The sequence below is a fragment of the Mastigoproctus giganteus genome, chromosome 4 (assembly GCF_048544385.1).
Source record: "Mastigoproctus giganteus isolate SK-2022 chromosome 4, ASM4854438v1, whole genome shotgun sequence".
NCBI lineage: Eukaryota > Metazoa > Arthropoda > Arachnida > Uropygi > Thelyphonidae > Mastigoproctus > Mastigoproctus giganteus.
In genome coordinates, this window is record NC_143578.1 from 29,717,534 (window position 1) to 29,789,622 (window position 72,089).

General features: G+C 37.9%; 1 protein-coding gene across 1 annotated transcript; it reads right to left on the reverse strand.

Annotated features, from left to right (window-relative positions):
- Window positions 1–9,569: 9,569 nt before the first annotated feature.
- Window positions 9,570–59,192, reverse strand: LOC150086511 (heparan sulfate glucosamine 3-O-sulfotransferase 3A1-like). The gene is made up of 2 exons (XM_090371446.1): window positions 58,863–59,192; window positions 9,570–10,393 (listed from the first exon to the last, which is right to left on the reverse strand). The coding sequence occupies exons 1-2, from the start codon at window positions 59,180–59,182 to the stop codon at window positions 9,775–9,777; spliced, it is 939 nt and encodes a 312-aa protein (XP_090227572.1). The 5' UTR covers window positions 59,183–59,192; the 3' UTR covers window positions 9,570–9,774.
- Between the last annotated feature and the right edge of the window lie 12,897 nt (window positions 59,193–72,089).

Below are 72,089 nucleotides of genomic sequence, written 5' to 3' on the forward strand. Positions count from 1 at the left end.
TCCCTTTTTCTTTCTTTTTTTCTGTCTTTCTCTTTTTTTCTCTTCATCCCACCGCTTCTCTCTCTCTCATTATAAAATCTCTCTCTTTCTCTCTCTCTGCAGGAGCGGTTATATGTAGGGCTACAGGCACTTTGTGCGGTACTTTTTCTGTATTTTACTTTCTTTCTCTCTGTCTTTACCCTTCTCTCTTTTTCTTTCTGTATTTCTATGTCTTTCTGTCTGCCCTCTCTCTTTCTTTCTTTCTGCTTCTCTTTCTGTATTTCTGTTTCTTTCTGTCTGTTATTCTTTCTTTATCTGTCTTTTCTTTCTCTCTCTCTCTCTCTCTCTCTCTCTCTCTCTGCGGTACTTTTCTGTGTTTTACTTTATTTTTCTCTCTCTCTTTCTTTCTGTATTTCTGTGTCTGTCCTCTCTTTCTTTCTTTCTGCTTCTCTTTCTGTATTTCTATGTCCGTCTTCTCTGTCTTTCTTTCTGTTTCTGTTTGTTATTCTCTTTTTTTTCTCTCTGTCTTCTCTTCCAGTATTTTTGTTTCTTTCTGTCCGTTTCTCCCTCTCTCTCTCTTTATTTTTTTCTGTCTTTCTCTTTTTTCTCTTCATCCCACCGCTTCTCTCTCTCTCTCTCTCTCTGCAAGAGCGGTTACATGTAGGGGCTACAGGGACTCTAGCCTTGCCCATGACCAAAATAATATCGATATTTTATTGCTACGTGATGATTAATGCTCACAGATTTCCCGGAAAATCTGCTTTAGCCCCCACTCTTTAGAAAATCCTGACTGACCCCCCCCCCTCCTCCTTGTTAGTCGCATACCTACCGTTAAAAAAACATTAATTTCAAATGGTAAAAATGTGCGTGTGACCAAATAAGGCCAACATAAACATGTTGGTCAAAGGTCAGTCAAACTGTCTTCTCCCAACTATTAGCAAATAGTGGTGTTCGATTCCCGCAACACATTGATTAATGTTGCCTCCCACGAAGAACTGGGAATCCTTCAAAACGACAATTATCTTCATACCTTTAAAGTAAGCCAACGAGGTGTAAATACCTCAGGGCTGCACTCATTAAATAATAATAATTATCAAAACAATAATTACTATTATCATTATTAAGAAGCAAACACTTACTTACAGACCACCCGCAGCGGTCTTTCTAAATTCGCCCCTGGTTTGGATTCCGAAGTCTGTTAACGTGAAATGAAGCATGTCCGCCAAACATTCAAGAAGAATGCGTTTTTCGTTCCCGAACATTCGACTAAACGGCCCACTCAAATGGCCCGTGAAAACACACGGACAAAAATTAGAAATGCTAATCAGTTCAACAGAAGGAATAAATCAGACCTAACAAAGGAAATAAATTCTCCTTAAAACCCACGAGAGCAAATATATTTAAGTAAAGCACTCGATGCGTATAAAAATCAAAATGGCCGATTTGTTGATAATAGAAAAAAAAAAATTCTAACGTACAGTAATTTCAAATTCTCTCACTAGGGTGCGATGAGAAACTTCCTTCGGCGAGAAGTCTGTATTTCCTGTACAAATGTTCATTTAGTATTAGTTGGTGAAATGGCCACATGGTGCAAGGAAGCCAAAAAAAAAATAATAATAATAAAAAAATAAAATAATAATAAGAAGAAAATTAAAAAAAATATATATATAACTGATAGGAGAAGAGCAAATAAACAACCTATGCGTTTCCCTCCTCCCGTAGGTAATAATCCAGCTGACCTTTGAATTTCCCCAAACTGTCAGCCTCTACCACCCATGTAGGTAACTCATCCAGTAATTTATAACTCGCTCTTAAAAATAAAACTTCCTACAATTCTAATCCTAATCCTACTAGTCTAAACATCTTCCCCCCGTAACTTAAAATGATGGCCCCTAGTTCTAGATGAAAATTTCGTCCTCATTCATTTTGCTTATGCCTTTCAGAGCCTTAAACACTTCAAGTCTCCTCCAAGGTGTCTAGTTTCCAAACTCTGTAACCCACATATTCGAAGTCTTTCCTCATATGGACGCTCTTTTGCCGATCTCACCAAGCGAGTTACCCATCTTTGGACCCTTCAAGAAGCTCAATGTCTTTCTTTAGATGCGGTCTCCATACCTGAACACAGTATTCCAAGTGTGGTGTAACAATAGCCTTCTTTAATGGGATTATGACCTCCTTATCTCTACTAGCAATCGTTCGACAACTCATCGATAGGACACCATGGGCCTTCCTTGCAACCTGTCTACAATGCTCAAAGAACTTCATGTCTGACTGTATCGTAACACCCAAATCCCTTTACTCCACTGCTGGCTTTAGTTCAACTCCATATAAGTTATTTTGGGGTTACTATTTCCCGGATGTAATACCTTAAATTTGGTATTACACCATTTCATCCTTAAGAGAAGAACTGGTCGGTTGCCAAGGTGATCTTGTCAGTCACTGCTCACATATGTCTTTCTACGCAAGTGCGAATCAACAAATCATTCGATAGCTTTGGGTGAAGTATCTACGAACTTTTAAATGCAGACATAGGTGGTATGCCACCTTTACGCTCCTGCAGCGCCCTTAACGGATGGTTGAGGGAAAATGGAGACGATAATAGCAGCGAGAGGCCGAGATAGGTGCACGGTGCAGGATAAAGGTTAACGGAAAGATGACGCAAATGAAGTGCGTACAACGTTCATCGCAGTACACTGCCAACTCAGCAAATGGGTTCGATGAAAGATAAATGCCAGAGATTTCCTCTATCGTGTCTGTGTTTATCGCCGTCAGATCGGAACCACGACTTTCACGATACGGAAAAATATTCCACTAAAGTTCACAATAGACAAGCGATGTAGAAGAAATTCGATTTGAATCTGTGGAAGCTGGTTGCTAAGGCAACCAAAGTATGCTCGTATCTTTGTGGAGGAACAGAAGTAGGGCAGTTGATTGGCAATAATGTAGTGTTTGCAGTTATGGGAGGCACTTGTTAATACATAGATGAGCAGGGTGGATTGTAGGGCACGCGGCATGGAGATGTAAAAATAAAGGCACAAAGGGAACTTGGGAGGAAGTGGAACAAAACACGACTGTCCATGTAAGCCTACTTAGCCATCCTGAGCAGCTTGTCTTCTCTACCACGGCCAATGTTTGTGGTTGCGCACAATGCGCTGGTTTTCATCGGCACCCAGCTTGGCTTCTGAACACCCGGGGCTTTCAAAGCACCATGTAATTTCGGTCCTAAGCCCCCTCTTACTTCTCCCTACTTCTTCTTCACCCCCTACCGATCGGTACAACGCTCGTGCGACCGGACTCCTGACGCAGGGAAAGGACTATTGTGTGTTCTCTAAACAAATCCGTCCTTTTTTGCACCAACGCCTCTGTTTCGCGACTTGTGGAGGACCCCATCGTCTAGTTCCGAACAACTAGGAACGGCTGCTCTGAGCAACCTTTATCATCGTACTGGAGAGTCGGGGTCAACAGTTCCGTCAAGGCAGCTGTCTGTTTCTCCCCCCTTCTTCCGCCCTCCCAACCTTGATTTTAGAGAAATCCTATCTTGGGTCCAAATACAAAAGACCCCAGCATTCTCGTTATCCATTCATCGTTGAACTTCCCACAGTTTTCTAGCGCTCCCGGGTCCCTACAGGGGCCCTTCCTATTGTTCACAGCGCAGCTAATTGAGTTGTGCTAAAGGAAAAGTTCCCAGACAAAAGATAAGGTCTTTCAAGACAAACTGGGCGAATGATACGCTTTTTTGGGGTTACTTTCATTACATTGGACTTCATTACCCCCTTTCGTTATACAAATAGAAGCACTCAGGGGTGGGGGAGGGAAGAGAGAGAAAGAGAGAGAGAGAGAGAGAGAGAGAGAGAGAGAGAGAGAGTTATATAAGGTAGACTAAAATGACATTAATGGTCAGGCTGGTTAAACACTTTCAGTCTTCCACTTATTTTTCACCAATATTTTCTTACACAACTGCACCGTTAAGTTCTAGGAAATAAAAGTGAAAAAAGAACAACATACAATACAAAATAAACTTCCGGTCTGTAGCAAAGTAGAAATATCATAGAACCAGCAGTTGCCATGGAAACAACCCCGACGTGTATGACTACTCCACACTCTTCATACTACCAATCTTTCACTTTCTTCTGCTTCTTACAAAGTATGGTATTTACAAAACCCATGCGTTACAGCTCTTTCGCTACTGCAAATAGGGGGCGCTTCCATCGATAGTAGCCAACCTTGAATAAAAAAGAAGGCGAAGTATACTTGCATCTTCAAACGAAACGATGTTAATGACCCATTAAGTATAACATTACAACCTGCTTATACTCATGAATTGATGTCCAGTCTTGGATTTATCTACAAGCGATTTAAACGCCAAAAAAAAAAGGAGTGAAACGGTTCCTTAGTCGAATCTACCATAAGTACCGTAGATCAGTAATCGGAGTTGACCGTTATCTGAGCACGTAAGAGAGTAATGGATAAGGGAACAGCTGCCTGGAAAGCCTCTGGTCATTGTTGCTGTGTAGAAGGGGGTGCCGAGAATAAGCGGTTCGTGAGAAACGCTCCGTGATGTAAACAGGAGCGCGCGTCAATGATGACCAATTGTAAAGATATAATTACAGCGAAGACAGGAAGACGAATTTGCTTCCTCTCTCTCGAAGAGTTAGATAGATAGATTAGGGGGAAAGAGGGGGGAAGAAGATTGAAATGCGAACGAAAAAAAGAAAGAAAGAATTTAATGAAAAGTTTGGCCATTTCTATTGAAAGAGTAAATTCCACTTTCAGTTAAAGACTATAACTATAGAGTTCTGGTCTGAGTTATCATTGGCTACTATTTAGGGATAAGATAAGATTTATTTAAAAATTATATATAAAACAACGGAAAAACTATAAAATATATACTAATAAAACCAAACTTAGTTTAATTCTTTTGATTTAAAAAAAAATATTAAGAGTTTAAAACACCATTAGACGTTGTGTGGCATATATTATCTTCTGAAGGACATGGTAGGTCCTCAAGGTTCCACATTGGGCTCCTATTCTTGTTTAGGGCATTTTTCAGTGATCTCTCCATTAAAACTGAAGTTTATGTTAGTGATGGACATAATCGAAATCGTCGATTCTAGCAAATTATTCGATTATATTCACATCATTTGAATGAGTCATTCGATCATTCCATTATATCATTCGAATGATTAGTAGTTAATCATTCGATTACTATCATTCAATTATTTCTATTATTGATATCTCTCGTATTGATCCTTCAGTTATTCCCATCCTAAATTATGTATTAAATTATCATAAAAATAATCCACACTTTAAAGACAATAAGTGCTCAATAATTTCTTTCATAGACTATTATTAATAATTGAATAATCACTGTTCATAAAAGATTTACACTATTGCCATCTAGTGACAGAGCAATGTACCATCATTCGTGTTGCCATGGAAATGGGATGTGTAATCTTTTGGTTAGCTGGTAATACAATAATTTTCTCTAAATATTAACTATTAAATTTCTTTTAATAATTTTATTTTTAAAAATATAATCGATATTTTAAAAATACACAAATTTATATATCAAAGGCTAATAAAATTAAAAAATATTAACATATGGAAGTATCAGCTCATTTTTACTTAACAATTTGAACAATACAAGATTTAAAAATTATATATAAAATAATATGTAAACCATTATATTTATTCTAATATTTTTATTTCTTAAAGAATTATTGATGTTTTGAAAGTATATCAAGTAATAAAATACACCAATTTTATTATTCTTTACATCAACTGTGCAATCGGCCAATTAAACTACGTCTCACAATCACGTGATACTTATCCAATATTCGTTCCTTGAAAGACGTTTTGAGTGTCAGTTGTGGACAACGGTCTAATTGGCATTCTTTCCTGCTCGTGTCTGAACGTGCCAGAGGCGTCAACAAGGAGGGTGTTTTGTCATGTTTTAAGTAAAACCGAGCAAGCATGGGTGCGGTGACGGGTTTTACAAAGTAGTAAGAAACTCTTAAAGCGGGAGCTGTGAAAGTAAGAGGCCTTGCCAGCTCCACCTGGGAGGAGTTAATATATAGCAGGCGTCACCTGGTTACTGCCTCCCTCTCCCCCTAACAGAAACAGGCTTGTAAAGGTTGTAAATCATCAGATTACATGAGTTTAGCTACAACTAACACTTACTTACAAGTGATTCACTTATTCTGCGTATTATCAACTCATTTACTAGCATTTTGCTGAAGAATCCCAACCATGATTGAAAATCAGTTAGCTGTTTCGCGATCGTTGCGACCTCTCAGCAAAATTATCCAGGGTGATGAAAGGTCGATGAAAAATGTAGTTTTCAAGTGATTTAAAGTTGTGTAAATTTTAATATGGTAATTTTTTTTAAAAAAATACTACATTATCTGTAGAAGTATAGTGTAATTATTTGAATTTAGGGACCAGGACCAGTCCTACAACACAGGGAACTCCGAGTGCAAGAATTAATGTTGGGCTGCTCCGTTCTTGCTGAGACTGAGCGATGTCCTTGTTTAGATTCGGCCTTTTTCAAAGGAGATGGGAGGGCTGAGTACATTTCGCTATCCTAAGGACTGAACCTTTTAGGAAGCCACAAAATTGTCATACTTAAGCCACTGTAAATATATTCATCGTTATCTTTCCTCCTTTGTCTGAAAGTACTGTAATTATGCAATGGAACGTTAACTTCAAAATGGAATTTCAACTGAAAAAAAAGCGTTCAGATCGTGCCCACGTGGGTAGCTCCTTGGTATAATCACCGTCCTCCCCACACTGGGTGGTTCTAATCTCTTCGATGACGCGAGGAATTTTTATGGGTCTTTTTCACAATGTAGATGGGTTGGTCGGTCTCAGGCGAGAGTAACATGTTTTTTTTTTCTTTTTATCCAGGAAACTCGGATTTTTCGTCCAGCAAACAGCAAATCGACCACAGAGCACACACGATTTAGAGAATATCACATATCGATGCAATATAACACATACGATGCAATATGGCGTAAGTTGCTGATATGCCTAAAATCCTACAAGAACAACAACAACCAATCCTTGCCAAACGCCCATGCGGTAGCACAGTGGGTATAATAACCGTCTCCCCCTCTATATCGGATGCAAAAGGTTGAGTTCGAATCCAGCCAATGACGCGAGGAATTTTTATCGAATTATTTTCAGAAATGGTTCGATTAGTCGGTCTCAGGAGAGTGGAGACTGTTTACCCCTCGGAAACTCGGGTTTTCCGTCAAGCAAACAGGCAAATCGACCGAAGTATACACTCAAATTACAGACATAATATACTTCTCATAGCCTAATTTCTTTGGCGCTTAACACCATACATACTCTTTGCCAAATCAACGGTTCCATATATTCAGTGTGCTAGAATTACGGCCGATACTTCAGCTGTTAAAGAAAAAAATCGGTTACTTTTTGTGGTGCGCCTTATTTTCATAATGAGCTTATAAGCTTCCTGATTGAACAATCAGAATTGTTGAATTGAGTGTGGACAGTTCAATCCTTTCCCATATCGTTCGCCTGATCTAACGCCCTTGGGCTTGCCCCAGTGTCAATGTCTAAAATGTTCATGCCACTTATGTGTGCTTTTTTTGGAAAAGTTCAGCATGATATGTTAAGAAATGAGCAAGACGAATACTGCTTCGATATCTGCTTTGTCCAAAAAAGAAAAACATATTGAATAAGTAAAATAATTAAGTTATTTAAGGCGTTAAACGCTAAAGCAATTAAGGGTCTGAGGCGTAAGCATATTGTATCACTGCATATAATTTTCGACCGGATTGGTATTTCTGGATGAAAAACCCAAACTTTTAGGAGAAAAACCATGCAAACCCTTTCCTGAGGCCAACTAATTGAGCCACATTGTGGAAAAAAATCCATAAAATTTCTTCGTGTCATTGACGGGATTCGAACCGAGTCTTATCCAACCGAGGGGTGGGGGTGGGTGGGAAAGAGACGAGGCGAATTATTTAATTAATTAAGAACACTTCTGTTACATCTTTTTATTATGAATAAAATATAACTCATAACAAACGTTGGATGTAGACACTATACTAGTTTTAAGTTTTATTTTTTGCTAAAGACGTGTCACATAGATTAAAAGAATTAGTATAAAATTGTTAACTTAATAAAATATATCAAAGAAAACTGCAAAACGTGTTTGAATAAAAAATTAAATATCAATTATTTTACATATTCTTAAAACTGTTGATATTTAAAAAGACACTAATTATATGAACAAATGTCAGGATGGTACTTATTCGTAGGAGCCAATTACAAAATAAGCAAACAGCACGTGACTCTTAACAATATAGACATCTTTATTTATAGCTGTTCATCATAGTTGAGTCTTTAAAACATAGAGGAAGACTACACTGTATTATTACAGTCCTTATGGGCGAGTACATCTATCCCAGGAACGGGATTAAAATAAGTATTTGGGAGTTCACATCCCGCAGATGTAATTAAGAGGTCATTACGATCTCTTACAGTCGAAACCGATGAATAAGTCCGTTATTACGTCCTCATCTGCACTCTTGTTCTGGAAGTCTTGAGGGTGGAGGGAAAGCAACATAACACAAACTTCTTTAAATATTTATGGAATCCTGCTTTGTTTTAAGACAAGCATTGTTATTACAAAAATCAGTTTTAAATTGTGTTATAATTTTTCACTTAGTATTGAATGTTTTAAAATTATAATAGAATGGACAGCACTTATGGTAATGATGATTCTTCATCGGATTATAATAAATAATTGGACGGAAGCCTCCATATTCCCAGTAATTTTCAATATCTTCCGTTGGTTAAAATACATTTTATTAGCCCATTCAAGAAAACTATTGTCTCTTTTCCAAGTAAATCTTTAAGTGCTTCCAAGCTTGACCAGCACAGTTCAAGCCAATCTGTTATTTTTAATACAGAATATTGAAGATATGGTATGTGAAAACCTCCTCACTGGGAGTAAATAGGACTTTCCACAAATAGCAACTTTGCTGTAATCCTTATTTTGGATGTACAAAGTGGTCATAATTAAAATTGCCGTACTCTGAGGCATTTTCAACCTAAGGAATGGATGGAATTCATTCAGTTTTGTGCTACATGTTTCAGAGGATGCAGAAGAGGCTTGGTGGGAAGGGGGAGTTACAAAACGTACCACCAAAGGGGAAATGACAGCAGAACTTCTTCACATTTTGGTAAATTTACAACATTAAAAAGCCGTTGCTATTGCATTTGGAAAATGCATTGCCCTCTGATGAAAGGCCTTGCCACCTGAATTCACTACCATGGACGCTAATTGAGCAACAACTTTTCTTTGTCCTTCTGGTGGTGAATTATGAAACGAATTATTTTCCTTCCCTGAATCCTTTCCTGCATCTTTGAAATATGTCAGTTCTAAATCTGAATAAAATTTGACTGTTACTAAGTCAGAGAGTATGGAAACTTTACTGGTTTTCTAAAACATATATACGCTATATTGCCAAAAGTATCCGAGCACTCCAAGAATTTGTAAAATGAATTATAGAGCCATCCACTTCTTAGCTGATCTCCCCAGGGTGTTAAATATTGTATTAACAAAATGATATTTGAAATATGCAGATGTCCGATTGCTTTTGGCAATATAGTGTCTATAATTTTAATGAGTGAATGAGGGTGTCTGATCATAATAATCTAGTTTAATCACTTAAAGCGATTAGCTGTGGATAGTGCAGTATGAACCGGTCTCGTTACCTTTCTCACAAAAACAAAAAAGTGCAGACTTCGAATTGAACACAATTAAGGCCACCCGAAGTTCTGTCGAGTCATTCTATAGAATTTCTGGTTGAAAGGTCTATAGAAATCTCTCAATCGAAGTATGGTCGACGTGTGAATATAAGGATGCACTCGCCCTTTTGTTTTTCCAAGACAGTGAGGATTTCCGCTTCCCTCTGACTTCTTCAGGCAAGGAAATCCCTTGGTCTCGTTGAAATAAAAATGTTTGCTGCCAATCACCCGTTTTAGGCCTAGGAACCGTTGCACTTTAACCATCTCCCCCACTGGGTCCGAGATTAATTTCTCCCCACTGACAAAATGGAGGTGGCTGAGAGGAAAATAATACAACCACCGTTGTAAGTGTCGACCGTAAATTCCGATCCGGATTGCACTCCAAGAAGTGTCCACGAGTCCCGTAGATGCGTTTAAAAATGCCATCTCCTCGAATAGTTTTGTATCCCTGCGTTTACTGACGGCTTGCGTGTAGTCGGAAATTGCCCGGGTTACAGGGTCACGGACCACCACCAGTAGCTTCACATTACGGGACATGTTGTATACCCTAGCAGGCACCTCGGGTGTGACGAAATAGCTTGGCGTCTTCTCCATGGTGATTTGGCCTTCTAATGTCGCCGGCATTTGGTTCCTGAAAAACGGAAAGACAGGGTGGTTAGTACAGAGAAGAAAAAAAGATTCTCGGAACGCTAGCTTAACTCCCTTTTTCAAAGATATTCAGTTAAAATGACTCACAGTGAGTCATTTTTAAAATAACATATTGGTGGTGTCTGAGATAAATATACTACTGCATATATTAATAAAAAATAGTCTGGATTGACTTAAAACAATCAATATATACAAATAAGTACGTAATTCTTTTTTTATAAAACAACTAATGTTATAATACTCTAATTTCTTTATCCATTGATTCTTAAACACAGGGTATCCGAACGTCCCTGATTTTAAATGTCTTGCAAAAGAAAACCCAGTGCACTAGGAAAAGTTCATTTTTATTGGAAAGAAAACCGAAATAGTTTTTAATAAAAAGGTCAGCAGGCTTCTAGGTGAGCTCCTTTGGTGCAACGAAGAATGTCCAAACGATACTTGATTTCAGACCAGGTTCGCTCCAATATATTTGCATTGATGGTGGCATTTGCTTGCACGATGCGTGTACGTAAGGTAGCGATGTTAGAGACCTTGGTGGAATGAACCATGTCTTTCACATAGCCCCAGAAGGAGAAATCTAAGGGAGTTATGTCAGGTGAACGAAGGGGCCATAGTGTCAGTCCACCTCGCCTAATCCAACGGTCCGGGAATGTGTTGTTCTAAGAGCAGTACGCACCTGCAAGCTCCAATGAGGCAGTGCTCCATCTTGCTGAAAGATTATGTTGGATAGGGGTGAAATCTGAGGAAATGCGTATTGTTCTAGCACGTCCAAGTATGTGATTCTTGTAATGGTATCTTCCAAGAAGAAGAACGGTCCAATAATTATGTCCTTCATAAGACGACAATTCTCTTTTGGGCTGTCTCTAATGTGCTCCTGGATACAGTGCAGATTTTCAGAACCTTATATTGGAACATTGTGTCGGTTAACTTTTCTCGAAACGTGAAATGTTGCCTCGTCTGAAAACATTATGACTGAAGAAATCGTGGTTTTGGCATGATCATGTGATCAAGAATATCAACAATGAAGTTTTATCGCTGTGGTATGTCACTCGGCTTGATTATTCGAACCATTTGCATTTATAGGCATGGGGCATGTTCAGTTCCTTTGATGCACACCTCATTGATTTTCGCGGGCTACCAACAAAGGCAGCACGTAACTCTTCAACTCGCTCTTCTGAGACGCTCCTCCATGTTGCTTCTTCATGCTAACGGTGTTCAAAAATGTCCTGTACCATCTCCGCATAGACTGGATCAGGTACACCTTTGTTGAACACGTTTAAATTGCCTTTGAACCGTGACATCAAGCTCTCTGCAAACCAGATCGGGGTTTGCAGAGAGTTTGCCCAATGAAACTTGACCATATCCTCCTCTACTGGCTTCTGCGTTGCCATATGTACAACAATTGAATTTTAACTAACTTTTAAAATCAGGGACGTTCAATAGGTTCTTTATTTTTAAAGAAATGTGTTACATTTCATAAAAAAACACACATACTTAAAAATTAAACAATTTAAAAAACATATTTTTAAAAATATATATATTTAAAAAAAAATTGTCTAGACACCTTTTCCGTTTTGAAATAATTTATGACTTGCTCCATAAACACTATTACATTTAATAACATTAAAATTTTGATGTAATAATGAATAATGATTCATAATTATTGATTCATAATTAAAACTTCATTTTAAATTATGAATAAACAATAGTGTAAACAAAAATTGACTCGTGGTATTATAAAAAACCAAATATCTGTTTAGTAAACACAGTTTTTTAATTATCGAAAAAAATTAAAGCACAATCTCGTTCGGATTAACGGAGATTCGGATTATCGAGATTGTACTGCAGTTTTGCTGGTCTTTTCCAAACCTTTTTGCTAGACTTTACCAAATCATTGTGTCAAACTTTTATGGCTAATATAAGAAGTAAGTGAATTTAGTTCTTGCTTGTGCTACTAGGTGGAGTACGTGTAAACTTGTGTGCCTACTGCCATCTGCAGTAATTTGGATGTACTACCAATCAAGAACTGATCAGAAGGTAAGTAATAATTATATTTATTCCTTTAGATATACTATATATCTATTAAAAAATCTAGTGCAACCATTTCCAAACTTACAAATACTGACCAAAAACTTAGAAACCTTTTGCAATTGGCGTCAACAGATAAACGTAAGGTCAAGAGTGGACTGTGGCACTGTGGGAAAAGATCATGTGGTTTGACGAGTCTCGATTTACATTTTTTGCACTAATGGTAGGATGAAAATGCAGCACGAAGTCATGCATCCAGATGATAGCGCAATTGTCCACAGTGCCAAAATTGTATCTGGAATAGTTTGAGGAATATTCCCAAGATTTCCAACATCCACCCTCGCTGCTTAATTCTTCAGATCTGAATTCAATTGAGAATGTCTGGGATATATAAAAGGCTTTGCAGTTCTCTACCGACCACAATACATCAGCTGACGAATATTCTGATGGAAGAATAGTGAAATCTGGAGTTGGATTACCTCAGACGCCTAGTGCAATCCATGTCAGGACGTGGATTCGGACAAAAGGTGGTATGAGTATAGTTTAAAGTTGGTAACGTTGAACAACCACGTTTATCTCTTTAATGGCAGTTTCTGAGACTACGGCTTTAGCATAAAGACAAACATGATTATTAATGATTAATAAAAGCATGAGGAATGTTGATATTTTTGAAATGATTTTCTAAACTTCTGTAGAAAGGAACTCATTATCGTCATGGTTGTATTTTTCGTATTCTGCTCGAGGCTTGAAATTCTTTTCTCTGCCAAACCACGTAATCAGTATACGACAAAGAGAAGATTGTTCGTAAGCTTTTTTTCACCTCCTACCCCTCCCACCACCGTAAGGGAAAGGGACTGAACTGCGACCCTAAGTAATGGAGTGTGATATCACCTGCTCAATCGAAGTTTAGTTGCTAAACTGCCGGCATGTCGCCGGTGTAATCACTGAGGTGTCACTTGGATCGGCTAATCGCCTCTAATCTTATCCTATGTGAGAAGGTGGGAAGGCCCCATTTCTCTCCCTCCTCTTCCCCAATGAACACAGCAACAATAAACATATAAAAAAGATAAAAAATGCGCCTCAATTAACCAGAGTTGGTGCCGGTAAATAAGATAGGTGATTAGTGACAGATGGATAGGAGAACTCCATATAAGGGGAGATGCCGAAGAAACTCCTCCCAGTCTCTATCAACAAGATTAAGTGTCTTGGAGATAGTTTGAACAGGTCGGCTTCCTTATTGCATGGTAGCCGGATTCCTGGTGCTATCCCCTGGACTTGTTTCATTGTGCCGAAGCTGGTTACATCCTTCAAAAAACAATCCTGAAGATGAAGCTATCTTTTTTGAAGGAAATAGCAGAGAAAACAATTTTTATTCAGCCTATATGTAATTATTTATTCTTGTGCCCACGTTTACTTTTTAAAACTCTGCACCCTGTATCATACTGTAATCAATCTATGAATATTAATGCCTTCCTGTAATTTGAAATTTTTTAAAATATTTCTCTATTCCTATTTTCTCTCTCTCTCTCTCTCTCTCTCTCTCTCTCTCTCTCTCTCTCTCTCTCTCTCTCTCTCTCTCTCTCTCTGCCTTTCGCTTGCTTCCCCCTTTCTCTTTTCCTTTTCTTCTTCTTCCTTACTCTTTTTTCTGTCTTTTGCTTTCTTTCTGTCGCCTGTGTATATCTTATATCTTTCTTTCATTTTCTACCTTTATTTTTCCTTCTCTTTCATTTTCTACCCTTTTCTTTTTTCTGTCCTTTTCTTTCTTTCTCTTTCTGAATTTTTTGACTTCTCTCTTTCTTCCTTTCTTTTTCTGTCTTTATCCTTCCATCATATCTATTCATCTCTCTTTTTCTTTTTTGCATTTTTATTTCCAGTTTACTCTTTCTTTTTCTATCTTTTTTCTGTTTTTTTTTCTATTTTCTTTTTTTTTCTCTCTTCCTCACTTTTTCTCTCTTTCTGTTCCTTTTTCTTTCCTTCTCTCTTTTTGTTTTTTCTTTCTTCACTTTCTCTTTCCCTCTTTCTTTTCGCCTTTTTATTTCCTGCTCTCTTTCTCTGTTTCTTTTTCTATCCTCTTGTTTCTTCTCTTCTGTCTTTTTCTCTCTCTCTTCTCTTTTTATTTTTGCCATTTTATATCTTCTGTCTTCCTCTTTTTCTTTGTCTTTATCCCACTTTTTCTATTTTTTCTTCGCTACTCACTTTCTTTTTCTCTCTTTTCCTTCTCCCTTTCTTTTCATTCTTTTTCCTTCACTTTCCTTTTCTCTTTGTCCTTTTATTTCCTTCTTTCCCTTTCTCCCCTTTATTTTGCATTTTCTATCTTGTTTCCTCTCTTTTTCTTGTCTTTCTCTCTCTATCCTCTCTTTCTTTTTGCCTTTTTATTGCCTCCTTAAGATGGAAAACTGCCTACCTGGGACACATCCTTAGAAATGTGAAATATAAATTGCTTCAAGTAATAATAGAGGGAAAGAGAGGAGTGGGGAGGAGGAAACTTCCTTGGCTGAAAAAATCTGCAATTGGACTGTCAGATCAGCTGAGGATCTTTTTCATCTTGCTCGAGACAGAGAGAAGTACAATGTGGTGATCGCCAACCTCCAATAGGAGACGGCATCAAAAGAAGATTGCCTGCTCACTTTTTCTCTCTTTGTCTTGTTTTTTTCATTTTCTCTCTTTCTTTTTCTGTCTTTACGTTCCTCCTGTCTTTCTTTTTCTGTTCTCTTCTTCTTCTCTCGTTTTAGTTTTTCTTTTCCCTTCCCTGTTTCTTTTCTTGTTTGTTCTCTGTCTTTATATCTATCTCTTTTTCCCGCCCAATTTTTCTTTCTTTCTTTCTTTCATTTTCTGTATTTCTCTTCCTTCCCTCCTACATCTTTCCAGCCCCTTTTCTATTGCGTTTCTTCTCACCTCTCGATCGGGGTCAGTATAAAAACCTAATTGAAGTGTTTTATGGGGTGTATCTCAGTTTTTTATTCTCCTTCGGGTCTAACAGCAAACATTTTGTGTGCTCGCGTGTACTCTGCCTTAGTTCAATATTGAACGTGTAAGTGCGAAGGTGCCCCACTGTCTCAAACACCTGACGAACAAAAAACTTGTCTCCACTTTCCCTTGACGCGCGCATTCACACCACCTTGTAAGACCATATAGGCGGAACCCGCAGCATTTGCAAGGGGATGTTAAACGATAAAGTTTGGTGTATTAAGGGCACTACCATTATTTCTGTCAGATTACGGTCTGGCAAATATGTCTGGCGTGATGCAATTTTACTTAGACACCCTTAGATAAACATATCACTTCTTATCTCAGCTGTATCTTCCGTCTAAAAGTGAATGAAAGAGAAAGAGCTGACTAGCTTCCGAATAGCAAATAGAATAAAGTGGCCATTACCCTATCAGGTTCTCCAACTAGATGTTCCAGCCTGTAATTGAAATATATTGTAACGCTATTCTTGGTACTGACTCATCTTTCTTCTCAACTAATACGCAGCCCACGAAAACTTCAAATCTTCAATTCAAGCGAGAGATGTCTTTTTGAGTCATTGCTGCAATACCATCTTGCTTAACAGGTCTTAGGTACAGAAACTCAAAAACTTTAATGATAAAATTTTCTGATACGTCTCCATAATGTCCATCTTTTAAAAGATAGCACATCTATGTGTTTCTGAATAGGACTGCCTCTGTCATTGATAAAGATTTGTACAATACGGTGTGGAGAATTTAAGATGAGCCTATTTAAAGATCTTCAAATACACTTACTAGTCAAAAATTTACAACCTGTGCACGTTGGGACATAAATTCCACTAGGTGTCTCAGGGAGTCTAGTTCCATATTTGACAATTCTTTCATCAGAATATTTATCAGGTGTATTATGGTTGATAGAGAACTGCGAAGTGAAATTGCCCTTTCCATCTTATCCGGATATTTCTCAATTGGATTCAGATCTGGAGAATTAGGCGACCAGGGTAGATGTTGAAAATCTTGAGAATGTTTCTTGAAGCATTCAGATGCAATTTTTGCACTGTGCATGTTGCGTTGTCGGTTTGAGAGAATCCATCGCAATCCTGGTAAAAACGAAGTATTACAGGGCCCGATACGACAGAATGATATTTATTGGAGGTAATACGACTTTCTAACGGTAGGAGAGGCCCCAGTCCATATCAACAGAATGCCCTTTACCATGATACCATCTCCAGTCGCTTCAGTGGTGGACACGAGACAGTCCGGCACTCAAGCGAGACAACTATTGAGGAAAAAAAGTGTAAATCGTACCACATGATCTTTTTCCGCTGTTCAATAGACCAGTCTTTGCGTTGGCAGCACCATCCCAGTTAACTCTTTCGAATTTTACAGAAAGAAGTGGCTTGCGTATAGGCACACGGCTACCAAATCTCAGATTCTTCAAATTCCACCGCACAGTTCGGTTGGGAAAGGGTCTTTGCCGAAATTGCATTTTTCATTGATTTGTTGTGCACTGGAAATTCTATCGTAATAACGACTTTCTGTCGCATGTTTAGAGCTACATTCTCCTTCAGAGAAGTATACTCATTGTATACTTTTGAAATGGTTGCTTTCGACACATGGTGATATCCTTTGTTTTTCTCAATTATGGCTCCCGTTAAACGTACTCCACCAATAACACTTTCTGAAAACGGGAAATATCATCTGTCTTTCCAATGACCAGATCGAATAGAAAGCCCCAGAAAAGCGTAGTTTTTATCTAGTACCAAGGGATTTGTGATCGTACACCGTGACAACTTACATTTTCATAAAGTACGTTCGCTTATCTATTGATGCCAATTGCGAAAGGTATCTAATGTTTTGGTCAGTGAGTGTACAAATCACTCATACAGTGTTCAGCGTCCCCCAACTCCGCATAGTAACTCTGTGATGAATACAGTTCACTGTAAAGGCCAGAATGTGTAAGTGTGCGGTTTATGAAGTGTAGTGTTGTTCTTCTGGCTGTTTATCCGAGGGGTCCCGATAGGGACCCCACATTGCTCGTCACTCATCACGTGGAGGTAGGCCAGGAAATAGCGGTGGCAATAATATTCTGGCAGGGCCCCCCTCAGAGCCACCTTAGCTTTCCATGGCAGGTCCTAAAAAAATATTATACTCGAGAATAGGGATATAGTGCAAGAAGAGAGTAAAGCTGAGAGAAAGCGTAGCAGCTGTGGAGAAGGCAGCCCAGTTCAGTGGAGCAAAATTTCTCAATCCAGGCGAAAGAAAGGGGGGGGGGAACAAGTCTCGGGAAAGGAAAGAAAGTCACACAGCAAGAGAGCCGGGTAGTGATCGCCAAAGGCGTAGTAGTGAACAAAGACCACTAGAATCCTCTTCTGTCCGAAGACTGGGTTAGCAGATATATTGAAAATTTGATCGGCAGAGTAAAGTCTGTGAAGCATATGGGAGGGAGGGGAATTCGGCTGGCTAAAGTCTAAGCATCATCATGGTTCCTAGTATGAGTAGGCGGGAGGGTTGTTCGTCTTGAGAACAGATCTTGGGCAAATTTGGTGAACGCATGAGTACTGTTTTTTTATAATGAGCAAGTGCTCATGTCCCCTGTGGAAAGTCTTGGATCCTAGTGTAAAAGATGCTACGAGGATTCTTATAGAGTAGCAAATGTATAGTAGATGGTCCCAGTCCTCAATTTGTCCAGAAGAACAATAGGGGTTGTCTGTTATGCCCATGGCAGTCAATTTGTGTTTGATGGAATCATGCCCAGTTATTATATACGTTGCGTAAAGACCCGGAGAGAGCCAGGGTGAAGCTCTGGGGAAAACAAGTGAAACGTTGGGAAATTTTTTTGGTAATTAGACCCTTGTCAATGTCTGTCCATCTGGCCTGCCAGGTCTGTAGAAGCTTGGTTGCAATTAATTTCTTCTTAGTCTTGCTGTCATTGAGGGAGTTGATGGTATAGCCACGGATGGAGGTTGGTAAAGCCCTGGACAGGCAATAATAGAGTCCTCGACGGATGACCTCTAGATCGAGTGGAGGACCCTTTTATTGCAAAAACTATTGTTTTCCAATGTTTGTTTGTTATTTGGTTTTTAGGAGCATTAGCAACTAAGGCCATATTGCTCCGGGATATGCGGTGGTCATTCCCTGACCTTCCCGCATCCTCCGTATTTGGTGGTGACGGGCTCGAACCATTGTTTCCCGAAGTGTGGTCTGCAACCCAGTATCACTCCGTAAAAGAAAGTACCTTTCCTTAGAAAATATACAAATAATCCTTGCAACGTTCATGAACGTGGTAGGTCACGGCATATAAATGTGAAACTAATGAATGAATATGTGAATTTGATGAATGTGAAACTAGTTGCTAGCGCTTTGATATCTCGTTTGAATGAAAATAGTTTTAACAAAAAATTCAGTACATCGAATTATTTTCAACGTCCAACTTGCGTAAAATAGATATGAGAAGATTCCCTGAGATAAAAAAAAAAAAAAAGTTTTAAAAGATGGGGTAAAAGAATTTAGTATGAGATTCTTACGTTTTCCATATCTTTTTATGTTTATAAATTCAATTTTTTATTCCCTGCTGAAATGAAATAATATTTTATTCCCGAAAGTTATTTTTATCGGGATTTTCTGTAAATGATTCATAATATTAAATAAATCGTGAAAATTCATTAGTCTTGGTTGTTTCCATTCTAAAGTCACGAAAATTCAGATGAAATTTTGGACTTATAATATAGCTATTAGTAAACTTCTCGATTAGACTCGATAAATGTGGCAAACTGAACCTCCATCTTGAACGAAGGTGTCTGTAGGCATTAATATTGCTGCAGTCAAATTCCAGCAAGCTGGCCCTCCGCCTAATGTCGCCACACCCATTCAAGATCTTGCTCGAGGAGACATTCATCTATGACTGTGTCATAAGTCGAACTTTTCTCAATTGTTGGCCTCTTAGATCACCCCAATCTGGCCCTCCGTGACTTTTGCTTGTCTTAAACTTTTACTGGATAAAGTAAAAATAGGAAACAAAATATACAGAACAGATAATCAAAATAACAATTGTTGGTGGTCCTTTCGTGTGGGCGATTGTCACCACAAATTCCATCAAAGAGAATTTAAGCCTATTATATATATAATGCAACAGATCTAATATAACTATTGATTTGAAGCCCGAATTTAGGCTTAGTGAGTTAAAGTTATTTAAGAACCTGCTCTATTTATTTATGTCTAATAAAACTCACTACTAGGACATTAGCGTTACCTGGTGAATAAAATAAATACTAAACGAGTTCGAATGTTAACATATTCTAATTGTTTTCTTAACCTATCGTTTTTCATAGGGACTAGGATATTTTGTTGAACACTGTACACATTAGGGATGTTTAGGTGATTACTCTTCCTCCCGACATTACTTCCAAACACCGGTCTCGGAGTCGTTAATTTCTTCATACCCCCTCTTCCAAATCGTCGTTTTAAAGAACGGATGACCCACGTGACCTGACTACAGCCATCGAAGCGCGCTGATAAGATTTGTTCTGCTTATCTGGAAGGCAAGCATGCATCGACTTATTCCATTAGCCTGTCGGCCAGGTTATCTCTGCCTTTCCGTCAACAGATAACGGCAAAAATTTCCTCATGGAGCCAGCCAAACACGCATTAGGAGGGGCGATTCGCTACTCCACAAAAGCGTGAAGTAATTGGCTATTTCTTTAACTGTTCTTAAGAAAGTCCAAGAAGCTCTGATCACCACAATTGCAGTCTCTAATTGGGAACACGCAATTGTTTCAAGAAATCCTAAATGACTCCTGTATTTTCTACCCGATGATATACAGTTTATGTCACCATCTGATGAACATACGATTTTAAAATATTCAAAATTTCGATTTATTCTTTTCTTTTGTGTATATAGGCGAGATCCAGTATGTACCAATGATGAATGTAGTGAGAACTACGAATTATGAAGAGAATACATCCCCTACTCTTCCTCCTCCCCTTCAGTTCCCCAAAGTCTGGTGACGGAAACCGCCTTTGGAAAACTTTCCCTCACTACTCCACCCCGTTTGAAATTTCCCTCAACTGTGTACAAGGGAGAGTTGGTCAGAATATTTTAAAAGTGATGAAGTAGATGATAAAAGGAGGCAATAGAATAGAAGCGGGAAGATAAAGAAAAAACCATCCCCCATCCACACAATAACCCTACAGACACACACTCCCACAGAGAACAATAAAAACGTTACACCGTAACTGCAGTCTAGTGTTACCAACGAACTCTATGATCGACAGCCATGTTAATCAATTTACAAATGCTTTCACATGTTGACAATGCTTCCTAGGGATGATATCCGTATCCTTCTCTCTATAATCGAAAGTTTAACGTGTCTGGTGCCAGTGAAAGACAATTTGTTGTGGGCAAGAGTGAGGTAGTGATGGATGATCAACCAAATCACTTATACCTGTAAGCAAAATATCAAACAGAATTGCCTGTTTGCATGATGCTATTTTTTTTACCTACAAAGATAGCCATAAAGATTTTTTTTTTTTTTTTTTTCAATCTTAAAATAAACCGCATGGGCCTTTGGCTAAAAGGTGGGCCATGTAGCTATAAATTTAAGTAGTCTTATATCGTCATGGTGTATACCCCCACCTCATATTAGCCCTTGGCTCTCTTACTTTGGTGACGCCCAGATTTAGTCTTAATGAGTTAGCCTTAATGTATTGTTTGTCTGTGAAGAAACATTGTAAGAATCCACGCCTGCCTCGGTTAGAATGGTGTAGGGGGGATAGAGGCTAATGTTATTACTCTACACCGCGCTAACTTTTTAAGTGAATGTCATGTATTTTCTTCTTTCAGGTATTAATCGTGCTATAATTTTGTCCCTCGGTTGACAGGCGAACAAGTTGGGGTACTGACAGAAGCCATTATTAACTAGGATAACGGGGTTTTGAAGGGGCAGGTAAATCTGCAACTACTGACAGGTGTGATATTTAGTGTTTTCCTATTTTTTACTTTTTGTGTAATTGACTGCAAGGGTTTCAGGAGATAATAAAAAGGGGAGGTAATTGAACGCCTTCAAAACACAATATGTGAGTAATATGTCATGGATTCCTAAAGCAGATGTAACAGATTAAACAAGCCGAAATATCCAGCATGAAAATCATTCTAGACGTATTTTATGTAAATATTAAATATATTTATATAAATTTCTTCATATTGACTTCGGCTCTTAATTGCCTTTTAAAAATTAAACTGTAATTTAAATTTTAATTTACATAAATAATATCTGTTTTCTTTAGCAATGTTCATTAATGTTTTAAATATTTTTCTGGAAGTAAACGCAGAAAATATATAATTAATTTAATTACCAACATTTTTGTTACTCCTTGAAAGTTTCCGATTTTCTTACTCCTATTAAAATATAAACTTTTCAAAATTACATCAAAAGCCATTGTAATTAAGAACTTTGATTTCACCATATTTTTGTGATTGCACCTTTTTATTATTTATTTATATTTTCTGTGTTAATAATATGCTATGACTGTTTGTTATAATTTCATCAATTTATCACAATTTGAATCTGAAAATTTAAATAACGTTAACTGTAACTAACCCGGTGCCATCTATCGGAAAACACAAAAATCATATAATATTCTAACCATTATATAGAAAAAACTTACCTAATAATAATTATTTTCTTTTTACCATTTATATAATTAATATCGCTGTTTACATTATTAACGTTGTACTTCCTATTCTTATTATGAAATTAATTTATTAATTATGATAATCCCTATACATTATAATAAAATTATATAATAATTAAAATTTATAAACTTTTCAATTTAACTTGAGTGAAAAGATAAAATAAATATGCTTCACTATTTCGACAATTAAAACCATAAAGAACACTTGAAGAGAACTCATTTGTCAAGTAAAAAATATTGATGGAATTAAAATACCGAGCTCAGCTTATTACACTTCATAGTAAATGAAACTTTAAGTACGTGACGTCATGCAATGGCTGGATTTCATACAGTTGTTATGGAAACGGTTAGGTCAATTTTTGTCGTTTGGTTTGCTATTGAAATTAAAAATGCGATTTGAATTCAAAATTGCGAAAAATGAAATATTAATCGGATTATTTAGAGTTGTATTTCATTGTAAAATAAATATTAAAAATGAATAAATAAATATTCTTATTTTATTATAAGAATCATTAATATATAATAATAAAAAATCATATGAAAATAAATATTGTTATTTTATTTATTTATTGATTATCATTTTTTAAATAAATAGCATTAAAGTCCTGCGTTCATTGTTTAATATCAAATCTACAGTTTGTGCAGAATCGCAGTTTAATAAAATAGCTTATATAGCAATTCTGTTGAAGTATCGCTATTTGAAGTACTGCCATTTTCCCCAGTAGTTATCTCATTCTTCTTTTGGTAAATGTATTGCTGCCCCTGTCAAATGACGCCTTTTAGCGTCACATGTCACGTCATCGATTTAACATTATCGTCTGCTTTCTCGTACGATTCAAGTGCGAGCAATTCCTAAAACTTCATTTGTCCCTTGATAAATGAGCAAATGGCCGTGTGTCCACGTGACATGTATTGAGTTATCAGGAAACAATTAGACTTTGCCGCGAAACACGGAAGGTCGTTACGGCATGCTTTTCGAGTGACGCTTGAAAATTATCGTCCATGAGGTTAAGGGCAAGTCTAGTTTGGCAGGTGAAGCCAGGTACAGGGGATTACGTTTATTACCTAAGAAACTGGAAGTAATTGCTTCTTTATTTCGACAATTAAAATTATAAGGGGTACTGAAAAGAAAATTAACTTTTTTGTCAAGTAAAAATATTGATGGGAGGAAAATATCAGACGCTCAGCTTCATTACAGTTCATTGATAGTCAATGAAATTCTAAGTACGTGACGTCACGCAATGGCTGAATTTCAAACAGTTGTTATGGAAACGGTTAGATCCATTACTGTTCGTTTGGTTTACTATTGAAATTCAGTATTTGGTATTAAAAATGTGATTTGAATACGAAATTAGAAAAAAAATATTATTTTTCGAATTAATTATTTATAACTATGAATTTTTAAGTAAATTTAACTGTATATATAGTTAAATTTACAATTTAAATAAATATATATAAACGCGGTACGTTGCTAGATAAAGTTATATCCATGCTGAGTAACGTATGAGAAATGAGTTGCCATTTGGTATAATTTAAACTTCGATATAATCGGCCTCATGACAATACACTCATTCACTGGGGAAAATATCAAAAACGAAGAGCATTAATCCTAACAAGGGGCCAATTATTGACTCCCACTCGTTAAAAATCGTGATGGGTCAAACAAAAAAAGAAATGGATGATAAACCGCCCCTGCAACATTTAGTTCATCCTACGCAAACCTAATATTTTCCGACGCGTTTTATATGTTCTTAGAAACTTCTTGGTCGTTTTGTGAAATATATGCACGTTAGAAAGGAGAAGGGGGAGGAGGGGCTTTATCGCTCGCGTGAAAGAACGAGTACGTGGGTGCGTAAGTATTGGTAGGGATCCCAGATGTTGATGACAATCGTAATCATTGTAGGGGAAGATGGAAAATAAAGAGCAAGGAGGTACTTTACAGTTCCGTGCGTTGTGTGTGGCCCCGAGGGCCCCTTTAGTGAATGTATCACAGCTTCGTGGCATTTTCTAGTGGGCTGACAGACTGTTCCCTCCCCGTTTCATCTCCAACCAAATAAACATCCTCTTTCTTAAAGCAATGGCGTGCACCACATCATGACGGACCGTTGTTTACCCTGTTATCTTGCGCGTCTGTCTTGACTATGTCTGGGCAGTGAAATAGGGGATAGAAGAACAATACCATACTACAATGAGCTGTAGGTGTTTAACTTTGACAGGTGCACCCGCCTAGATCTAGGAGACGTGTAAAAAAACGTATTCTCAACTTAATAATATGTTCAAAGATGGAAATACTCCCAACTTGCCTCTTAGAAGTTGTCACATTTTAACTTTTTATGGATAAATAGCTACTAATATATCGTTCGGTAGCACATTCAGAGACAGTACAACGTTCTGAGGGAATTCCCACCCTGTTTTCTATATATCACAATAGTTTAATAGATTAAACAATAGATGGCGCTGCCTTTAAATAACCATATTTTACAGCATTTTAATTGTATTTTTAAAGTTTTTCATTTCATTAAAAAAATTAAATTTTATAAATGTTATGTAATGAAATAAAATTATATAAAATATGAGCGATTTTAAACATTTTGTATTTTATAATTTAATTTTATTTAAAAATATTTTTATAATAAAAATAAGCAAAAAATAAATAACAAAAAATTTGTTTTAAAAAATCGAACGAGATTCTTAAGGGAAACAAAACTAAATTTTAGCTCTTTTTTAAAAGTTTTTTTCAATAAAAAATGAATTTACTACCCTCAGTTACTGTAGTTACTCCAAATCTTGAACAAACAAAACCACATGGTTGGCTTTTCAAGAAAAACCACACACTGTACACTTTTGCATGAAGAATAGTGGTCATAGGTTACACATATACAAACTCATCCATACTGGTTTGTTCGTGAAAAAGCCATCGTGACGTATTCTCTGTTACATATATATTTGTTATTTCCTGTAATTGTGGTCATATAACATTTGTAAGAAAAAAACACGAAAGTATCGACATATAAGATAAATTAAAAGTGAATTTATCTCTTAAAACTTATTTTAATCTTTAGTGAAATTTATAATGAAGATGTCTGGGGTATGGTTTCAAGTTTTACCAAACCAGACTCAACTTCAAATCAGACTCCCTCCCCATCTTCATTGATAAACCTCCTCAGTGACTACGTCCCTGCATTATGGTCACTAGATTATACTTCAATGTCGAAATTATTAATCAGAAAAACGAAAACTGTCCATTTATATTTCTCTCCACTCTTCCTCCTTCTCTTCATCCGACACAGTGAACTGTTTATGAGCCGATTCGACGACAACCGTACTTCTCTCTACTATGTGTGATAAATCGATGTGAAGATGGACATGCATGTTTATTCTGTACCATTCGCTACACGCAGAAGATCGTCAAGTGTGGCAATATTTAAAAGACAGAATCCCTACCCCATCTCCCTCCTTTTAGTCGACAACACGCCTCTTCTAACGTATCTCAACCCTTCCAGAAGATTTGCCAGATAACATAAACACAACTTGAGTCCAGATGGTTGAAATGTGTGCAGTACTTGCCAATGGTTAGAGTGTGGGGAAGATTTATTGAGTACTCTGATGACACAGGAAGTGATGTTTCTAATCCACAAGTTAGGGCAGTAACAAAAAAAAAAAGAAATAAATAATAATGCTTGTACGTGTTGGCGCTCTTATATTGCCACTTCCCCCCATACGTATCGCCCTCTGGTTGGAAATATATGCGGAGTTCAAAGTGCGGCTCCGAAGAACAATATCACTGGGTGGCCTCCCAGAGGAGGTACTTTAAGTTCTACGTGTGTGAGCATAAAACTGCACTTCGACCCTAAGAAAAGAAAACCTGTAATAACTATTTGTGCACCTGCAAATTATTTATTCACCAATTCTCAGACCTTAATGGAAGTCTGTTATATCTTTTTACTTAATTTCCGCTTTTATGATTTCACAAGTACATATTTATGCTGTATTGTCTATGATTTAGGCAACTTTTTATTTTTTATTTTTATTACAATCGCTAAATATGTCCTGTTTAATTTTTGTTTTTACGTCCAAATAGTTTTCCAAATTTAAATAATTAGAAAATGAAACATTTTATTATTATATTTTTAAATTATTTATTTATTATTGTTATTTTCTGAATGTGACAAGTTTTAGTGGCGAAGTGTACACTGGGAAAAAGTTTTCCAACCAAAAGTGAAATGCAATATTCCAAAAGATAAAATGAACGTTAATGAAGCAAACTGGTTTGTGGTATTCATAAATAAATAATATATAATTTATAATTTATTAATTATATAAATAATAAAGAATATATTTAGTATTTATTAATAATATAAATATGAGAAAATAGCGAAAATTTTTAAGATTCCATTGACTATGCAATAAACTTCTAGATATGTGCTTACATTGTAATTCTAAATTCTCTCGCTAGATGTCTACAAAAGCTAGCTTTAAAAATTAAAATATTACAAAAATATTAAAAATATTAATATCAAAATATTATTAAAATATAAATAAAAATGTCTTTTCGTTTACTTACTAGTAGAAGGTTGAAGATTTAACTAGAATGAATAAATTCTAGAAAATGAAGTTAAAGAGTAAAAAGAGTAGCAAATATTTAAAATTATCAGCATGGTAGACAATGGTAGCATTAGAAAATTACCATGAAATTCGTGCATCTTTTTAACTGAACTCCAGTATGTTTGCATGCACTACGTGCTGTATTAGTAAATGTAACAACAGTGCCACCTAGCGAGCAAAATTGACATTATGGATTTCTAGAAACTTTATGACTCTTAAAACGCCATAAGGTCAGAATTAAGTGGCCACAGACAAGGGATAAAAGTGACAACAGAGAGTTCAACTAGGTTTCCATTAATTTGTCTGGTGCACATAAAAAACAAGGTCGAACGACCACACCTTCAGCGTCACAAGTGCTTTTTCTTTTATCAACCTCCTCTGAACCTGTATAATGCTTACGTGACATTACTCTTGATGGTGAATGCCCCAGAATAGCCTCGGATTACCCAAATAGGCGTTCACTGAAAAATAATAGAGCAAATTCATTTGCATTTATTTATGCTATATCCTGATGGTTTTACCGGTATGAGCGCCATCTAGAATTAATTGACAGAAACAAAAAAAAAAAATTATATACGATAATTTCGTAATCATATGAAGAAATCAATAGAAAAAGCCTATGATTTTAAAGGCTTGTGATATTATTAATAGATAGTTGGAACGAGACAAATCCCAAGAGTTATGATAAGCAAATTTTAAAAGCTCATAGAAGTCATAGAATCTAGTTATTAAGCAAAGATCACGATTATTGACAAAAACTAATGACGAACTGGTAGTCAGTATGAAATACGATTCCGAATTCAACCCAATTTTTTTCTTAATAAAGAAAAGAGAACTCTCCTGGACTGCTTGCAAAAATGTCTGAGCTTGTTACTTCGGTGTTAATCAGTAGCGAATGAGGTCATTAGAGGATACACCTCCATTGGAATTATTATCATTATGAGTTCCTTCGCAGTGGCTCAAATAACAAGCTGTCCGTGTCTTCAGCTATCTAAAGGAAGTCTCATAGTTATCCGGCATTAACGACTTCTACGTGCTACCGAAATGGTAGGAAATACACAGAGATGGGATAGAAAGAAAAGTAAAGGGCAAAATTAATACAGATACATAGATAGATAGATAAAGAGCGCGCGCGTGCGAGAGAAAGAGAGAGGTTTATCTCCTAAAGACAAAAGAATTGAAATTTTGTACGCGACAACATTGGTAGTAAATACTATATATTTATCATTTATTTCATGGGAAAATTCCTGCCAATTTTACGAGTGTGGCTAATTGATTTGTAAGATTAAATTAGTTTGCTGTTTGCGCTTCCAGGAAAAAGCGTTACTTAAGCAATCGATATCGTTGTATGTTTACAAGGTCACTGCTATTTCAACAAACATTGCTCCTCTTGGAATGTGTCTATAATGGATCCAACATGAAACGAAATCTCTAATTTTTGCCATTCCTCCTCCTCCGACCCACTGTCCTTAAAAGTTGCATTTCTAAATGGAATGATAAATAAAAAAAGAAGAAAGAAAATAGCTCTACGTCATCCAACAGTCATGCCATGTCAACAGACATCTCTCAACTCTGAGCGCAGTTGCCATAGGAACAAAGTATAATCAAATTACTGTCCAAAGAGCAATAAGCCCCTAGCGAAAAGCATTTACGTACCATAAAAAAATGCACCCAAAAGAGAGAGAGAGAGAGAGAGAGAGAGAGGACGAAAGTACGGACACTTGTTTGTGTGTGTGTGTGCCCTTTTCCGTCATCCGCACGGGAGATTGCGCGTCAGGTTGGCAGCACACACTGCGGTAGGTGCATCGAATCGTAATCTGATTTGGCCATAATGAAATTCTGGAAAACCCTTCATACAGTGTCACAGATTTGCGCCTGCTCGGATTACGCCTAGGTGTAGGTTCAAAAGGGTAACGGTGTGTTTGGGGTTGTCATGACCTTTGGTACTTGTCACTCTGCTATGACAAAGTGGGAGGAATTTGGTCTCCCAGACGAATTGACTGCTGCTTACTACATTACTAGAGGCTGTCAAGGAAGCTGCATAAAGAGTTACCGGATTGCTAACGTATCACCGGATACAACTGACATTTCAACAACCCTCCATAATGACGCATGATTACAAGACGTGACCTCGTCTAAACCTTAACCATCAAGCCTGATGGTTCCTAATACTTTGCCTGCTTTGTGTATATTCGCATCATCCTTTTTTCCATTTCCTTTCTCCTTATCTATGATGAAGTGGTAATTGTCCCCGTATTGTCATGATAACCATTTATTCTTCGATGCCATTCTACCTTTGTGATCCACTCCATCAATTATCTTGCCACTTTCTTATCCTTTGAGTTCTGACGCAGTTAATATCGGCTCATTACTAATATCCTCTCCTATCTTCAGGAGACTATGGAGAATACTTCCATTATCTCCTGCAGTTGTGCTTTTCTTGCATTTATCTACTGCGAGATCGAAAAACCGTAACGCGAAACCCCAATTGGAACTGTTAACATCTTGGATAACGTATTTGCAAAAGCCATAAATAATAACTGATAAATACCCGAAAAAGATGCTAGATAAACTTTCAAAAATAAAATAAGCTGTTAAAATATATTCAATAATTTGGTTTAGCCCCTTTCCTGACTTTCTTTTTTTTTTAATGACAGATTGATTAATCCAAAATGTAGTATTCATTAATGTGTATAAGGAATCTATAATGAAAGACCTTGTTTGGTGTTGAAACTTTCATACAGTAAAGTGGATATTGTTTCGAATCACCTTCCAAAAACCCGTGTCTGTTTGTAGGCGTCATTGAAGACCCCTAACAGAGCTACCTTACAGTATTGCTATTAGAGGACAGATGATTATCTGGTTGGGAGTACACATCTCCCCACTGCATCTTTCGCCATTGTGTCTACGACTGACTTGCATATAAAGGCCAGATAATATCGGAGATACCTCACACCCAAGGCGTGCAGATGGCTGTCCCCCGACAAGCTTTTGAACGACTTTTTTTGACGCCACGCCATAAACAGATGGCAGAGGAACAGGAGGAGGGGGATGTTGACAGATGACGCTCTTGTTTTCGTGTAAGAAAATACTCCGTTGCTCTGGCGGATGTATACCCAGTGAAGTGGCGTTGGTATGTTTAGCAACATGGACACCGTTTATCTGATGGGATTTGGAACTGGATTAAGGTGTCGGGTAGGTGGGTGGGAAGGGTGGACTGGGTCTTGATAGGGTTTCAAAACGATGGGGTTGCTTTCCCCATTCATCCTTCCCAATCATCTGATTGCCACCTACTGTGGTAGCGTTGATTATTACGAGTTTTTCGCTCAACGTTAAATTAGGAAATTGTAAAATAAGGGAAGCTTATTCGTGAATATTTGAGGATTAAAGAAATCTGAATTTTTCTATTTAATGCCGCTGACAATAAAAGTCCGTGAACTAAAATCACTTTACAATTTTATTTAATTTCTATTGTGTTTCAAAACCGAAAATTTCATTAACTGACTTATATACCATTTAAATTATTTTTACTCAAGCACTTTCTACATATTAATTCAAGCAAATGAAACTTTCCAGAATTTCGAACTTCATACCAATTAGAATTCCTTTTCATTCTGAAATAATATTTGAGGTCTATCTATTTAGGTACACTCAGCGATCATTGAATTGTGACCACCTCATCCGTAACGGATTATGGCGCATAGCTCGCAGTATAAAAAGCCAAACAGTTCCGTTCGCTAGGGCAGTGATAATTTCAATCTGGTTGTGCAAATAAAAGTGATAAAATAACAGTTATGGGACATAGTAAAGATATCACGGAGTTTCAGAAATGCGTGATTGTGGGAGCTCGTGCGTCATATGTTTCCATATCGGAAATGGCACATCTTGTCGGTTTCTCAAGGCCCACTGTCGTTAAGGTGTACAAAGAATGGTGACAAACAGGTACTGTACAACCACCTCCTGCCGACAGAACTGTAAAAGATTACACAAGGTGGATGTTCATGGTGAGCGATGGGTGCAGCGCGTTGTACGGGCTCAACGGCAGGTCACTGTGAGACAGTTGACATCTCAGTACAATATGGGGAATACAAGAACAATATCCCAAATGACGATGCGGCGCATACTCAGACGTATGGGGTTCCACAGCAGACAAACCAAGAGACACCCTCTCCTCACCGCTGATTTTCGTCGACGGCGAATGCTACCAACCAGCATGTCAACAACATGCTGGTTGGACACAGAAGGACTGGAAAGGAGTGTGCTGGCCAGATGAGTCCAAATACCTAGTCCAACACGCTGACGGACGGCTTCGTTTGTGGCGCAAGCAATACGAGTCGGTGGATCCGATCCATCGTGCATAGTGCCCACTGTCCCAGACAGGTGGCTGTTGTTGCTTAATATGGGGCATGTTTTCCTGGCAAGAACTAGGATCCCTGGTGCCTATGGACCAAAGTTTCACTGGTGAGGTCCGCATGTATGTATGTGTGTTTCCTGTCTATGGTGGCTCTTAGGCGTACGCCTCCACCTAGGCCGACCGGGCTAGCCGAGTGGGTAAAGTACCTGCCCAGCAAGCCAAAGGTCGCGGGTTCGATTCCCGCCTCGGGCTTGGATCAAAGTACTGCAAAAACCTTGTGAGGGTGCAATATGGCCACAGAAGCCGATGCGCCAACAACTACCAAATCAAAAAAAAAAAAAAAAAAAATCAAACCAAATCAAGCCTCCACCTAATGTCTCTGTGATGGAATACAGAATCTCTATAAAACAGGCCTGACTGACATAGTATTAGTGTGTGTTGGTGAATGTGTTAGTGCGTGTACTGTAGTATGTGTTGTTTATGTCAAGCCACTTTGCCACCAGGGAGCAACTAGCACCTGGGTAGCTGATTCCTGGTGTCCAACCTCGGCACGTGGAGCCGGATCTGTACCAGTAGTCTGTGCTGTAACGCACCACAAATCCCGCATCATGCCAACAATCCCGTAATCAGGTCGTCCATACCTGGGTACCAGCAAAAAAAAAAAAAAAAAAAGAAATATCCCGTACCTAGGTGCCAGTAATAAAAATAAATAATAAAAAATAAAATAAAAAATAAATACAAAAAAAAAGAAAAGGAAAAAAAAAACCATGTGCACCCTATCATGTGTTTTTTCCTAAACAGAAACTGTATTGAACACCTGTGGGATGTTTTGGAACGGAAAGCGAAGCATATGGACATGCAACGCCACTCTGTGGAAAGCCATGTAGGCAGCATGGTTACAGATCCTTGTGGATGTCTTCAGACGCATAGTGGAGTCACTGCCTAGGCGAATAGCGACTGCTATCAGTGCAAACGGTGGGCCAACACGGTATTGGGTAGGTGGTCATAATTCAGTGATCACTGAGCGTTCACTCTATGTTTAACTCAAATCGAAATAAAATGCTGGACAAATTCTTATCTTCCATCTGTTTTTAATTATGTAATGACATTAACTATGATCGGGCTTTATTTCCACAAAATCTTATTTAAATATACTGTATATATAATAATAAAAAAAGTGTTCAAGTTTTTAAACATTAGACACAACTGTCTCAGCCAATCTGAAAAAACCCCTGATAATTTTTGAGCGCCTCCTTCTCGAAATTTTAGCTCTCGTGGGTAGAATAGTTGGTATAATTAGTATCCTCCCCGACACCGGTAAAAATAATCTGGTTATGGATTCCATCAATGACGCGAGGAATTTTTGTGTCTTCTTCACAACTTGTTGAATTAGTCGGTCGCATGCGAGTGTAGCCTGGTTCTTTCTCCCGGAAAACTGGTTTTTCGTGCAGCAAATCGACCACAAAACATATGCACATTATAGACATATTATATACGGCGCAATATGGCCTAATTTGCTGATGCGCCTAAAACCATATAATAACTTCCAGTCTTCACTATACGTTAGGATATTTAAACTTAACTAAACTTCAGCTGAGAAAACATAGTTTTTCCCTTAGCATCATTCACAAACTCATTATCTATTCAAAGAGAGGTTGATGATCAGGAACTTCTTGCTACTCTAAAATCTTATTATAGACTCTACTAAGATCAAGGATGAGGTCGCCATCATGCATCTCGATCTGTAATCTGCTTTTGATTCTGTTAACATGGAAGCAGTGATCTACTTCTTAGAACAGTTCTATCTAGTTAAAGAAAATGCTCTCTGCTTTCTCACATCTCTATTCTCCGATGAAGTTCTATATCTGTCTGTCTTCCAGAAGACCTACTCGTGGTAAGCTAATGTCGGAATATCCCCGGAATGGGAAGGGCTTCTTGGACTGTCTGTTTACTGTCCTCATCCATCCTTATGTAGTGAAATCGTAAGATTTCATCTCATGCTCAGATGACAATACGATCTTGAAACCATCACGTGACAATTTATTTCCCATTTTTGTTCCATTTCTATTTGATAACTTGAAAAACAAGGAAAAAGTGTCTGTGAGCTGCGGCTTTTAAACAAAAGGGATATACAGTATTTGTTAATTAAAGGATTGAAAAACCCTTGCAATATCCACTCCTCATCCTTCAACTCACCCTTCCCTCTCCATTTTGTCGCTATTCTGTATTGTTTTATTGAAAAATTATTATAAACCAAGTTGTGGTTTTAATTCTAAGAATAAAAAACATACAGCCACTTCTCTCCATTTCAAATTCTTGAATGTGGCTTGGGCAAAAAAAGTGGCCTAAGATTTTGGTAAATTCAAAGTGCTCTGTACAGAGCACTCCACTACATGATTGGGTTGTTTAGAATTTCACTATCAACAAAGAATTAGCTAAGACTTCTTCTCAAAGGCTGTTCAAAACGTTGCAGACAAGCCTCGTTCTGCACGTCCTCGAACATTCACAGGAGATGCGAACTCATCAGCTATATCCATTAAATGTGTCAGCAGCCTTAATGTATGACGCTATTAATGAATTATAAATTAATTTACAGTTCATTAATAGTCTTCATTAATACATTATATTAACATATAATGATAATTTTAATTAATTAAAATGAAGTAAATATTTTTATAAGTGAAACAGTTTATGTTTTGTAATTATAGTTTAAATGAGAATAAACTTTAAATCGATTTGCTTGGAAAATTTACGATTTTGAATATTAATTAATGTCAATTTGTAAATGAATGATTGAGCTCTAATCATTTGCCAGAAATTATATTCGTTTGTTATTATATTTGTTAACAAATTACTGTACAGTTTGTAACTTTTCAAATTACTTTCAAAAAATCTTGGAATCTCTGTAGAAAGAATTGTGTCAAAGAAGTACAGATCCTGTTCAACATCCTGGTCTGGTTAATCTCTATGATGCAACAGCAACCGGAATTCGTCACGCCAGACAACCCTTTTCTAGTGTCCGACACCAGTGATCCTTAGTCGAAGTTTGGTTAAATTTAGTTAATCTAAAGCATGATTATAGTAGCAGTTCATACCATATTTATTGAAATGTTGGATTCGTGTAATTCTGACTAGCTTCTGGTGTACTCTGGCTTCGACGATACGTTTTTTCACTCTAACCGCTCTCTTCCTTGTTTGGAAGCCATTCTTGGAACACCGTGGGTGTCGCAACGGGAAGAAAGAGGTGGGGGAAAAATTCCCACCTCGGATTTCAGACAATATTACATTTTTGCATTACATCATATCTTTTAATAGACATATACTGGCTATCACAGCCTTTGTCTACCCCTTCTTTCCTGGTGACCAATTTATATAAAATGTAACAGGAGCATCTCTCGAAGATATCTGTTATCAGCCAATATATTGATTTACACTATGTTATAAAAAGTTTTGGAACGCCAATATAACCAAGTGAAAATAATTACCCATTCCTCACGCAGAAAAAGATTTTATGCGTGAGGATTGGTGAAATATGGTCAACGGGATCAAGGTTGGAGCTTTGAACAAACCATTCCAGCAAGTCATCGCATATTTCTCTTTAGTGGAGTAAGCGTTTTCCTGTTGAAACATAGAGCCCTACACCCAAAATTACACCAGTGTAGGAAGTGTGGCACTGTCTAGAATATCTTGGTAGAACAATCCATTCATCGTAATGTTCGACTCCATACTATGAAAAACATCCCACACTTCCGCTTCTTCATAGTTGGGGGATGCAGTCCGCACAAAAGCGCTCTCCTGAAACACAAATTATTTCATGGCGCACTATGGCCACAGATGCTGATGCGCCTAAAAAAATTCCCAAGCAAGCAAACAAATTGAAACAATGTATACAGTGATTTCTTACTTAAGGGTAAGCATTTTCATTCGTCCAATATACTTCGAGCAATACGGCCCTGTGTTAACTGTCGCGAGAATTGACTTTTATGTTCTTCTATGGGACCGATCCCTATTCAGTGTCCTTTATATACTAATCAAGCTGACAGCCTCTTCTATATACTCTTGGACTTTGCTTGCAGTTCCTGCTGCCCCTCCCGTCACTGTCACAGGAGGGACAAGCTTATGTTTCTTTTCTTTCCTTTTTTTATACACTTCCCTATCATTAATATCCGGACACTCCTCCATGGATGGGGAAACAGGTCCTATGCATGCAACACGTCACAGAACCTGCTATAAATATGCACACTGGGCTTCAAACAGACAATTGCAAAAGTGGGCATGCAAGATGACATGTCCAACAGAATTGATCACCACAACAAATGCTAGACGCTGATTAATGTGGTGTAAGGTGCGCGAATCCTGGACTGCAGAACAGTGGAAAACAGAACTATGGACAGACGAATCGAGGTTCGCACTCTACCAGTCTGATGGCCGCTCGTGAGTGTGGCGAATGCAAGGGAAACAGTTCCTTCCTGATTGTATCCTCCCAACAATGAAGTTTGGTGGAGGCAGTGTCATGGTATGGGGCTCCTTTTATGGTTTGGCTTAGGCCCATTAGTCCTTATCGACAAAACCATGAATGCTGTGCAATACCAGGACAGCCTGAACAATTATGCACTTCTAACATTATGGCAATACTTCTGGGAAGGCCCATACCTGTATCAGCAAGACAACGCGCCATGCCATACTGCTCGGGTCGTAACAGAGTGGTTTGAGGACATGGGTGTGGAAAGATTGGATTGGCCAGCCCAGAGTGCTGATCTGAACCCTATCGAGCATCTGTGGGATGTATTGGATCGCCGGACACGTGCATGTCGAGATCACCCAAAGAACAAGGCCGAACTGGTGGCTGTGTTAAAGGCTGAGTGGAGGAACATATCAACTGACATTTATAAAAAGCTGGTTGAGAGTATGCCTCGAAGATTGAAGGCCATCATAAAAGTAAAAGGTTTCAACACAAAATATTAAATGAAAATAAAAGCTATTTTTTTGTCTAACGGCAGGTGTCCGGATATTAATGTAGGGCAGTATAATCATAGGGCATTTCTTATAAAGTGAGCCTCAGGGAATTGACTATTGCATCATTACAACGCCCTTGCACATTGGGCTTGCACTTTCCATCCAAGAATTTCTTGGATGGAAAACATTAAATTTCTTGAAAAATCATAGATTTGTAGATTTGCATTACTGAAGAAATTATTCAAAGAGCGACACAGGAACTATTAGAAATTCCACAAGGAAGCCTATCAGGAATGTTTCCAGCAGTTGAAGAAGGATTGTAATCGGTGTATACAATGTCAAGGAGACTACGTCGAAGGAGTCCCATCCAAAGAGCCCGCAAGCTTCATTTACCAAAAATTAGTTTTGTCTCTGAACTTTCTGATCATACCTCGTATTATTATTATTTATTTTATTTTATATACTTTTTTTGTGAGATTATGTCAAGGATATTGTGAAAAGCATTCAAATTTGCCGACAGCGAAGACACACAGAGAACTGTAACTCCATTTCACCTGAAGGACTGTTAGACAATAAGGGATTAGACCGAATACCGATCTGAGATCCTTAGAGCCGCAAGGCTAACTAATAAATAAACTAATAAACCTTTTGTAATTAATCCTTATAATTGCGGAAATGGCAAGTATTTATTGGTGTCTGTTTAAAAGATTAATTTTTCCAATAATTTTTTTTTTTTTTCGGACACCCTGTACATAAAAAGAGGCATTTTTAATAAATTGTCAGCTGAACTGTTGGCAGAGGTAGCTTTTCTACTCAAGTGGAGAACTTGGTTGGAGAACACATATGCAGGTGTGCGCCTATGGTTCCGATAATATCACAAATCAAAAGCTAAAAAGCAAAAGAAATGTTGAATGCTTTCTACGAAGTGTAAAGAAGCACTTTTAAGAAATAACAAGAATATTACTGCTGGCACACTTACTATGAAAAAGAAAGCCCAGTTTTTTTGATGCGGAGGAATATTTATGATGTGCTTATGCCAATTGAAGTAAAATAAAAATAAATAAATGTGCTGGTTATACTTCTGCACAACCACATAGGTCAGAGGAGTTTATAAATAAGCATTCTAACAAGAACATTATCATTAACCGTATTTAGCAGTCATGTGGATTCGAACGACGGTTAACTGAGACGCGTATGCTACTGCACTTCGATACATCGATCCTTTCCTGATAAATAAATTTTCTGTTTATAGGGTAGGCAAGAATACAAGAAAATACCGTATTTAGTAATCACGTCAGCGCAATCTATGATCAGTTCAATATTCATTGCGCCAAAACTCAAAGGAATTAGCATAATAGAAGAAATTCTATACAATTAAAATTTTATTTTATTTACGGAATTAGGGGCTCACATCTGGTGAGTATGGGCTTGGCACACCCAGGGTTCTGAGCTGGATATCATCATTATTCTCTTTCTTGGTGATTCCCTTCTACTTCTCTCTGTCTTTCAAAGGTAACTCAAAATTTTTTTTTGGCTGGTGCAGCAAAAGCCTCATATGTATAATAATAATAATAATAATTTATATAGAAATTTTTATTACAGTTATTACTTAAATGAAATTATTGTATTAATTGTATAAATAAAATGATATTTTATTTACATAATTAAAAACTCCCTGCCCGTCCAGAGTCTGGCTAAAGGAGGAAGGTTATGATCTGGCCTAGCAAGCTATTCATATAAAAATCACAAAAAAAAAAAAAAAAAAATCCTCTTTTATTTTAGAGAGTTTTATTATTAGTTCACGACTTGTAAGGTTGGGCAACAGCACAGTGGTCTGAACTTAGGAAAAAATTATCGGATGTGCATTCATTAGTTCACCAATACTTTTTGGTAACATAGTATATAAAGGTCATATAGGCCTACCGTGATCAATTTAAGTTATACATCCTTTAAGTATCTCTGGCATAACATCTTGAAGAAAACATCTATTGCTCTAAAGTGAGTTTGGTTATTCTGGAAGACTTCAGATGGAATGAAATAAAGACGTCAAAAGCATACTATAGCAGTTCAATGGATGGCTGTTGTGAAACCCGCGCAGAAACAGTGTTCCGTGGAAGGAGAAGAGAACTTCTATTTCAGCTACTTCAGTTGAACTGAAACTACCGGAACGTGCTCTATCTGAGTATTAACCATCAAGTAGGCTTTGTTCTACTGTAAACCTTAAGCATGTCACGTGACTAGGATGAATCTGTTCGCGTGGACACTCTTAACTTACCGCCCATCACCTGTCTATGAAGAGCGAAGTCTCTTGTACACGCGTATGGTTAGCCACACACAATGACCAGCCATTCCCCAGTGCTAATAGGTTCGTGCCTAAGGACCTCACATTAAGAGAGAGGGATGCATGCTGACGTCTGCCTTGTTAATGGTCAGTATGCAGCAAATCAAAGTTCTTATCACATTTCTCTTTTGACAGGTAAACCTTCGGATTGACCACACAGACCAGACCATAGAAATAAACTGGCCGATAATGACAGAATTCTTTTCCTTAAAGGAAGGAAGATAAAAGAAAAGAAAAGACAGACCACACGTACGCTCAGTAGGAACCCATTTTCGAATAAATCGCTCGAGAAATTCAATATTCATCAAGCGCATTATATTGTCCCACACAGCGACTTTCATCACACCCTCTTGCAACCCTTACATTGATGTCCAAAGGTTTGAAAAAATAAATAGATTTATCTTTCTAGACAAAAAAAAAAAAATTTTGCCAGCAAGAGGTCAACAACTCTCAGACCACACACGCACACACACACGTTTAACTTCAAAAAGGTAATGCGAAAAGGGTGGCCACCTCATTCTTTTCTGTTCTTTCTTTCTTACTAGCAGTAGCGTAAAAATAGCTCAAGCAGCAGGTGCCCCCGCACTGTCCAGGGGACCATCATATTCATCTTATTATCTTATTTTATTTGTAAAAGAAAATATAAATAAAGCAAAAACACGGTAATACGTTTTGACATCAGTTTTTATCAAACGATACACGACTGCTTAATCCTGTTCATAAATATTTGCACAGAAAATGCAAAATTTGTATTCATTTCATGTAATGCAGTATTTAACACGGATAACGCATGTTTAGCTGAGCAATGCTTCCTATTTTTTAGGTTAAGTGAAATTTTATTTTCAAAAAATAAAATTAATATTTATTTTTTTATTTTTTCACAAACTACAGTTCATATTTCGAGCTATAAATATCAATTTGAATAATATTTATTATTTATTATTAAATGCAGGGTAGTAAGCTAACTAACTAGCCTTTTTTATAATTTGATTCATTAATATAATAATTAATATATTTATTTAATTATAGTTTAAATTATTTAAATGTATTTTTTATTTCAAAGATTTTATTTAAAATTTCGTTTTACTTTTGCATTACCATGCCACGAGCGCCACCATATCTCATATAATATGACGTCATTCTGTTATTTTTTAAATAAATCTGTATAGTTCGTTGTACAAACGATTTTTGATGCATATGTTATTATATTTATTTATATTAATATATTTAATATCTTTATTAATATATTATTTAATTATAGTTTAAATTAATTACCGATTTTTTTTTTATTTCAGAGATTTTAGCTGAAATTTCGTTTCACTTTTGCATTACCATGCCATGAGCGCCACCATATCTCACATCATATGACGTCATTCTGTTATTTTAAAAAAAAAAAAAAAAAATTTATTTTTCTGATGCATATATTATTATATTTATTTATATTAATATATTTAATATCTTTATTAATATATTATTTTATTATAGTTTAAATTATTTGGAGTTTTTTTTATTTCAGAGATTTTAGCTAAAATTTCTTTTCACGTGTGCATTACCATGACATGAGCGCCACCATATCTCACGTCACATGACGTCATTTTGTTTTGCAAACGATTTGTGATGCTTATGTTATTATATTTATTTATTTTTAATTTAACGATTAATTTGACATAATTTTTGGGATTATTCGGATAATTAAAACTTATTAAATAGTAGCATTTGCATTGAAAATACTTGTTATAAAACGCAGACAATTTTATTTATAAGAATCAGTATATTATTATTATTATAGCGAAAATATTGAAGCAAACCTCATAATGTAAGAATTAACCAAAGACGGTTAGATAATTTAAGAATATTATAGAGGGATTATTGAGTTGGAAAGAGGGATTCCTTAATATCCTACACGAAAAAAAAAAAGAAGTTCGAAAATAAGAAGGGGGGGGGGGTTAAGGTAAAAGATCTGATGTATCTTTTAATGTTATTGAGTTACCAAAAATCCTTCTATGTTATGGAGCTATAGAGCTTCCGTGAAAATCCTGTTCTCCAAATCAACAAACCAACAGATCCGTAAAACAGTTTCTGCCATTAAGGTAAAGGTTGTTGCTTCAGTAATGGCTCATTTTATGAAACTGCATTCTAGAACATCCTTGACTTCTTCAGATAGCTGTCTCCTATGAAAATAAACAAGGCAGAATAGAAACAGTTTCTGATCGTCCACCGTAAAACTGGACAGCCATTAACCTATATGTTTATCTCATAAAAATGCTTTTATCGCCCTTCTGGTAAATGGGACATACTGGAAATTTACTGGCCCCTGCATGTAATGCTGACTTGCTTTAAGCTTGTCAAGTTTGTCGACCAAATGCTCTGTTTCTTAGAATAACAACGCCAAAGACGGTACATAGAAGGGATAGCTAGACATCTGTGAGCCACATTTTAAAAAAGGAAAGGCAGGAAAAAAAGGGAAAAAAGAAAAATATAGAAACGTATAAATAAAAAAGTAAGTCTAAATCACTTGGCGACTATTGCCCTTTGATATTAAAGTCGGAGAATTGAAGAATATATGACCTAAGAGTACAATGCAGTTCATTTTGAGACCGTTGGGGGTGTACATGTGGAGTACATACTGAGCAAAAATAAGACTTCACAGGGATCATTAGAAGTCGCTAGATGATCTGGTCTGGGATAATGGCTTTTGATGTGTTTCCTCCTGTTCCGTAAATTTTCTAGGCGGCCAGCCGTCGAAGGAGACGCGTTCTAGGTTTTAGGACATACGCCAAGACGGCAGTCTCTAAATCACTGAGAGATAGGACGCTGCGCGAGGTACCTTGTCCGATCTCCACGTCCATCTAAACACCGGTAACAATAAGAGCTAATAGCCAACCCATTCTCCCCCCCCCAAGATTTTTTTACGTACCTTCTGGCGATAATAAAGGGTGTGGTAAAAATTTTCTGAGAAACCTGCTCTTCACCTAAGTTTAAGTCCGTAAACATATGACGAGGGTGATAAATCACACGATACCAAGCAGATAGGATTTCTGATACCACCAAGATGTGCGCATGTGCCCTATGTCCGAAAAGTGTTGCTGTACTGAAGAGTAGCTATCTGCAAACAGTGCTTCAATCATAGATAATAATATGGTAGAAAAATATATTTCGGGTTGTGAACTTGGATCAAAAGAAGCTCACCTGAGCAACATAGTATGCTGAAAGAGTTCAGTACAGGAAGTCCACTACATGGATGTCCTAAATTTTTAAAGATAGTGGAAATAAAGAACTACACTGTTTCGTTTCTAAAATTTGCTTAATATGTGCACTGACCTATTTTCTTTCATTTTTTTCTTTTTTTCTTTCTTTCTAGAGTGGTTCTAAGGGTGACTAATAGGGTGTTGTTCATAAAGTTCGTATTTTGAATACTAAGAAATTATAATATTGTCTTTAATTTTATAATATCAGTGTTCTTAGGATTGTGTGCTAAATTGTATGGTTTCCTATTTTTGACATCATTTTTATATAGGCATTTGTATAAAAGATATCGCCAAATAATCAACGAATAACGTGGGGACATTTTATTTTAATTTATCATCATAGATGATACCCGAGTTCTCCACTTTGATCCAAATATCAAACGAAAATGAATGATAAAAAAATTTCATATCAGTACTTCTACGAACAAAATCATCGTAACAGTTTCCTGGGATGCTGAGGGAGTATTTTCTTGAGAGGGAGAAAATCAATAAGGCAACGGTTGACCATTTCTTCAGAAAATCAAGGATTAAATTTTAGAAAGAAAAGTTTCTTTCCATGTCATTAAACTTTTCAGCAAATTTTAACGATGTCAAACAAATACTCTATGTCCCAGCTGGATAGATTTTGGTATAGTACCTTTCCATTTTTCGGAAGCTGGGGTACTTCATTATTTGGTTTCACTTGATTTGGGTTTCCGGACAACAATTATAACCTCAGAATTTAACAGATTTTTTAACTTGGTTCTAATACGAAGTAAACGCTCCAAATTGTATTCGGATACTCCTGTTTTCAAAGTCCATTGCACCTTCTTGGATAAACAGGTGACCCAGACCGGTATATAAGGAAGGCGTATGAACCACACGAGTTAGTTGTTCTCAACATGTCACGTAGAGCTGCCGACCTTTCGAGAGAGGATGGTGTTAATGTGGAATGTCATTTTGCTGGCTTTTCGATTCGTAAAATTGCTGCAGTTTGCAATATCCAAAGTCGACCGTCGGTGATGCTGTCATGAAATGGAACCATGGCAGTACCTGCTCTAGCAACGAACAGGAAGACCATGGAAAATCATTCCACGTGGCAAGAGATTCTCTTCACACATCCTTGCAAAACATTAACAGAGAATTTACGGCGTCTACAGAGTCTGTTGAGTTAATGTTATCATATTAACATTAACTCAACAGTTACACAGCCTCGGTTTTCAGGGTGAGCGGCGGCGCATAAGCCAAGCATCACCAACTGCAATCAACGGTCTCCACTTGCGTGGCACAACGAGCTCCTTAATTGTTCCATAAAGAAGTTCTATGGAGCAACGAATCTCGCTACGTTGTTGTACAATTTTAGGCATATTAGCGAATTTTGCGCCGTGTATAATATGTCCGTAAATTGCGTGTGTTTCGTGATGGTTTGCTGGATGGAAAACACGACTTTCTGGGAATAAAACCATTTTACCCTCTTCGGAGACCGACTAACTCAGCCACGTCGTGAAAAAGACACTTGAAAATTCTTCGGGTCATTGAAGGGATTCGAACTGAGGTCTTTTCCATCCGTTGTGGGGAGGACATTGTGTGTATCCGTAAGCGGTCCCAGTGGTTCCTCCACAAAACCGCGAGAGGTGTCACTGTGAAGAAGCAAAATCTGCTAAGGCCATATGAGGATGTGAGTAATGTGGGTATTGTGAATAAAGCATTGTTATGTTGTTCGTCTAGGTACTGGAAGGCCCCACCAGGAAGGGGAATCCCGGCATTCGTCCACTGCAAGAGGAACCGCGGCCAGGTCAGTACAAGGACGCCTGTCGGAGTCCTTCCCCTCAGCAGAGCAAAAGGGGAAGGAACCCATGAAAAGAAATGGGGAAGAGAATGGGAACAGAAAAGTCTAAGACAAGAGCCTAAGACCATAGGGAGGGAGTCCCAAAGACGAGCAGAGGTCAAGAAACACTAGCGGGGGAACATCCTAATAGAAGGATAACATGAGGACAGTAGAAAGTCAATAAGACAAAGAGGTAGAGAAGGAGAGATCGCCGTAAGGTCAACAGAGAGGAAACACTCTGTCCCACAAGGGATAAGAGTAGGCTTCAGGTTAGGGTCTCGGCCTAGATATTCCACGCTAGAGAGGAGGCGTCAGCACGTTCAAAGTTCTACCCCGAAAGGTTTGCCAAGCCACTGAGACAGGAGATTTCAGTGGCGAAATCCCGCACTAGAATGTAAGCACCAGTACAGATCTTACTGCAATGGGGTTAGCAAAAGGAGAATCTGGAAGATCCATGTCAGAAGGTAGAAGGAGTCCGCTCAGGCGTTCAACCAGTGTAGTGTCCTATTCTGGAGCAGGGAGCACAGCAGGTTCAGCAACAGCAGTCATGAAGCATCTTTTCTGCTTGACAGCTAGAACTGCAGGTGAAGGCCAAACGAACACGTCCTACATCGGTAACCTAACTGATCACTGTTCTGCAGGATGAATGGAGGACTGTACTCGCTTGAGTAGGCTTTCTACCAATTATTCATTGGTGGAAAAGCTACCACTAGTTGTATGACACAATCTGCCCTTTTGGGTTTTTTGGGTAATAAGGATTGGTTCTTTAAATAAAACTCAGAAACATATCGCTATTTACATTTTCTTTTTCTTGTGTATCTTAACAGTTACAAAGTTTCAATTAAAGTAAACAGAAAATATGACTTTTCTCTCGAATGAAGTTTTTGCCACTGGAGCGCAGAAATAGAGAGATTTGGAGGGCGGAAAGCTACAAAAAAATTAAATTTGGCTTTGTTGTCAATAAAGACGAATTCAAAGTATTTTAATGCCGAAAGGTCATAATCCTTAAATCTGAGCGCAATGAAACCTATTCAAAGGAACTTTCTTATTCTGGATGAAAAAAAACCCCTTATCTTACTACTTCTATATAGCTAATTTTTGCAGCGAAGGTGGGTTTTAACATCACTAATCAATATTGAAGGGCGCAATTGAAAATTTTCGCCTAGGGCCCCAAGAAAGCTTGGGTCAGCCCTGATTCTATGTTCTAGTTACTCTTTTAGGATATGAAAACCCGAGTTTGCCAAGAAAAGTCTACATCTCCATCCGAGAGCTTAAATCGATAACCACTTGTAAGTCATTTAGAAGTGCGTCCTGCCTCCGAAAGGAAACAGGACGGAGTTCTTCCAATCGTTTTCAATTGGTCCACAAACAATTCTGAAACAAGGAAGGTTTACGCTAAAAAAAACAAAACGTATCTTTGCGAGCTTTCATAGTCTAAATTACAATTGAGTGCTCATTATTACTGGAGTGAGTGCCTTGTCACCTTAATGGTCATATGATAATATCTTAGATCACGCCGATAAAAGGTCATTGATACTACAACCACCTGCCGGAAGTTACCATTTCTAAAGTGTATGTAAACAATGTTGTCCTATGTCTGAGGTGGGATTTGTCAAAGAAAGTGATAAGAAAATAAATTGACTCTATTTTTCTCAATATTTACATATGTGTCAGGTTTTTACTTCAAATTTATTGTTACTTTATATTTATTTTCCTGATTTAACTGTTACAAAAAGTAGAAAGAAATTTTTCTATAAAAACTAGCAAAACCAGAAAGCTTTGCTGTAAAGGGACATTCCTTTGGAAATAAAATGATATTAATAATCTAATAATAATATATTAAAATGAGCTCACCGCGTGTTCAGCATTCTGTTATCTAAAAACAACTGAAAGTCGAGGAATTCTACCCACTAAAAGTAATATTTTATATGAAAAGTTTTAATAAATCAATTTTTAGGTAGATGACTGCTTTAACAAGCACGCAGGTGGTTTCAGATGATTGTTCTGTTTTTTTTTTCATCTGGTTTATGTCTCAGCAGCCAGGACGGTGTACACAGGGCACCTTCAAAAGAACCGAAGTCTGTTACTCTCTTTTTCTCATCGGTGAGATGTCGGGATGGCTATCAAGAGCTTGAAGGCGGGCCTGTCTCGTAAAAAGGTGTCAAGGGTCAGGCTAGGGGAAACACTACGGCTGTAGATACTATCTCCTACAGTTTTCCTGGGTTCTACATGAACGGCTGACTTTTGACCTCTTCCCCTTTTTACTTTCCCCTTTTGGAGAGGTGGGGGAAACCGGGATTTTATTTTGGGGTTCCAGAAATTTTCTACTATTGTCTGGTTTTTGCTAGGAGGTTTGGACAGGTGGGATGGTTCGTAAACAAGGTAACAATCTGCAATGTTTTAATTCGTGTTTTTGTAGATAAAGAAGATATGTGGTGATAAATAGGTAATAATGGCAGTGAAACATTTTAAAGTTTATAGTAAGTGACCCATACGAATTTTATTTTATTTTTCGTATTTCTTAAATTACTTACAATTTCATATACACATTCCTTTATAATCTGATGTAAGAAGCGTTGCTCCGTTAGTTAAAATGAAAAATAAAGAAAATAAGTTTGTTAAAATAAAAAAAATAAATAAAATAGACTTTTATTTCGAAAATGATACTGAAATAAAAATTCAGAAAATAAGAAAGGAATAAAATATAAACAATTTAAATTACTTGATATATCATTATACGAGGGGAGATTGAAATGTTACTAGCCTCTCATAGAAGGAACGCTGGAAAGTTGTGAAAATCCATTTATTTTTCAACGTAATAAGTCAATTCACTTCCTGGCAATCCACTAGCTTTAGTAACCCGCTCAAATAAATTTCAGAAGATTTTGACTCAAGCCAGTTGTTGAATGTATCCATTACATCATTGTCACTGTCGAATTTTTGTCTTTTCAATTCCTTTTTGAGATTTGGAAATAGAAAATAGTCTGATGGAGACAAATTTGATGTATAGGGCGGATGCTGGAATAGCTCGAACCGACAGTCACGCAGTGTTGCTTGAATCATAAATATGAGCGCCGGTGCATTGTTTTCATGCAAGATGACTCCTTTGGCCACTTTCTCGTGTCTCTTGAGTTTTAATTCCTCGAAGAAACGTCTCAATAGGTTAGAATAATATTTGGCATTAATAGTGGCACCTCGTTCCAGGAAATCAGAAGGACGGATTTCATGATTTTCTCAGTCGACTTCTATACTCGAAACTTTTTTTAGAAGGGTTGTTTCCACTGTTTCCATTGTTCTTTTGTTTCAGGGTCGAAGTGGTACACTCATGTTTCGTCCATAGTGACATACCGACCCTCCAAAACTGAGTTTCATTAGCTTCAAAATGCTACACAATCTCATGACAACATCTCACCCGCTTCTGATCTTCATTCAGCACTTAGACCCACCTCAAAGAAATCGTCTTCATTCCTAAAACATTCGCCACAATATCGTGAGCTCGCTCATAAGAGATGTTGAATGTTGTCTCAATGTGCTCAATGTTATTCTGCGATCTTGTATGATCAGGTCATGAACGGCATCCACATTTTCAGGTGTCGACACGGTAACACGCCTCACACTGCGGGGTACTTTTCAACGCTGTCTCGTCCACGCTTAAATTCTGCAACCCAGCTTTGACCGACATGATTCCTCTAATCTATCGTTGCTGTATGTCTTCATGAATTTCTTTCGGTGACATTGCCTTTAAATGAAAGTAGTCAGTGACTGCACGGTGCTTGATTCTCTCAATAGTCGCGCCGTCTTCATTCAATTTCCACACTTCCGTGTCCTCTGTAAAGGTGAAGAATATAGTTACAAACCTGAAATTTTCTGTGAACACAGAAGGAGTCACAACACAGCAATATTCTTTCATGAAAACTTTTGCGATGGCTAAAAACTCTTCAACCCTCCCACCTTCGTATAGAAGGAGTTATTATCTGATCTTGACTTCATATCATTTTTCGACGTAGTCTCCTTGTAATACAATGCCCTTTCTTCCACCAATGTTTCAGATTTGTGATCTCAGTTTTGTGTTTTTTTCTTGAAGGTCTTGAAAGTGTGGCCTTATCACCTCATCATCCGACCCAAATTCCCTTCCATCCAAGTTGAAATTTAGTTAAGACTAGGGGTGTAAATCTGATGGGGCTAAATCTGTCTATTATGGTCAGTGGGGAAGTAATTCATCACTAGTCTGACGAATTTCAGCCTTGGCAACTGCCGATGTTAAACAGATTGATTGTCCTGGTAAAACAAAACAAGTTTAGTCAACTTTTCTGTCCTTTTTGACTCGATTACAACTCTTAGCGTAGTTACTGAGTTAGAATAGTATCATCCTTTTATTTTTTGTCCTTTTGAAAATTAATCTACCACTATTATTCCTTTTAAATCCCAGAAGACAGATACCATGATTTTGCCCGTTGATATGACTGACTTGGCTTTCTTTGCTAATCATGTATCAACATTCTTCTATTGTTTTCACTGCAGTTGTAGTTCTGGTTGGTATTGATGAAGCCATGTTTCATCCGCAGTTACATATCTGTAACAAAATTTTCAGGAGTTGCTTGCAACCAACAAAAAGTAGCTTTGCAGTTTGGAATCGAAGACATTTCTGATCTGGTATCAAAAGGCGGCGTATCCATCGTACCAAAACCTTTGTCATACATAATTCATTTGAAAGAATGTTCTGTACCAATTCAATTGAAATTCCCGTGGACTCTACTATTTTTTCCAAAAAGTTATGTCGAACATTCGTCACCATGTCATGAACTTAATTGATGTTTTCTGGTTGCTGCTGATGGAAATCCAACGCGCTGTTCATCTTCGATGCTGGTTTCGCCACGTTTAAATTTAGCTACATAGTTTTTGAAAGTTGCATGTGATGGGGCAGATTCTCTTAATGTATTTACTTTGTCCTCCTGAACGACATTGCTCGATAACCCCTTTTTGTAAAGATATTTTATTACGGCTTGATGTTCAAATTTTTTCCCTTTCTGAGAAAATTTATACTGGAACAAAATCAATATGAAATCGCCCAATCCTAAGTTTAAATTAATTTATTGGAAGCTGCTAATGTTCTCAACATTCGTAACAAAATAACAAATGATTTGTTTTTAAAAGAGTGAGACGAAACTTTTTGAAATACAGATGGTATCTGAGGAAGAAAAGGAACTGATTCCAAAACAAAAGAAAAGGAATTGATTCCAAAACAATTGATGTGATGGCATTTAGTTTTTTTTTTTTTTTTTTTTTTTTTCAAATAGCAACATAGGAGGAACAGCGGAAATTTTAGATCAAAGGGTGATAATGTCAAAGTCCGTAATCGTTCACTAATGCCAAAATAAAAAGAAAGACAGAAAGGAGGCTGTATTTTCCACTAGATAAAGTGTTATTTGCCTGGAACTTGGAAACATAGACGTAACAGGGGCATTTGAGTTCTATATGTTCAACTTAAAAAGACTGTATTAGGACGGAGGTGTAAGTACAAATTCTGGACCAACCCACAAGATTTCCAAACATTCCTCATGTGCTCTTTAACAGCTGACCCCTGCGGTGGCAACATGGTAGTTTCGCCATTTATTAGGGGTTTCTGAAACTCGTATACGCAAGCGATCCTAACGTGTAAATTCATCCCTCTAAGTAAATAAACAAAGAAAGAAAGATAGAGAGAGAGAGAGAGAGAGAGAGAGAGAGAGAGAGTATTGTCGAATTAATGTCTTGAAGGACGTACGGCTTTGCAAAGAATACCAAAGAAGAGAGTTTCTTTTAGTACCCCATTATATCCATAAAGACTAAATAGAATTTATACATTCATTGTAACTATTTGTATGGAAATCAAAATAACAGTGCCCAGTTAAGAATAGGATGCTCTTTTTTTTTTGTGATTACGTGCGTATTCCAATGAGCAGTGCACATACCATTAACTAGTCCATCCCAGAACCCTCCCACCCCTTCACACCTTACATATATTTATAAGCGTATTCATTTCAGTGCAGTAAAGTACAGATAACCCCATTTATAAGAATTAGGGCTAAGTACTAAATAAATAGAAAGTTATTTGTTTCAAACTCACTTAAGTATTCGTCCACCTAGGCCAGACCTTTGGAGTGTGCCTCTAGGAAGTTTTGATAAACTAATGTAGGAGTGAAATGCTATTTTAAATATGACAGACGACGAAATTGTTTTTAAATGACAAATTTCTGAACAAATCGGTGGCCTCGGTGCCTTATCTTATCCCCAATGGGTTAAACATGACCAGCTGTGGATTTAGTACTTTTGGATGAAAAGCAAGAACACGTTTTCGGGACTCATTTCCTATAAAGATACAGAGACCTTGGTAAGGAACTGTTGGTGACTGTAACTTAACGAATTGGCTCATATAACTGAACTACAAATCGATAGTGTTACTCCGGTGAATCCCTACAGCTAAAATATTTTTCGAGTATCTCGCTTGATATCGCGAACAATCTAAGAACGAAAGATTTGTCTCGAAATAATTCTAAACCCCCAACGATTTTCAATCGATTTTATTTCCCTAACACTCTCTTCTGAATCATCACTTCCCCATCAATGCCTAGTGTATCTAGAATTTTTACCGTATTAAGTAGTACCTTCCAACCAAATGATATCTCATAAGGCATCCAGCCATAATTTAACAAAGAGCGATTTCACAAAACGCTTTATGTTGGTCATAGTTTACAGAATGCAACTGTTGAAGATTTACAAAGTTTAAACAACAGAATGTATGAAACCACTTTTTCAAGTTGTCCAGGACTGGCGGTATAAGTTGTTTTTGTTAATTCTTTATTAAATTGCATAGATTTATTTTACTCTTTACCTCTTGGCTCGATTCACTCGCTTTTCATCAATAAGAAATTCGAATTTTTACCGTATTAAGTAGTACCTTCCAACCAAATGATATCTCATAAGGCATCCAGCCATAATTTAACAAAGAGCGATTTCACAAAACGCTTTATGTTGGTCATAGTTTACAGAATGCAACTGTTGAAGATTTACAAAGTTTAAACAACAGAATGTATGAAACCACTTTTTCAAGTTGTCCAGGACTGGCGGTATAAGTTGTTTTTGTTAATTCTTTATTAAATTGCATAGATTTATTTTACTCTTTACCTCTTGGCTCGATTCACTCGCTTTTCATCAATAAGAAATTCGCAGTTACGAAAAGCATACGTAAGATAAAAAAATAATAAATTATAAAATATATTTATTTATATTTCTCAGTTTTACTGAATATATAAATGAAAATTTATTTCAACATATATTTATTTATACTATAAATTTTAATATGCTGCAAAATTTATTCCGGTATATATTTATAATAAATATTTGATTATTTCTCTTAAACAAATACGCCCCATACGTGGCAGCACTTACGTGCACGAGACATGCGTCTAAATTGAATAAAATGAAGTCGTTTGGTGAGTTTAATCTAAGCAGTAGCGATTTGAAATTGTGTGTGAAGTCATTTAATTTATTATTCAAATCTTGCAACTGCTGTAACAGGAAGAGAAATTCGAATAAATTAACAGGTATGAAAATAAATAAATAAAGATTATACAGCAGTTATCTTTATTAATTTATTATTATAAAAGTTAGTAGACGTTTTTTTAATTTGTGTTACCAAAAAATATTTTCTATTTACTCAAGCAGTAAACCGTAATGATATTCTTAATAATATAATAATAATATTATTATTAATAAAATAAGAATAATAATATTATTAATAATACAATAATTATTATTGGTTATTTATTATTTTTAATTGCACAGTTTGTGATGTTATTGTAAATTGATAATGGCGGTGGCACGAAAAGAAATTAAATTAGCAGATTTGCAAATAAATAAATATAACCTAAAATATATATAGTAATTGTGTTTTATATTAAAATAAAAACTATTTGGCTATGGAAAATATATCTTTCCTAATTTTATTACTGAAACAGTGTTTGTAAGTATGCACTAAACATATCTTGGAGATGTGTCCATCTCACTCAATGTAAAAGCTTCCAAAAAGAAAATCGTGGTGGAAGTTCACCTAATATCTACCGAAAGCGGCGGTTGGTTCGCGGTACGCAGTCAAAGCCCTTTTATATTTTGGGACGCTTTGTTAGGTCGAGATCTTGCCGTTCCACACGCCGGGGTTTTTACTGCGTTAGGTATTTACTACGTTTGGTCGCGGTTCAACGAAGCTATTCACTGTATGACGTTTTTCAAGTGGGGTCCTTCAGGTAGGGTGTAAACAACGGCGACAAGCGTCCGAATGGGGCAGCCAACAACAACACAGCAGACGAAGTATCGAGGCGAAGTACGTCACGAAGGGGGAAGTGGCTAGTACTCGTTGGCAAACGATTGACCCTGTAAGTTCAAGAGAGCCACGCGGGACATGCCATTCATCGGGAATTATTGGTGAAGAAATGAAAATTAAAATTTGACTGCTCATTAAAAACTAAACGGGTTCCAAAGACAAAAAAAAAAAAAGAAAAATATGTGTATAAGTCAAGAGTGATTTCTTAATCCGACAACGAATAGTTTTAAAGGTTCGAAAAAAGAAAAGCTGACTTGGAGGGTTAACCACATCCTGTATACACTGACAGAATGTTGTACACCGATATTATATAATTTATCTTGAAAGTCTTATCTGTCAAATCACAGCTTGGGGCATTATCATCAAGTTCGCCTTCTGAGTGTTCAGCTCGTGTGTGTGTGCTTTGTTCTTGAACAGTATTACAGGTTCCACCCAGTTCTCTTGGTATTTATTAATCACTTGGGGAAGGGGGGGGGGAGGAGTGATTATGCGAAACACAACATTATAATGATATAATCTTGGCTGTACCGGATTTTATGGATCTGGTGTAGCCGATCTTATTGATTATTAATAGCGATTTTGATAATTCTTGTTTACTTTCAGATTGAACGAGGGAGGAGTGTCAATTGATCACCTTTCCAGCTTTTAATTTTGTTTTTTTCTGATGTTTTTGGCTTTGAGAAATACCGGGGGTGGGACGAGTTGTTCCTGAATTAAGCTTGTCTTTCGTCATTGGCCGTCACAAAAATGAACAGTTTTTATTTCCTATTCTAATAACCGAATAAATCGCCATCCTCGTGGATGAGGATTGATTTTGCCTAAATTAGTAGAATTACTCCAGTAACTGTAATGAACAGTAATCCAAGTTAATTTAAGCAATGCGTAAAGGCTGGAAAACTCGAAATGGAAATATATCCCCTTTCTTCACAGAATTATTTGATCTTTTTGCTGAATGAACGATTGAGGAGGGAAAATAATGATAAATATATACGAGGTATATTTTTGTTATTCAGAACGATTTATAATGACACATAATTGGTAGCTATGGAGAGGAGAGGACGTTAACCCATGGTCTTCTAACTGGTGGGAGCGAAATTATCGTTATGGGTGGTTCTAAATATATTTTTCCAATTACATTTATCCCCTGTTAAAAATCAGAAAACAGTTTCTATGGTAATTCATGATAGTAAGTGAAAAATGGCATGAAAAGGAAGACCTCTGTAAAATAGTCTTGAGACAAACTTCGCATGTCGAGATCTCGGTCAAAAGAAAAAAAATTAAGGAACTTTGTTGATGGATTCCGTTTCTGTACGGTAGAACAGTAGGCATCCGACAAGTTCAGTCAATAGAGTTAAGAGACTCAACCTCGAGATTGTAAATTTTCAATCCCACATCGGGCAGCAAAAGATTTGAGCCTTCTTGTGGCGTTGGTTGATTTCGGAAATTTCTTAAACTAGTTAAAATTAAGTAAATAAATCACCAAATTCATTAAGGATTTGAACACGCTATTGATTCTACGCCTAGAATTGGTAGGTTAAACCTGTTCCATATCGTTAGCGCCATAAATTTGGTTTCCTGCAATTGGGAAGTTAAAACTGCTATTGGAGCTTTTATGCTTCTCTTAGATTGTTCTCGTATTGCACCATGAACATCGGATACTGATTGCAGTAACGAAAGCATTTGCAGAATTACTGTGACAGGCGCAATTTGGCCTTAGTTGCCGTTGTGCCAATAAACTTCCATTTAAACCAAACCAGTAACGATAGCATTCTTTCTGAAAGTGTTACAACCTGTGAGTTATCAGAAAAATTTCATATTTGAAGTTAACTCAAAGGTTGTGCCAAATATTTATTGGATGATGATTGGATAAAAGAGATTTCTCTCTTTTTTTTCTAGTTAAATACTGAAACAAGTATCAACTTGCAGCTGTGAAATTAACCCCATTGGCAATATACTGTCGTTTCTGGGAGAAGTGTTTACTTCACAGTGATTTTTTAAAAAAAAACAATAATAATACATATTGGTTAAAGCTCTTTGAGCTGGTAATTCTGTCGGCAAAATGAAAGAGGGATCGACTTTCTCATGAAGAAAAACATAATCTGTTTTTTTTTCATGGAGAATAAGTATCAGGTGTTTAGAATGAGCTCATGACAATTGGTGGTAATAATGAGCCCGCTGGCAGAATGAGACTATTCCTTTGCTTCCTAGGGTTTTTTTTTTTTTTTTTCATCTTGTCAGGAAACAATATTCCCATGGACGTAAAGCATAACGGTAAACAGCCAATTGTTTTTTTTTTGGGGGGGGGGGATGAATGCGGGTTTGCACCTGAGCGTTGGGATCCTGACTGAGGACTGTAACTTTTAGTTCAGATTATGTTAAAATTCAGTTCCTGGAGATGGAACTGTCTTTAGCAAGAGCTGATGACTGGTTTAAAAGATTTGAAGAACCTTTTAAAGGAAGCAGTTGTTTGAGGTCTGCCTCGTGGACGTCATATGACTTCCACGTACGGATGAAAATATTCAACGGTTGGCAGATTTTGATTCATTCAGATAGACGGCTATCTTTATAGTTAATTGCCGAAGTTTGCATTGTGGTGGAAAACTTGAACATCAGGAAAGTTTTTGACAAGATGGCTGCACGAGCAAACGCTTTGTAAAAATGCAACACTCGGGTGTAACGTGGCCTAAGACACGATATTTCGTAAAACCGACAGCAACTGCACGGATTTTGTGTATGAGAAAATAAATAAATAATAAATAAAATAAATAACAGCAAAGAATTGGAATGTCTAGTGATCTATCAAGGAGGATTTAAGAAAACAACGGTCTTTTGGGAAAAATTGTAATTTGCAAAGAAATGTTGATTTATTAACAAAAGCAAAGCTGGTTTGTTTCTTTGATATGAGTGGAATTGTTCATCCAAATCTTATCCCCAACGATCACTGTTGATCAGACATTTTTTTGTTTTCAGCGTGGCAGTTCATAATTCTCTTTCTGTAAGATATTTTTTGACAAAAAAAAAAAAGTTATGCATTATAATCATTCGCCTTATTTACCAGGTTTTATTGCGCTTTTATCCACTGATTGCCAGCAGCCATGCTGGAAACCAGTGGTTAAAATATCCCATGGACGTAAAACCATCAACCATTGCTGGATTCAAAATATAAATCCTCAGCTGTTACATTCCATGCACTGTGACTAACATAGAGTGTTTTGTGAAATCACTTTCTTTGTTACGCTATGGCCAGATCTCCGACAAGATATCACATAGCTAGAGGGTATTAGTTAACATAGGAGAATTTCTAGATGATGTGCCAGATATTAATGGTGAACTGATGATTCAGAAAAGGATGGTAGGTGGAACAAAATGGGACTAGAAAAAGACTTAGGTTGTCACATAGCGAACTTGTTTATTCGTCAGATAGCAGAAGAGCGTGCGCCTAAATTCACCTTCTGGAAATATCGCATGCCAGTGGAAGACAGAAAGTAATGCGACCTTTTATTCCAAGCCAGCTAGCCCACCATTAATAGTTCTTGTTCCCGCCATTCCCATAGTTTGAATTCCGTCAATGACAAGAGGAATTTTTATTGGCTTTTTAGCAAAATCGTGAATTAGTCGAGCTCGAGGCGACGTTTGTATGGTTTATTCTTCTAGAAACTTGAGTTTTTCATCTAGGAAACAGCAAACCAATCGAAGATTACACTTAATTAAACATACAATATATTGACATGTTGCCTCATAGCCTTAGTCACTTAACGTGCACTTGACCTAACGGTAGTTTTTCGTCCAATGAACATAACCCTGCCAGAGCATATCGACGGTCGAAACAGAGAAAGAGAGAGAGGAAATCTCAACGGCGTCCTTAATGAGTTTACAGAAGTGGAATAAGTGTAAAACCAAACACCATCAGAAAAGCACTTCGTAGAATGGGCGCACAGCTAATTGTAAGCTGAAGGACATTACAGCAATGAAAGATCGTGGTGGTATGGAGTGATAAATTGCCCTACGCGGTCCAGGCATCAGATGGATGTATCTGGGTGTGGTGCATGCCAAAAGAACAGTTTCATCCAGATTGAATTGCACCTAAAGCGAAGCTCAGAAGTGGTAATGTAATGGTGTGGGCCAGTTTCACTTTTGGTTTGGACTTAATCTGCTGATTACTAGCGATGAAATCATGAATGCAGCTATCTATTATTACCTTCTGAATAATTTTGCCTCACCTGCGTTGTAGTAATTACTTGGAGAGGTGCAATATTTGTATTAGTATGATACCGCTGTATGTCGCAAAGCACCATTTTCAAATCAGAGCTCAGATCTGAATTAAACATCTTAGAGTAATTTTTTTCCATCAACAATGGAGGGCCAGAACAAGACATAAAAGTCCAACTAGAGAATTAACTATAGCATTTGGGGAGGAACGGAGAAAGATTATAGTCTTTAAATGCCAAATACTTTGACTAATTTTGCAGAATTTCTAAGGTTTGAAACGTTCAAAAATGTGTTTTTCTTGTAAAGTTTTAATTTGAATTCCCTTTTGCTTTGCACTCAGCTGTAACTGGTTGGTTAATCGTTGTAAGGTTTTAGGTGTATCACCAACTTAGGCTACATTGCGCCGTATGTAATATGTCTAAATTGCATGTGTTCTGTGATCGATTTGCTGGAGGAAAAACCCGTTTGCCGGGAGTCAAAACCATGCTCCATCGCCTAAGACCGACAAACTCAGCCACGTTGTGGAAAGATCTGTAAAAATTCCTTGCGCCATTGACGGGATTTGAACTCAAATCTTTTCCACCGGTGTGGAAAAGACTGTGATATCGTACCAACTGTGCTACCTATGCGTGCTCAGCTGTAACTCTGCAAGATGCTGTGGCTTATGTCAATACCAAGCGGCAATGTAGAAATATCAAGTATCTCGTTGTACTTATTATCCCCCCATGGTAGTCCAAGGATTGAGAAGGCTTGAATTTCTTCAAATTGTAATTTTAAGGAAGTACATACGAAGGAAGGCAATTCTGAATAACAGAAGTAAAAAGAATGAATAAGGAGGAAGAAATGATGAGTTTGGAAATTGAACTATGAATGAATATTGACTGGTTAGATTTATTTTGAAGAAAGTGGTGTAATTACAGATGCTTATTCAGAAAAACAGTGTCATTAAAATATCTATAGAAAAGAAATGCAGCAGAAAATTGAATGTGTGCGTGATAAGGAGTGGAGTGAGTTTGTAAGAGACAGATCCAGGAGTTGAAGAGAGGCTCTGGGGATCACCATCTCAGATGTGGAAATAGTATTCCTTAGTAGGAATACTATTTCCACATCTGAAATCACAAATTTGCCCTACTAAGGGCAGATTTGTGATTTGTGCCGAGTGAATAACTGTTTAAAGGAAAAGTAATGCCAAGGGCGAAAGAGAAAACCAAATTTTTTCGCTAGAGGAAACAATATTTGTGATGAACTTATGCCAAGAACTGTGAGAATACTGAGTGTTGTTGAAGATGTGCAGGGAGAAGCAGAACTTTTTTTTTTTTTAAAGGCGTAAGACACGACTGGATTTTAGAGAAATTGGAGTTAACTAAGTTTTCTTCTCTCCATTGGAAAATTATATAGAGATCAGTACTTAAGGAATTGGTGGTGAATATTGGAAGCAGGTTTTCTCAAACTTGAAGGTTTCTACCTATCTAATGATCCATCTCTGTTCGAATATGTTTACCAGGAAGTAAACATATTCGAACAATAATGTTCGAATAAGTTTACTTCCTGGTATGAATAAGGTCATTAATATAGAGGAGGAAAAGAGTGATCGGGAAAAATAGGACCTTGAGGAACTTTAGCACAAGAGTGGGCAGAGGGAAATGCTGACTACCCAGACTCTCAGAAGGTAGACAATAAGGTGAAAGCTTATTTAGACTTTTATGCCACACACGATCGAAAGACTTAATGTCGAGAGCAACTGCTTGAGTTTGAATTTTGGAACAATTTTAGAGTTTAGTTTTGAATCTTAGAGCAATTGCTCTAAAATCTCCATAGAATCTGTTGAAAGACGAGCAAAAAACGAAGATATCGCCGGTGATTGAATCCATTTTGGTGATCATTAATGAGGTGGAAGGATTCAAGGTAGAGTTGGTAGCTAATGGATTTCTTCATTGCTTTGGAAACGGTTGAGGGGCAGAGGACGACAACGGCAAGGCAAGATTTGTCAGTGTTTATCAGGTTTAAAAAGCTTCAGCTAATGTTTAAATGATTTGTATTTGTCTTTAAGTTTTTATTCCCAGCTAAATAAAACTTGGAAGGTGCTTTGAATCACCCTAACATTCCCAGAGCTGAAGTCCCAGTTCGAATAAGTTTACTTCCTGGTATGACAGCAATCGAGAGTCACTTTGGTTTCGAACGGGTCGCATGGGCAACAGCTTGTCTGAGTTTGAAGCATTTGATTTCTGGGCGTTGTACGTTCTGAATATTTCAATACTCTGATTTGAATTTCAGAACTGGAACTTGTTTTTTTATTTACAATGAAATCAAATAAGTTTCAGGGCTATGTACTCGTATTCGACAAATCTAGAATCTGTTCTCTTAAAACCGAAAAGGAGATTACTTCTCTAACTGTAGTAACCTAATGTCCAACCTCTAACTCGTCAGAAACTTATCTTCATATCCAAAATATTAGGTTTCCCTTTTGCTACCGATTAGTATGACAATATTGATCACAGCTGGATATCAGCAATAAAAGTGTAATTAATAAATTTACATCAGCAAAGTTATAAAGAACACAGGACACAATGATAGAGAATTAATAGCCATGTTCAAATAAGAAATCAGTGAAAATAAATGTAAATAAACAAAGTCTAGGAAACCGGAAGTAAGGTCATGAAAAGTGTGTTGATAGGTATCTGGGTAGATTTACACCAAGTGCGATAAATAAGACGCGTCTTAAACAAAAAAGAAACTAATGAAAGAAACATTATAAACGTAATAGCAGTACTGTATTTAAATAAATAGGAAGATTTTTAACAAAGGATTGAAGAATATAAGAAAAAGATAAAGGTATGGAGAGATGTAGAGAGAGAGATTTATCCAATGTTATTGTGAGATATAAGCCATAGTGCAATTTCTCACCTGTACCAGCCGAGGCCACGATTGTAGTTCCGATCGAAGAAGTGGATCTCTGGCCCAGGGGCCCTGACGTCTGGGTGTAGTCTCAGGAACTCCAACAAGGCTCGGGTTCCTCCTTTCTTGACGCCGATGATAATCGCCTGGGGCAGTCTCCTGGTCCAGGTGAGGTTGTATCTGTTCGCTTGCAAACTTTTCACACCAGGGTTCGTGTCAGTCCCTCTAAGTTCGACCTCTGCCCCGACACTTGACAGGTCCGTCAAATAATTAGTGTCCGTCCCTCTCACCGAATCGGACTGGCCGTCATCGTACATGTAGTCGTGCATAAGCTGCTTTCGTTTGTACTTTCCGATGTGGGCCGACAACTTCCTCGTGCCCTTGCGATCCAACAGAGTAGGTGTGCTCGTCCAACGTCTCTCCGAACGCGAGAGTTTCGCTTCTTCCACCTCCCCAACTTGGGAAGTTTCCGACAAAGGGGTCATGTAACACGGAGGTCGTAGTTGCAGGGTGGAGTAGAACACGAAGAGACACATGCAAGCCGTAAGTGGGATTAAACGTCGTCCAGGTCCGCCCAGGCGGCACTCAATTTTCAGACCTCCCGTCACCATCACTTGCCACGAGGCCAGTATACCACGAGGTCGCGCCGCGTGCTCGCGTGCAAGCTCCGGCCACCCTTAGCACGGAACGCACCTCCACCGAATCGCATACCGACAGAGGAAAAAGCGCCTTTTTACAGAGTTAGGCCTAACGGTGATTTTAAGCCTAACTTCTCCGTTCGCACAGCTGACGCCCGCAGATCGAACTGCGTCTGGAACGAGCACCTCCACTTCCCTCTGCAACGCAGCTGGTGCCAAGAAATCATCGTAGTTTTGGGGTCGATGCGATCGTTCGCCCCGTAAGAAATGGTGCCTTCTAATGTTTACCGTAGAGCGACAGACGCTGACGACCAACCAACCGACCGTCCGACCGAGACCCGACACATCACCCTTCCCTCGCACACGCACACCAGCTCCACGTGTTCCGTAGAGTAGCAGCAGACATCATCTAGCAGATTGTCGTCATCGATCTGAGTTTGATAAGTTTTGGGTGTTGGCGACTTTCACTGACTCGTCTGCCGCAGCGAGCAGACGAACAGAAGAAAAGAACAAGAAAAAAAAAAAAAAAATCACGTTTTCAACGACACACTCCACGTGCTACTGGCCGACACTGCCTACTTCCGTAGCAGCCCCGGCTCCGAATACGGTAGGTTAGAATCTCTAGGTGGGATAGTCGTCAAGACGCTCGGTGATTGGCAGAAAGCGGTTGGGTCGAGGCGGCAGTCTGTTACGCTGCACTCACAGATGACGTATTAGTCGGCCCGTCACCTCTTACACGTTAATAATTACCGTTTGCAAACCACGTTACGGATTTATTGAAGTTTACCGTCGCTCGTGAGAGACTATTGGGGACACGGACATAAAGCGGGACGATAGGGGGTCGGTGCGAAATTTCCCTACTTGTCTTTGCAGCACTCGACGAATATGATCGGAGTTGAAGAACCAATTTCCGCCTTAAATCCCCCTCTCGAAACTCAATTTATGTCCCGAACTGCACCGCGTTAAACGGCAAGTTGAATAAAACCCTTCATCCCGCAATATCCTGCTCGGAATACTTTCCCTCATTAACGACACGTTTGCGTCACAGCAAACACGTTTCAGGGACTTCCATTAAGGGGAAACTGATAGAAAAGTTCTAAATCGCATTGCATATCTACACTGGACATGCAGAATGAGGATGGTGGAACTTGCCAAGTTAAAAAAATAAGAAAGATATAGGCAAAGTTAGAAAGAAAAAAAAATAATGAAAGTAGATAAATAAACTGGAAATCGAAAAGTAAGTGAAAAATATGAACACAAGTTTAGTGCTCCCGAGCTCGAACTATGGTCAGTTCAAACGCGTGTACTATTGTCCTCGACAGTTGACTACTCCGATGCATGAAGAAATCTTTATTGTACTATATTGCGTACATGGTAACCAATTACATAGATTGTCCATATACAGCAAAGATACAATGTGTCCACCACAGCCATGAGGCCAGAGACTAAAAGCCTAATCGTGCCCTTGTTTTAATTTGAGAAGCTACTTATGCGTCACCCTGTATATCAAATTACTGTACAGGGTGACGCAAAAGTAGCTTTTCAAATTCAAAAGTTTGCAAATGTGTTCTCTAGAGTGAACATTTGATGTTCGCTCTAGGGGTCTTTTTCCATCGAAGTCTTTTTCCTGAGACAGCAGCATATCCAGAGCAGGAGTTTCCACACTATGAATCGCGAGTGCCTTAGAGAATAATAATACCTCCTCTTAGACAGTCCCAAAGTCAATGTGTTTTGTACCACAAGTGGCAGAAAGGTTATAGGACACGTTCTTCTCAACAAAAAAAAAAAAACTTATATCTGTCCCGAGTATCCAGATATGCTGGAGAATTATCTGATCCTGCCAGGATAATCGTAGGAACAAGGTGCTCTTCCAACAGAATGGCTGATCGAAGCTGTTTAGTATCCGCTTTCGAGAGCGTTGGATAGAGCGCTCAGGTTAAATTCTGTGGTCAGCTCCCTCCCTGGACCTTGCTCATTGGACTTTTTGGGGTTGCGTTAAGGATTAGACGTAAAAGCATCCTTTGTCTAGTGATATGAATGACTGAAAGAGGATTGCTTTTGCGATCTGCTCATTTAACCAACCAGATTACTGAGAGGTTGATTATTGCTGGGATGTGTGTGCCGCATTTTTGCTGGAAGTCTTATTGAAATAACTTATTTCCATTGAAACTTTGGATCTGTATTAATTTCCGTCCAGTACAATATTTCTTCAATGTAGGAACTTCTGGTGCCTGTAATAAACAATTATAAGACATCAGATGTGTGAAGCTACTTTTCACTTAACTTTTTTACCTAGATGTTTCAAAAAATCTTTATTGTGGGCTACGAAATTGTCGATCACTGGTGGCCAAAGGCAATCAAAGAGCCCTCGTGGGTTGCACGGTTGGTATAATCCTGTCAATGACGTGATAAATTTTTGTGGGCCTTTTTCTCACGGTGGTTGAGTTAGTCGGCCTTAGGTAGCATGGTTTTTCTTTCTTGGGAACTCGGGTTTTTCATCCAGCGAACATCAGATCGACCAACAGCAACCAAGGAAGGCGCTCAACGAAAAGAATTATCAAAAGCGGATGCACACTGAGGGAAGGAACTTGACGCACGCTTTTTTGTGCCCATGCGCAGCCCGGTATTTTAGCTCTAGGGCGTGAAACTCTTGATCTCATAGGTATCCATAATACTCTTACGTAACTCTTTTTAAAAAATTCGGTACGTAACATTTATAAACACCCCTCTATTCCTAAGTATCACTGTAATATTTCATAGTAATCCAACTCCCCCTTACTCATAATGCATCGTACCAAATTATCTGAGTTTCTCCCTCTCCTGCGTTAATTAATTTGTGAGCGATCCCTAATTGAAAAACAGTTAAGAGAGAAAGACGGAGAAACTAAAAAAATAGTGGACCATTGAGAAGAACAGAAAGAGAATGACCAAAGTGAATGTGTAATAGAGATGCAAAAAGAAACAGATGACAAAAGATGTAGATGCAGTAACAGTTACTTGTTCTCCTCTGTTGAAAATTGAATAACCGAAAAATAGTGATGGAAAAAAGGAAGAAATGATACCAAGCTGGTGAACAGATATCAGAATAATTGACTACAATTTTTTTTTCTTCAGTTACATTGCCATCTAGCTGAAAAGAGATTGCAGTTATTGATGACGAATCAAAAACAAGCTCTTTAAATTGATAAGCAGCTTGATTGCAAGAAAGTGGATTGAGGTGTTCAGAGATATTGCTTTGGTGGTCTTAGTAGATACTAAGCCGCCGTCAACGTCAAAACACGAAGCTGCGGGAGCCAATCAGTCAAACAGAGATCGACAAGGTGCCGTCTTTGGAACGTCAACTCTAAAACCCTCCTTATCTTTCCAGCTGAAGTAGTGATAGCGTCATCCTTGTACCTCTGTGATGGATGGTAAACTGAGAATTATCTCGCCCATCCTGTCTCTTATGAGGGACGTTAATTATTTTTAATTGAACTGCACAGAACCATCATGAGCTACAGGTGCAACCTAATGGCTTAACCTCCCTCAAAGTATCGATACATGGATCACGTCTTGGGGGATGGAGTTGGAAACTTTGCATAGGAATTCAATTGTAGACATTCGATAGATGGCAGCATACTGATACATAATTAGAAAAACCAGTGGTACTATTATTTTTATTTTTTAGCGATTTCACACTTTCTCTCGAAAAAATTTGACTTCAACCATGGTGCGATTGTCAATTCGACTTTCCTATCTTTTAATATTTTAAATAGCTATATGTGGAAAGATCATATGATTCATTTGTTTCATGCTCTGCTCTGCGCGCTCTCTCTCTTTCTCTCTCTCTCTCTCTCTGAAAAGTCGGTGTTTTCCAGACACTTGTACACGGTCAGATGGACCACAGCTAACCGATTATCCTCGGATTACTTCTTCATTTGACGGACAAGGGCAGCATGTGTTGCACTCAAATTCGCCAAAGCTACGAGCCGCTGTATGCAACGACATGTGTTTCTATCATCTGACAGCTCCCAAATCTCATCACCCTCTCCACAGGAGAAAACCAGATAGTTGCACGCCCTTCGCGCCTTGCGCCACGTGGTCTGGAGTTCGTATGTCGGAGGCAGCTGGTCACTAAATGCACCATGAAAACGGAATGCTAAATTGCTCAAAACGTAAGAATACGCACAGAAGGATCTCATTTTTTTTTAATTAAAGTAATTCGTTTCAATTGGTAATTTGTCTTGTTAGAAGAGATAATGATATCACTAAATGTGGAACTGATTCGGGACATTGAGGAACTTCGGTCTTTAGGCAATTGCCGAAATACAAAAGAGAAAAAGTGTCAAATATTTGTTCAAACTCGATTTGTGCTAGTTACCATCATGTTACCCACGAGGGCACCCAGTTAGGTGCCCTCGTAGGTAACACAGTTGGTAGGATCTCTGTCCTCCTCAAACCGGATGAAAAAGACCTGAGTTCGAGTCCCACCGATGACGTGAGGAATTGTTGTGGGCCTTTTCACAACGTGGCCAAGTTAGTCGGTTTCAGAAGAAGGTAGCATGATTTTTCATCCAGAAAACCGAAAATCGATTTCAGAACACGCAATTCTAAAACCCTACTACTACTGCAAAAACAAAAACAACAACAACAACAACCAAAGTAGTTGGTACCAATACAGAATACTGTTAATCCCTTTTATGTTAGGCATGGCCGATATTTTTAAAAAAATCATGCAATGACCTGCGCAAAGACGTCCAGATATTGTTTACCATAGTCAGTCATGTAATATATGGAATTAAAAGATCGGCTGGTCCTGCTTAATTTTTGTTAGATAGGATACGAGGTGCGGCTATGTTGTTGTAGTAGGGTTTTAGGAGAATCAGGGACTAAGACTCCGTGTATATTGCATGTAAATTGCGTGTTGTGAAGTCCATTTGCTGTTTGCTGGACGAAAAACCGGAGTTTCTAGGAGAGAAAAAAACCACGCACCCTCGCCTGAGACCGACTAACTCAGCCATGTTGTGAAAAAGACCTATAAGAATTCCTCATGTCATGGGCTCGAACTCAGGTCTTTTCCATCCCATGTGGGGAAGATCCTGCGGTGATCCTACCAAATGTACTACCCACGAGGGCCAAGGTGCCACTAAAAAAGAAATGAGAAATATTTTAAAAATCATTTATTGTTTTAAAAACAATTTCTTTATCCACTTCAAAGTACTCTCCATTTCCAGGATCTAAAACAGCAGAGGAAGTCTCTTTTCTAAATTATGGTCACTCATTTTTCCCAAAGGGTAAAAATACTAATTCACTTAAAGATGTCAAAGCAATCAAAACAACCGCTTGCAAAGAAACAAAAACTGATCTGTACAGGAAAAAACAAGACACAGCATGATATGAAAATTGTTGGCATGCGCAGTAGTAAGGCTTCGGTAAGTTTACTAAAATTTCCCTTCGTGTATGGATAGGAGCGACGTCTAGCGAAATTTTTATGTAATAAGCATTATTTAATAAACATTTTTTAGAAGTATTTTTGCATCTTGATTGTTAATTATTAATGGCCAAAGTTGAGTTCGTTTTGGAGTATACATCTGACTCAAAACTCATTGTAGTGTACTTGAGATTGTAGAAATCAAGAACTGGATGTTACTGAAGAATGAAATTTTCAGCTGAAGAGGCGATTTTGTGGGTCTCTCCAGAACGTGTGTTTCCGACCCTCTCTGACGAGTCAAAGTCACCGACTCACAACATCCCTCAAGGGAAAATAGACAGATGCAGTTCACTTACGTGACCAGTCATTTATCAATGAGTCTACGGGGATTCGGTAAATGGGGGTGAACGGGGGGATTCACTACAATAAGTGGCCGAGTTTATTGTTGAGACGGGGGATCTCTTCTTCCCCATCCCCTTGCTCAAGTGACAATGTTCGTAACGAAGGTAGACACCACGAGCTCTTGTCTGACACCTACACTGATGGGCTGACAACTCTCTTTAGCCTAGTGACAGATGAACCACACTGGGAGGAGAATGTCGCGTGTGTGACAGCCACACATATTTCAGCGTTCGTTGGTGAATCCCTCTTTCTGTCTGTGACACATTTTTACTCCAAATGGTGCTTTAAACTCCAAAAGATCTGGTCTAGAGTCGAGTGGCTTTGTATTAAGTTACTGCCGGAATAACAGAAGTTGGTCAAAAAAAAAAAAAAAAAAGAGAAAGAAAGAGAAACTGCATAGTTTCCGAAACTTTGAAGTTCTTTTAATATACAGTATTTGCTCTCAGGAGTTTACATCGTCATGCGTAGCAATGGTCACGCATTCGACCACATATTTTCACCCATTGTTTCTTTTCTAATTTTTTCTCTTTCATTTTTCACATTTTCTATCTCTGTCTCCCTCATTTTCCTTGTTTTCTCTTTCTTATCCCCCCCTCCTTCTTCCTTCTCTTACTCGATGTTCCTTAAGTCTGACTTAAGCAGCCCAGTTATTAAGACTTATAAAGAGTTGCATATACTAATGTAAGCACTGAATGTGGTTTCATATTGTCATTCACTTTATTCATCTTTTAAAAAAAAATTCAGAATGATCCACCGAACCGGATTATACTCGGGATCGGATTAAACCTTTGAACTCGAGCGAGAAGAGTGACTGCACGTGGAGCAGGAAGTCAAGATAACCTCCTACTGTACCGACTTAAGGATCGTGGTGTTCTGGACATTAACACGGACTGACACCACCTGATATCTCCATGTCAGCCCCACCATCAGACGAGAAAACTGTCTTCCATTTGGGGCAGCTTTAACCTCGGTGGAGGCACACAACATTCCACATCCTACCACTGACTGCAGATCAACACCATGTCCGCGAAAACTGATTAGCTTGTTGATAGAAGTCTTACTCGTGGCCATCTGTAACTCCACTTATTTGCTTTAGAATGAAGAAGTTCGCAGAAACCTATAAAACAGAAACATAAGAAGAAGAAGAAGAGAAATTATGAAATTAATGCTTGCAAATTAAATATAATAATTGAATAAATCAGGCCAATTATTACTATCATCACTGCTACTGTCTACAGCAAAGAAAATAAGTTCAACGAGTGAAACCAAAATTATCTCTATTTATTCAAATACCACAAAGAATGGTCCTTTAAGAGATTATGTAAGAATAATGATAGTTAATGGAAAATAAACTAAAAATCTTTCCTTTTGAAAATATTAAGATGAAATGCGTAGGAGATGATACATAAAATGAAATATTACCTTCTACAACGCATGATATATTATTGCCCTCGTGGCAGTACAGTTGATAGAATTGCCATCCTCCCCACAATACCGGATGGAAAAGTCCTGAGTTCGAGTCCCGTCGATGACTTGAAGAATTTTTATGGGCCTTTTTCACAACGTGGCTGAGTTAGTTGATCTCAAGCGAGGGTAGCATAGTTTCCTCCAAAAAACATGGAAAAACCTGCGTTTTCGGGAGGAATCTCGAGTTTTTCCTCCAGCAAACAGAAAATCGACCACAGGAGACAGACAATATACATGGAGCAATACGGCCTTAGTCATTGATCTATTAAAAATAAAAAACAAGCATGATATATTTTTATTCGATTGCATTTTAATTTAAATTAAAATAATTTAATTGTTCTTTCATTTATTATTTAAATCTTCCTTGCTCACATAAGTCCATTTTCTCTTCTTTTCGTCCTCCTTGATGGTATAGTGGTTTCGTCACTTTCGCTCTTTTTCAGACGTCTAGGTCCTAATACCTTCAAAGCAGGAGGAATTCTTAAAAGCCTTTTCAGTCGGGGATGTACAAATTTGTAGTTAGCCGATCTCAGGAGGGACATGGGATTTTCTCCCTGAATTATTCCGTGTTTCTCAGCTTGCAATATTTTTATAATACAAAATTCAATGTAATGTATGTACTATAATAAACGTAATATTAGTTTGTCATGATAAGAAAAAAAATAATATTTTAAAATATTGAAATCCGCGAAAACAGGAAAAAAAATCGCTATCAGTGTTAAGGTTTTTAAATGCATAGACATAATATGCAACTTTTTTTTTGTATTTTGTGGGCAATAAATTGAATAAATGTACTAAGTGGCCACTTTTTAGGTGCACCTATCTAATAACGAGAAGATCTCTCTCCTCTGTCTCTCCGAAACAGCTTGGATTCGTCTTGCAATGGACTCAACAAGGTGTAAAAGGTGTTCCACAATAATGGTGGTCCATGTTGATTCATTGTTTCCGAGTCAATGAAAATTACATGGTTGCGGACCTCTACTCCGAAGTTCCACTGCATCCCACAGGTACGCAATTGGACAGAGTTCTGATGAATGGGAAGTTGTAAGCTAAATTCATTCTCATGTTCTTGGAACCAGGCCTGTACAATTCCGGCTTTGTGACATTGCGCGTTATCGTATTGGAACAAAAAATCCGCAGTTGGATAATACTTTAGCCATGAAGGGATGCACCTAGTTAGAAACAATTTCCAGATAATTTGTGGTATCACGTGTGCCCCACTGATATCAAGGTGGGGGGGGGGATTGCGCACCACGAAAACATTTCACATAATCATTACACTACTGCCACCAGCCTGCATTGTTGACACCTAGCAGGATGGCTCCATGGACTCATCCTGTTCTCGACATATTCTGATCCTCCCATCAGCAGGAAGCAGCACAAACAGGGGATTTGTCAGACAAGGAAATTATTTTTCTATTCCTCCATTGCGCATTGTTGGTGTTCCCACTGTAACTGTATCTCCATCTTTTTTTTTTTTTTTATGCTGATGGGAGTGGAACCCGGTTCGGTCGTCGGCTATGATACGCACATCCATGATAACGTATGACAAGCCTTTCTATTACCCTGCCTTGTGTCCGTTGGCTGTCATGACTTGTGCAACGAGTCGTGACAGCCAACGGACTGTTTCCAACCACAGCATAGTCGTTGGCTGGATGTTATTTCGTTATTGGACCAATCTCGATACACCCATACGCATTCGTATGTGAAATTCTGATCAGGGTCACAGTTCCTGGGGTACTCATACCGGCGTGTCAGCTCCGATTGTCTTGCCCATTCTCGCATGGAATTGAACATTTGCAGCATCTTTACGTATCGGCCTACCTTTATATGATATGACAAGAATAATGCTATTTTGAAAGAGTGCTCCATTTCATAAAAAGGATAAGTGTGCCTAATAAAGTGGCCACTCACTGTATCCATGGCAGTATCTCCAAAGAGAAAGATTTGTCATGTAAGGATTTATGAAAGAAATGGAGAATTCAGCTAACGATTCCATTTTATATTTTTCCAGATACAGTATTCATTATATTTATTTTTGGGCAATGCAATTTCACCATTCATTGCAAGTAATTTCTTGAAATGGATGGTGAACGCATAACGTTGTTTTTTCGATAGATCTAATTTGCAAATCTGAATGAGAAGACCACATGGGACAGACAAATTCTAATATAGATAATATTAACGCCATGTAAATCAACCTGTAAAGAGATGGAGAGCGCATTTGCAATAAATGTTTTAATCAAACTCGCTGTCTGATATCCTTGCGACTGATGGCAGGATCACGCCAAGGTTTCTGTTTAGCAATACCCTCGAAAAAAAGGCTGATTTATATTATAATCGTATGTAATTTGTCTCGAAGGAGGATCACTGAATGTCATAACATGACATTCGAGACAGTTTATTCAAACTATTTTCTTCTGTCCAGCTATAAAAAGTATTTTGTGCTCTTTGTCGTTTTTTGAAACTTTGAAAAAATTGTTATTGCAAAAATTGAGTGATCTGCGCATGACAGTATTTTAATTTGATTCAAAAGGTATTGAATTGATATTGAAAAGAAAGGTCATTTGAATAATATGAGCTCCAATGGAGAATCCTATGGAACTCTGATTTTTAATATACACTAAAACAGATTTAAAGGACTGTATAGCAGTAAGTCCTTGTCTCTAAATCCTCTTGTCTCTAAATCCTCTTGTCCCTTAGCTCAAAAGAAATACATACACTCAGTGATCACTGAATTGTGACCACCCCATCCGTAATGGACTATGCTAGTTCGCAGTATAAACACCCGAACAGTTTCGTACGCTAGAATAGTGGTAATTTGCATATGACGTGCAAGTCAAAGTGATAAAGTAGCAGTGCAACATAGTAAAGATATCATAGAGGTTCAAAAGGGCATGATTGTTGGAGCTCATGCGTCGGGTGCTTACATAGCAGAAACGGTACGACTTTATCGGTTTCTCAAGATGCGCTGTGCTTTAGGTGTACAAAGAATGGTGTCGAACAGGTCAAACCGCCTACCGCTAACAGAAATGTAAAGGATTATGCAAGGTTCGTGGTGAGCAAAGAGCACTGCACGTTGTATGGACTCAACGGCAGATCACTATGTGACAGTTGACATCGCAATATAATACAATACTGTATAGGGAATGCAAGAAGAATATCCCAAATCACGATGCGCCGCACACTCAGACGTATGGGGTTCCACAGCGGACAACCCAAGAGACACCTTCTCATCATGATCGACTGCGAATTCTGTGGTGTGAACAACACGCTGGTCGGACACTGGAGGACTGAAAACGAGTGTGCTGGTATGACGCTGACTGATGCCTTTTGTATGTGGCGCAAGAAACACGAGTCCATGGACATATCGTGTACCGTGCCTACTGTCCAGGCAAGTGGTGGTGGTGGTTGCTTAATATGTTTTTCTGGCAAGAATTTAGACCCCTGGTGTGTATTGACCAGAGTTTCACTGGGGAGGTCTACTGGCAGCTCCTTGGAGACCAAGTGCAGCCTGCCATGTTGCATTTTTCTGGACAGATACGAGATCTTCCAAGACGATAATGCGCCATGCCATCGGGTCCGCACTGTGCACAAGTGTTTGATGAACAAGGCGGAGATAATACCCATGTTGATTGTGTTCCAAATTCGCCTGGTCTCAATCCAATTGAACACCTGTGGGAAGTTTTGGAACGGCAAGTGAGGCGTATGGGCACACAACCGCCATATATTCCGACACTGTGAAAAGCCTTGTAGGCAGCATGGCTGCAGATCCCTGCGGATGTCTTCAGTCATCTAGTGGAGTCAATGCCTAGGCGAATAGCTGCTGTTATTCGTGCGAACGGTGGCCCAACACGTTATTAGGTAGATGGTTGTAACTCAGTGTTCACCCTGTGTATATAATGTCAGTGTTGCCAGATACCATCGGATGTAAATATTATTGGACTGCAGCATTTAATCAGTTGGTCCCGTATAGATTTAAAGCGTGGTTCAGTAGACACTGTCCGTTATTTCCGAAGTTTGTTAAATTGTGGGGCTTTAAATCGAGGATTTACTCTAATTGGAAACTGTACATTGCTTGGTCAGTGTCATCTGGAAGTAATCAGATGAGTAAACATTGATTGTATGGTTGTCCATAGACTGGAGAACGTTTCAAGTGTTAGTGACTAGTTCGAGTGGGAGACCTAGGACCACCACCTTTGTATCAAGATTTTCTACTGTTGTCACAATGACAGAGGTTTACAAATCCTATCTAGATTGCATTCGTATCTTATGGTCGCCAGAGGAACAAATGCTGTCTCTAATATAGGATGGAGGTTGCATGAAAAGCGCCTTTGAGCAAAATAACCCCAGATTTCACACTCAGACTGCAGCACATTATTGAAAACCATGGAGGACACATCTAACGTGTTGTGGCATGAATTTCTTAACGCTGCTAAACATACGTGTTAGGTGTAATTCAAGTATTGTATATTCTTCAGTTGAATAAGATGGTTTGATGAAAAAAAAATTACCCTGTATTTCGAATTCACCAACTAGTGTAATTCGCCATCACATTAAGTACTTTGCATGATATACGATCTTTTCAACGAGTAAATTAATCTTTGGGAGGTTGAAATCTCCTGTAATCAAAATGCATTGGTGGAATATCAGTATGAACGTCCTCTAGCTCATATCTCTGGTAAGCCCACAGATGAAAGACGTAAACGAGTCTGCTTTTTTAAAAAAATTCTTAGTCTTAAAAGAATTTTTTGCTCATCATAGGTGTACCTTTTTACCTCCTCCTCCTTGTCATTCTAACCGAAACCGGGTCTCAGTCAGAATAAACATTAGCTATTTATAAAAGGCGCCACTGTTTCTAAATGAAATGATTGCAAACGAGCTTATAAGAGGGGGAACTTGCTGACATCAACAAATGGAAGTAGCCGCAGAAGGATGACAGAAACGAAAAACTGCTTAACAGTCACTGGCTACCGATCACGGTACTCCTGCGATAGTCATCAGCGTCTGTCAGTGGTGGTGGTGGGGGGGGGAGAAAGGCGCTGTCCGTTGCGAAAATATACAATAGACATCTCGTACGCCAAAGCAGACATACATTTTACCTTCGCCCTGATAGACTTGTTCGAGAGTAGCAATACGGACATTTAGATGCAAGTGGGTGATCTCCATCATTCTTCGGAGCGCTCCGAACATCCGTCATGGTGACGGACGGAGACGCTGGCCTTTTGTGAACATGTCAGGGTCTAAGAGAGAGTGATAATGGGAAGTTCTGTGTTTCTCTCTTTTCCTCTCCACCTTATGTTAAGATACCAGGATTGC

What these genes read in the sequence shown, in the direction of transcription:
- LOC150086511 (XM_090371446.1), bottom strand. Translation starts at nt 59,182, where the DNA reads ATGCACGACTACATGTACGATGACGGCCAGTCCGATTCGGTGAGAGGG. An exon ending in CGTGGCCTCGGCTGGTACAG is followed by an intron (nt 10,394 to 58,862) that starts GTGAGAAATTGC and finishes TCCGTTTTTCAG; the next exon opens with GAACCAAATGCCGGCGACAT.